Source organism: Triturus cristatus, chromosome 11, assembly GCF_964204655.1.
Source record: "Triturus cristatus chromosome 11, aTriCri1.1, whole genome shotgun sequence".
Taxonomy (NCBI): domain Eukaryota; kingdom Metazoa; phylum Chordata; class Amphibia; order Caudata; family Salamandridae; genus Triturus; species Triturus cristatus.
This window is the reverse complement of record NC_140594.1, coordinates 449,491,780-449,563,868: the sequence shown is the minus strand read 5'-3', so window position 1 is coordinate 449,563,868 and position 72,089 is coordinate 449,491,780.

Sequence of the window (72,089 nt, the reverse complement as noted above, 5' to 3'; positions counted from 1 at the left end):
TCTCTCCCTCTAGAGCAGCTCTGCTGACCTGGTTCTTTCCCTCTAAAGCAGCTCTACTGGCCTGGTTTCTCTGGCTCTACAGCAGCTCTGCTGACCTGGTTCTCTGGCTCTAGAGCAGCTCTGCTGACCTGGTTCTCAGGCTCTAGGGCAGCTCTGCTGACTTGGTTTTCTGGCTCTAGAGCAGCTCTGCTGACTTGGTTCTCTGGCTCTAGAGCAGCTCTGCAGACCTGGTTCTCTGGCTCTAAAGCAGCTCTGCTGGCCTGGTTCTCTGGCTCTAAAGCAGCTCTGCTGACCTGGTTCTCTCCCTCTAGAGCCGCTCTGCTGACCTAGTTCTTAGGCTCTAGAGCAGCTCTGCTGACCTGGTTCTCTGGCTCTACAACAGCTCTGCTGACCTGGTTCTCTGGCTCTAAAGCAGCTCTGCTGACCCGGTTCTATGACTCCAAAGCAGTTCTGCTGACCTGGTTCTCTGGCTCTAGAGCAGCTCTGCTGAACTGGTCCCTTGGCTCTAAAGCAGCTCTGCTGACCTGGTTCTCTCCCTCTAAAGCAGCTCTGCTGACCTGGTTCTTTCGCTCTAAAGCAGCTCTACTGCCCTGGTTTCTCTGGCTCTAGAGCAGCTCTGCTGACCTGGTTCTCTGGCTCTAGAGCAGCTCTGCTGACCCGGTTCTTAGGCTCTAGAGCAGCTCTGCTGACCTGGTTCTCTGGCTCTAAAGCAGCTCTGCTGACCTGGTTCTATGGCTCTGAAGCAGCTCTGCTGACCTGGTTCTCTGGCTCTAGAGCAGCTCTGCTGACCTGGTTCTCTGGCTCTAAAGCAGCTCTGCTGACCTGGTTTCTCTGGCTCTAGGGCAGCTCTGCTGACCTGGTTCTCTGGCTCTAAAGCAGCTCTGCTGACCTGGTTCTCTCCCTCTAAAGCAGCTCTGCTGACCTGGTTCTCTGCCTATAGAGCAGCTCTGCTGACCTGGTTCTCTGGCTCTAAAGCAGCTCTGCTAACCTGCTTCCTTCCCTCTAAAGCAGCTCTCCTGACCTGGTTTCTCTGGCTCTACAGCAGGTCTGCTGACCTGGTTCTCTGGCTCTAGAGTACCTCTTCTGACCTAGTTCTTAGGCTACAGAGCAGCACTGCTGATGTGGTTCTCTGTCTCTACAACAGCTCTGCTGACCTGGTTCTCTGGTTCTAAAGCAGCTCTGCTGACCCGGTTCTATGGCACTAAAGAAGTTCTGCTGACATGGTTCTCTGGCTCTAGAGCAGCTCTGCTGACCTGGTGCTCTCCCTCTAGAGCAGCTCCGCTGACCTGGTTCTTTCCCTCTAAAGCAGCTCTACTGGCCTGGTTTCTCTGGCTCTACAGCAGCTCTGCTGACCTGGTTCTCTGGCTCTAGAGCAGCTCTGCTGACCTGGTTCTTAGGCTCTAGAGCAGCTCTGCTGACCTGGTTCTCTGGCTCTAAAGCAGCTCTGCTGACCTGGTTCTATGGCTCTAAAGCAACTCTGCTGACTTGGTTCTCTGGCTCTAGAGCAGCTCTGCTGACCTGGTTCTCTGGCTCTAAAGCAGCTCTGCTGGCCTGGTTCTCTGGCTCTAAAGCAGCTCTGCTGACCTGGTTCTCTCCCTCTAGAGCAGCTCTGCTGACCTAGTTCTTAGGCTCTAGAGCAGCTCTGCTGACCTGGTTTTCTGGCTCTACAAAAGCTCTGCTGACCTGGTTCTCTGGCTCTAAAGCAGCTCTGCTGACCCGGTTCTATGACTCTAAAGCAGTTCTGCTGACCTGGTTCTCTGGCTCTAGAGCAGCTCTGCTGGCCTGGTCCCTTGGCTCTAAAGCAGCTCTGCTGACCTGGTTCTCTCCCTCTAAAGCAGCTCTGCTGACCTGGTTCTTTCGCTCTAAAGCAGCTCTACTGACCTGGTTTCTCTGGCTCTACAGCAGCTCTGCTGACAGGGTTCTCTGGCTCTAGAGCAGCTCTGCTGACCCGGTTCTTAGGCTCTAGAGCAGCTCTGCTGACCTGGTTCTATGGCTCTAAAGCAGCTCTGCTGACCTGGTTCTATGGCTCTGAAGCAGCTCTGCTGACCTGGTTCTCTGGCTCTAGAGCAGCTCTGCTGACCTGGTTCTCTGGCTCTAAGGCAGCTCTGCTGACCTGGTTCTCTCCCTCTAATGCAGCTCTGCTGACCTGGTGTCTCTGGCTCTAGGGCAGCTCTGCTGACCTGGTTCTCTGGCCCTAAAGCAGCTCTGCTGACCTAGTTCTCACCCTCTAAAGCAGCTCTTCTGACCTGGTTCTCTGCGTATAGAGCAGCTCTGCTGACCTGGTTCTCTGGCTCTAAAGCAGCTCTGCTGACCTGCTTCCTTCCCTCTAAAGCAGCTCTCCTGACCTGGTTTCTCTGGCTCTACAGCAGGTCTGCTGACCTGGTTCTCTGGCTCTAGAGTATCTCTGCTGACCTAGTTCTTAGGCTACAGAGCAGCACTGCTGATGTGGTTCTCTGTCTCTACAACAGCTCTGCTGACCTGGTTCTCTGGTTCTAAAGCAGCTCTGATGACCCGGTTCTATGGCACTAAAGCAGTTCTGCTGACATGGATCTCTGGCTCTAGAGCAGCTCTGCTGACCTGGTTCTCTCCCTCTAGAGCAGCTCCCCTGACCTGGTTCTTTCCCTCTAAAGCAGCTCTACTGGCCTGGTTTCTCTGGCTCTACAGCAGCTCTGCTGACCTGGTTCTCTGGCTCTAGAGCAGCTCTGCTGACCTCGTTCTTAGGCTCTAGAGCAGCTCTGCTGACCTGGTTCTCTGGCTCTAAAGCAGCACTGCTGATCTGGTTCTATGGCTCTAAAGCAGCTCTGCTGACTTGGTTCTCTGGCTCTAGAGCAGCTCTGCTGACCTGGTTCTCTGGCTCTAAAGCAGCTCTGCTGGCCTGGTTCTCTGGCTCTAAAGCAGCTCTGCTGACCTGGTTCTCTCCCTCTAGAGCAGCTCTGCTGACCTAGTTCTTAGGCTCTAGAGCAGCTCTGCTGACCTGGTTCTCTGGCTCTACAACAGCTCTGCTGACCTGGTTCTCTGGCTCTAAAGCAGCTCTGCTGACCCGGTTCTATGACTCCAAAGCAGTTCTGCTGACCTGGTTCTCTGGCTCTAGAGCAGCTCTGCTGACCTGGTCCCTTGGCTCTAAAGCAGCTCTTCTGACCTGGTTCTCTCCCTCTAAAGCAGCTCTGCTGACCTGGTTCTTTCGCTCTAAAGCAGCTCTACTGACCTGGTTTCTCTGGCTCTACAGCAGCTCTGCTGACCTGGTTCTCTGGCTCTAGAGCAGCTCTGCTGACCCGGTTCTTAGGCTCTAGAGCAGCTCTGCTGACCTGGTTCTATGGCTCTAAAGCAGCTCTGCTGACCTGGTTCTATGGCTCTGAAGCAGCTCTGCTGACCTGGTTCTCTGGCTCTAGAGCAGCTCTGCTGACCTGGTTCTCTCCCTCTAATGCAGCTCTGCTGACCTGGTTTCTCTGGCTCTAGGGCAGCTCTGCTGACCTGGTTCTCTGGCTCTAAAGCAGCTCTGCTGACCTGCTTCCTTCCCTCTAAAGCAGCTCCCCTGACCTGGTTTCTCTGGCTCTACAGCAGGTCTGCTGACCTGGTTCTCTGGCTCTAGAGTAGCTCTGCTTACCTAGTTCTTAGGCTACAGAGCAGCACTGCTGATGTGGTTCTCTGTCTCTACAACAGCTCTGCTGACCTGGTTCTCTGGTTCTAAAGCAGCTCTGCTGACCCGGTTCTATGGCACTAAAAAGTTCTGCTGACATGGTTCTCTGGCTCTAGAGCAGCTCTGCTGACCTGGTTCTCTCCCTCTAGAGCAGCTCCGCTGACCTGGTTCTTTCCCTCTAAAGCAGCTCTACTGGCCTGGTTTCTCTGGCTCTACAGCAGCTCTGCTGACCTGGTTCTCTGGCTCTAGAGCAGCTCTGCTGACCTGGTTCTTAGGCTCTAGAGCAGCTCTGCTGACCTGGTTCTCTGGCTCTAAAGCAGCTCTGCTGACCTGGTTCTACGGCTCTAAAGCAGCTCTGCTGACTTGGTTCTCTGGCTCTAGAGCAGCTCTGCTGACCTGGTTCTCTGGCCCCAAAGCAGCTCTGCTGGCCTGGTTCTCTGGCTCTAAAGCAGCTCTGCTGACCTGGTTCTCTCCCTCTAGAGCAGCTCTGCTGACCTAGTTTTCTGGCTCTACAACAGCTCTGCTGACCTGGTTCTCTGGCTCTAAAGCAGCTCTGCTGACCCGGTTCTATGACTCTAAAGCAGTTCTGCTGACCTGGTTCTCTGGCTCTAGAGCAGCTCTGCTGACCTGGTCCCTTGGCTCTAAAGCAGCTCTGCTGACCTGGTTCTCTCCCTCTAAAGCAGCTCTGCTGACCTGGTTCTCTCCCTCTAGAGCAGCTCTGCTGACCTAGTTCTTAGGCTCTAGAGCAGCTCTGCTGACCTGGTTCTCTGGCTCTACAACAGCTCTGCTGACCTGGTTCTCTGGCTCTAAAGCAGCTCTGCTGACCCGGTTCTATGACTCCAAAGCAGTTCTGCTGACCTGGTTCTCTGGCTCTAGAGCAGCTCTGCTGACCTGGTCCCTTGGCTCTAAAGCAGCTCTTCTGACCTGGTTCTCTCCCTCTAAAGCAGCTCTGCTGACCTGGTTCTTTCGCTCTAAAGCAGCTCTACTTACCTGGTTTCTCTGGCTCTACAGCAGCTCTGCTGACCTGGTTCTCTGGCTCTAGAGCAGCTCTGCTGACCCGGTTCTTAGGCTCTAGAGCAGCTCTGCTGACCTGGTTCTATGGCTCTAAAGCAGCTCTGCTGACCTGGTTCTATGGCTCTGAAGCAGCTCTGCTGACCTGGTTCTCTGGCTCTAGAGCAGCTCTGCTGACCTGGTTCTCTCCCTCTAATGCAGCTCTGCTGACCTGGTTTCTCTGGCTCTAGGGCAGCTCTGCTGACCTGGTTCTCTGGCTCTAAAGCAGCTCTGCTGACCTGCTTCCTTCCCTCTAAAGCAGCTCCCCTGACCTGGTTTCTCTGGCTCTACAGCAGGTCTGCTGACCTGGTTCTCTGGCTCTAGAGCAGCTCTGCTGACCTGGTTCTCTCCCTCTAATGCAGCTCTGCTGACCTGGTTTCTCTGGCTCTAGGGCAGCTCTGCTGACCTGGTTCTCTGGCTCTAAAGCAGCTCTGCTGACCTGCTTCCTTCCCTCTAAAGCAGCTCCCCTGACCTGGTTTCTCTGGCTCTACAGCAGGTCTGCTGACCTGGTTCTCTGGCTCTAGAGTAGCTCTGCTTACCTAGTTCTTAGGCTACAGAGCAGCACTGCTGATGTGGTTCTCTGTCTCTACAACAGCTCTGCTGACCTGGTTCTCTGGTTCTAAAGCAGCTCTGCTGACCCGGTTCTATGGCACTAAAAAGTTCTGCTGACATGGTTCTCTGGCTCTAGAGCAGCTCTGCTGACCTGGTTCTCTCCCTCTAGAGCAGCTCCGCTGACCTGGTTCTTTCCCTCTAAAGCAGCTCTACTGGCCTGGTTTCTCTGGCTCTACAGCAGCTCTGCTGACCTGGTTCTCTGGCTCTAGAGCAGCTCTGCTGACCTGGTTCTTAGGCTCTAGAGCAGCTCTGCTGACCTGGTTCTCTGGCTCTAAAGCAGCTCTCCTGACCTGGTTCTACGGCTCTAAAGCAGCTCTGCTGACTTGGTTCTCTGGCTCTAGAGCAGCTCTGCTGACCTGGTTCTCTGGCCCCAAAGCAGCTCTGCTGGCCTGGTTCTCTGGCTCTAAAGCAGCTCTGCTGACCTGGTTCTCTCCCTCTAGAGCAGCTCTGCTGACCTAGTTTTCTGGCTCTACAACAGCTCTGCTGACCTGGTTCTCTGGCTCTAAAGCAGCTCTGCTGACCCGGTTCTATGACTCTAAAGCAGTTCTGCTGACCTGGTTCTCTGGCTCTAGAGCAGCTCTGCTGACCTGGTCCCTTGGCTCTAAAGCAGCTCTGCTGACCTGGTTCTCTCCCTCTAAAGCAGCTCTGCTGACCTGGTTCTCTCCCTCTAGAGCAGCTCTGCTGACCTAGTTCTTAGGCTCTAGAGCAGCTCTGCTGACCTGGTTCTCTGGCTCTACAACAGCTCTGCTGACCTGGTTCTCTGGCTCTAAAGCAGCTCTGCTGACCCGGTTCTATGACTCCAAAGCAGTTCTGCTGACCTGGTTCTCTGGCTCTAGAGCAGCTCTGCTGACCTGGTCCCTTGGCTCTAAAGCAGCTCTTCTGACCTGGTTCTCTCCCTCTAAAGCAGCTCTGCTGACCTGGTTCTTTCGCTCTAAAGCAGCTCTACTTACCTGGTTTCTCTGGCTCTACAGCAGCTCTGCTGACCTGGTTCTCTGGCTCTAGAGCAGCTCTGCTGACCCGGTTCTTAGGCTCTAGAGCAGCTCTGCTGACCTGGTTCTATGGCTCTAAAGCAGCTCTGCTGACCTGGTTCTATGGCTCTGAAGCAGCTCTGCTGACCTGGTTCTCTGGCTCTAGAGCAGCTCTGCTGACCTGGTTCTCTCCCTCTAATGCAGCTCTGCTGACCTGGTTTCTCTGGCTCTAGGGCAGCTCTGCTGACCTGGTTCTCTGGCTCTAAAGCAGCTCTGCTGACCTGCTTCCTTCCCTCTAAAGCAGCTCCCCTGACCTGGTTTCTCTGGCTCTACAGCAGGTCTGCTGACCTGGTTCTCTGGCTCTAGAGTAGCTCTGCTTACCTAGTTCTTAGGCTACAGAGCAGCACTGCTGATGTGGTTCTCTGTCTCTACAACAGCTCTGCTGACCTGGTTCTCTGGTTCTAAAGCAGCTCTGCTGACCCGGTTCTATGGCACTAAAAAGTTCTGCTGACATGGTTCTCTGGCTCTAGAGCAGCTCTGCTGACCTGGTTCTCTCCCTCTAGAGCAGCTCCGCTGACCTGGTTCTTTCCCTCTAAAGCAGCTCTACTGGCCTGGTTTCTCTGGCTCTACAGCAGCTCTGCTGACCTGGTTCTCTGGCTCTAGAGCAGCTCTGCTGACCTGGTTCTTAGGCTCTAGAGCAGCTCTGCTGACCTGGTTCTCTGGCTCTAAAGCAGCTCTGCTGACCTGGTTCTACGGCTCTAAAGCAGCTCTGCTGACTTGGTTCTCTGGCTCTAGAGCAGCTCTGCTGACCTGGTTCTCTGGCTCCAAAGCAGCTCTGCTGGCCTGGTTCTCTGGCTCTAAAGCAGCTCTGCTGACCTGGTTCTCTCCCTCTAGAGCAGCTCTGCTGACCTAGTTTTCTGGCTCTACAACAGCTCTGCTGACCTGGTTCTCTGGCTCTAAAGCAGCTCTGCTGACCCGGTTCTATGACTCTAAAGCAGTTCTGCTGACCTGGTTCTCTGGCTCTAGAGCAGCTCTGCTGACCTGGTCCCTTGGCTCTAAAGCAGCTCTGCTGACCTGGTTCTCTCCCTCTAAAGCAGCTCTGCTGACCTGGTTCTTTCGATCTAAAGCAGCTCTACTGACCTGGTTTCTCTGGCTCTAGAGCAGCTCTGCTGACCCGGTTCTTAGGCTCTAGAGCAGCTCTGCTGACCTGGTTCTATGGCTCTAAAGCAGCTCTGCTGACCTGGTTCTATGGCTCTGAAGCAGCTCTGCTGACCTGGTTCTCTGGCTCTAGAGCAGCTCTGCTGACCTGGTTCTCTGGCTCTAAAGCAGCTCTGCTGACCTAGTTCTGTCCCTCTAATGCAGCTCTGCTGACCTGGTTTCTCTGGCTCTAGGGCAGCTCTGCTGACCTGGTTCTCTGGCCCAAAAGCAGCTCTGCTGACCTGGTTCTCTCCCTCTAAAGCAGCTCTGCTGACCTGGTTCTCTGCGTATAGAGCAGCTCTGCTGACCTGGTTCTCTGGCTCTAAAGCAGCTCTGCTGAGCAGCTTCCTTCCCTCTAAAGCAGCTTTCCTGACCTGGTTTCTCTGGCTCTACAGCAGGTCTGTGACCTGGTTCTCTGGCTCTAGAGTATCTCTGCTGACCTAGTTCTTAGGCTACAGAGCAGCACTGCTGATGTGGTTCTCTGTCTCTACAACAGCTCTGCTGACCTGGTTCTCTGGTTCTAAAGCAGCTCTGCTGACCCGGTTCTATGGCACTAAAGCAGTTCTGCTGACATGGTTCTCTGGCTCTAGAGCAGCTCTGCTGACCTGGTTCTCTCCCTCTAAAGCAGCTCTGCTGACCTGGTTCTTTCCCTCTAAAGCAGCTCTACTGGCCTGGTTTCTCTGGCTCTACAGCAGCTCCGCTGACCTGGTTCTCTGGCTCTAAAGCAGCTCTGCTGACCTGGTTCTATGGCTCTAAAGCAGCTCTGCTGACCTTGTTCTCTGGCTCTAAAGCAGCTCTGCTCACCTGGTTCTCTGGTTCTCGAGCAGCTCTGCTGACCTGGTTCTCTGGCTCTAAAGCAGCTCTGCTGACCTGGTTCTCTCCCCCTAAAGAGCTCTGCTGACCTGGTTTCTCTGGCTCTACAGCAGCTCTGCTGACCTGGTTCTCTCCCTCTAAAGCAGCTCTGCTGACCTGGTTCTCTGCCTATAGAGCAGCTCTGCTGACCTGGTTCTCTGGCTCTAAAGCAGCTCTGCTGACCTGCTTCCTTCCCTCTAAAGCAGCTCTCCTGACCTGGTTTCTCTGGCTCTACAGCAGGTCTGCTGACCTGGTTCTCTGGCTCCAGAGTAGCTCTGCTGACCTAGTTCTTAGGCTACAGAGCAGCACTGCTGATGTGGTTCTCTGTCTCTACAACAGCTCTGCTGACCTGGTTCTCTGGTTCTAAAGCAGCTCTGCTGACCCGGTTCTATGGCACTAAAGCAGTTATGCTGACATGGTTCTCAGGCTCTAGAGCAGCTCTGCTGACCTGGTTCTCTCCCTCTAGAGCAGCTCCGCTGACCTGGTTCTTTCCCTCTAAAGCAGCTCTACTGGCCTGGTTTCCCTGGCTCTACAGCAGCTCTGCTGACCTGGTTCTCTGGCTCTAAAGCAGCTCTGCTGACCTGGTTCTTAGGCTCTAGAGCAGTTCTGCTGACCCGGTTCTCTTGCTCTAAAGCAGCTCTGCTGACCTGGTTCTATGGCTCTAAAGCAGCTCTGCTGACTTGGTTCTCTGGCTCTAGAGCAGCTCTGCTGACCTGGTTCTCTGGCTCTAAAGCAGCTCTGCTGGCCTGGTTCTCTGGCTCTGAAGCAGCTCTGCTGACCTGGTTCTCTCCCTCTAGAGCAGCTCTGCTGACCTAGTTCTTAGGCTCTAGAGCAGCTCTGCTGACCTGGTTCTCTGGCTCTACAACAGCTCTGCTGACCTGGTTCTCTGGCTCTAAAGCAACTCTGGTGACCCGGTTCTATGACTCTAAAGCAGTTCTGCTGACCTGCTTTCTCTGGCTCTACAGCAGCTCTGCTGACCTGGTTCTCTGGCTCTAGAGCAGCTCTGCTGACCCAGTTCTTAGGCTCTAGAGCAGCTCTGCTGACCTGGTTCTATGGCTCTAAAGCAGCTCTGCTGACCTGGTTCTCTGGCTCTAAAGCAACTCTGGTGACCCGGTTCTATGACTCTAAAGCAGTTCTGCTGACCTGGTTCTCTGGCTCTAGAGCAGCTCTGCTGACCTGGTCCCTTGGCTCTAAAGCAGCTCTGCTGACCTGGTTCTCTCCCTCTAAAGCAGCTCTGCTGACCTGGTTCTTTCGCTCTAAAGCAGCTCTACTGACCTGGTTTCTCTGGCTCTACAGCAGCTCTGCTGACCTGGTTCTCTGGCTCTAAAGCAGCTCTGCTGACCTGGTTCTCTGGCTCTAGAGCAGCTCTGCTGACCTGGTTCTCTTCCTCAAATGCAGCTCTGCTGACCTGGTTTCTCTGGCTCTAGGGCAGCTCTGCTGACCTGGTTCTCTGCCCCTAAAGCAGGTCTGCTGACCTGGTTCTCTCCCTCTAAAGCAGCTCTGCTGACCTGGTTCTCTGCCTATAGAGCAGCTCTACTGACCTGGTTCTCTGGCTCTAAAGCAGCTCTGCTGACCTGCTTCCTTCCCTCTAAAGCAGCTCTCCTGACCTGGTTTCTCTGGCTCTACAGCAGGTCTGCTGACCTGGTTCTCTGGCTCTAGAGTAGCTCTGCTGACCTAGTTCTTAGGCTACAGAGCAGCACTGCTGATGTGGTTCTCTGTCTCGACAGCAGTTCTGCTGACATGGTTCTCTGGCTCTAGAGCAGCTCTGCTGACCTGGTTCTTTCCCTCTAAAGCAGCTCTATTGGCCTGGTTTCTCTGGCTCTACAGCAGCTCTGCTGACCTGGTTCTCTGGCTCTAGAGCAGCTCTGCTGACCTGGTTCTTAGGCTCTAGAGCAGCTCTGCTGACCTGGTTCTCTGGCTCTAAAGCAGCTCTGGTGACCTGGTTCTATGGCTCTAAAGCAGCTCTGCTGACCTGGTTCTCTGGCTGTAAAGCAGCTCTGCTGGCCTGGTTCTCTGGCTCTAAAGCAGCTCTGCTGACCTGGTTCTCTCCCTCTAGAGCAGCTCTGCTGACCTAGTTCTTAGGCTCTAGAGCAGCTCTGCTGACCTGGTTCTCTGGCTCTACAACAGCTCTGCTGACCTGGTTCTCTGGCTCTAAAGCAGCTCTGCTGACCCGGTTCTATGACTCTAAGGCAGTTCTGCTGACCAGGTTCTCTGGCTCTAGAGCAGCTCTGCTGACCTGGTCCCTTGGCTCTAAAGCAGCTCTGCTGACCTGGTTCTCTCCCTCTAAAGCAGCTCTGCTGACCTGGTTCTTTCACTCTAAAGCAGCTCTACTGGCCTGGTTTCTCTGGCTCTACAGCAGCTCTGCTGACCTGGTTCTGTGGCTCTAGAGCAGCTCTGCTGACCCGGTTCTTAGGCTCTAGAGCAGCTCTGCTGGCCTGGTTCTATGGCTCTAAAGCAGCTCCGTTGACCTGGTTCTTTGGCTCTGAAGCAGCTCTGCTGACCTGGTTCTCTGGCTCTAAAGCAGCTCTGCTGACCTGGTTCTCTCCCTCTAATGCAGCTCTGCTGACCTGGTTTCTCTGGCTCTAGGGCAGCTCTGCTGAACTGGTTCTCTGGCTCTAAAGCAGCTCTGCTGACCTGGTTCTCTCCCTCTAAAGCAGCTCTGCTGACCTGGTTCTCTGCCTATAGAGCAGCTCTGCTGATCTGGTTCTCTGGCTCTAAAGCAGCTCTGCTGACCTGGTTCTATGGCTCTAAAGCAGCTCTGCTGACCTTGTTCTCTGGCTCTAAAGCAGCTCTGCTGACCTGGTTCTCTGGTTCTAGAGCAGCTCTGCTGACCTGGTTCTCTGGCTCTAAAGCAGCTCTGCTGACCTGGTTCTCTCCCCCTAAAGAGCTTTGCTGACCTGGTTTCTCTGGCTCTACAGCAGGTCTGCTGACCTGGTTCTCTGGCTCTAGAGCAGCTCTGCTGACCTGGTTCTTAGGCTCTAGAGCAGCTCTGCTGACCTGGTTCTCTGGCCCCAAAGCAGCTCTGCTGACCTGGTTCTCTGGCTCTACAGCAGCACTGCTGACTTAGTTCTCTGGCTCTAGAGCAGCTCTGCTGACCTGGTACTCTGGCGGTAAAGCAGCTCTGCTGACCTGGTTCTCTGGCTCTAGAGCAGCTCTGCTGACCTGGTTCTTTGGCTCTAAATCAGTTCTGCTGACCTGGTTCTCTCCCTCTAAAGCAGCTCTGCTGACCTGGTTTCTCTGGCTCTACAGCAGCTCTGCTGACCTGGTTCTCGGCCTCTAGAGCAGCTCTGCTGACCTGGGTCTCTGGCTCTAGAGCAGCTCTGCTGACCTGGGTCTCTGGTTCTAGAGCAGCTCTGCTGACCTGGTTCTCTGGCTCTACAAAGGCTCTGCTGACCTGGTTTCTCTGGCTCTACAGCAGCTCTGCTGACCTGGTTCTCTGCACCCACGATGCACTCACCCGACTTTGCGAAAATATATTTAAAAATAATATAAGTTTATTATATGTACAAATATATTATTTTTATGAATATCTTAGATAATCTCTTGCCCTAATATGTATATTAAAGACACATACATATCTTTTTGGAACATACATTTTTTGCGGAAGTCGTGCATCCAGCGCACCCCAGCACATATAGGACGTCACGCGGGATCCGTAACCGCGCAAGCATCTCGTACCATAATGCGCATGTGTCGCGAATGCACGGGACCAGGAGTTGCGGACTGGTCGCATACCAATCGCGCACATCACGTAATATTAAATGTATATGATGTAACTGAAAAACACGCAGCCATCGCACACCATATACGGATCCTTCACGACTGTTCCAAAATGGCGGCTAGAATGCACGCACCCACTGTGTTGTGTGCGCTTTGAGTGCGCGACTCCGAAAAAAAATTTGATTTTTTAAAAAAAATAATAATATTAATATATTAAAATAAAAAATGAAAACAAGAAAATTAATCAATATTTCAGTTTGAATTATTTTAATTTTTTTGCAATTTTCAGAAAAATATATAATGTTATTTAATGAATACATTTTTTATAAATAAACAGTTAAAAAACTGTAGAAAATCAGTACAAAAAATAGGTATAACTACTATCACACTTAAAAATTAGCATTTAAAAAACCTTTGAAATTCACTGAAAAAGACATAGGTTTCAGAGAGGTTATAGTTAGAGATTAGCATTTGAAAAAGCTTTGAAATTCACTGAAAAAACCATAGGTTTTGGAGACGTTATAATCAGAAATTAGCATTTAAAAAAGCTTAGAAATTCACAGAAAAAAACATAGGTTTCAGGGGTGTTATAGTTAGCTGGCCATTTTACTCGTACAAAACCATAGAAGTTCCTCTGTTATACTTAGTTCTGCTAACTATAACTCGCACGCCCGCAATGCACTGCTGATGATGTCACATATTGCATCATTCATGACATGGTCAGTGACATCACTGATGACATCACTGATGACATCTCAAATGACATCACTGATGACATCATCCAGTGAATGTGGTTTACTTTGAAATTTAAATATGTATTATATATATATACCAATCTGTATTGAAGATTGAGTGGATATATAACTGTCTGGATCGAGGATTTAGTAGCTGTCTGACTGTCTGTTTAAGTGAGTAATTAAAAGTGTCTCACTTAATACATGGATTAGTAACTAAACTATGTGAATGTGTGCATCACAGTCTCTGTTGTTGTATAACATGCTGCATCAGTTGGTCACTAACTACATGAGTGTGTATATTACTTATTGATTAGTTAGGTGAGTATTTGTATGGGACACTGAGTTTGTGTGTGGTTGGATGGGGTGTGTGTAACTCTATGCATAGATGTGTGAATGGTTGATTGACTAGGTGTATAGGTTTAAGAGTGCATGTGGAAACAGTTGTTTGGGTGACTGAGTGTATTTATTAAAAGGCGTTGTATGTGAGAGTTGGTGTATATAAATAAGTATGTGTAAGAGTCAGTGATTGTGATAGTAACTATATGAATGAGTGTATAATTGTAATGGTGATTTTTTAACATATTAACTATGACTTACTATGTGTTTGAATAAATGAAGTGTTGTTGGATAATTGTGTAAGTGAGTAAATGTAAGTGTGATTAATTTTATTCATGAGTGAGTAGGATGACTGCATAACCGACTAAGATGACTGCTGATGTGTCAATGTCTATATATGTGTATAAGTGCATTTGATAGTGTTCTAATAATTAGTGACTGCATGTATAAATGATTCTGTTGTTGAATGGGTAGTTGTGTGTGTAGACTTAGGAATCAGTGAGTGGGTATTTAGTAACTGGTATTGGTGTGTCAATGGTTTCAAATATGGTAGTCTGTATTTTGCAGTGAGTGATGAAAGGTTATACTAGTGTATGATGAGGTGTATCAGATTGTCACGTGGATGATGTCATCAGTGTTGTATTCAGGGATGTCATTTGAGATGTCATCAGTGAAGTCATCAGTGATGTCACTGACCATGTCATGAATGATGCAATAAGTGACATCATCAGCAGTGCATTGCGGGTCCGCGAGTTATAGTTATCAGAACTAACTATAACAGAGGAATTTCCATGGCTTTGTACGAGTGAAATGGCCAGCTAACTATAACACCCCTGAAACCTATGTTTTTTTCTGTGAATTTCTAAGGTTTTTTAAATGCTAATTTCTAACTATAACATCTCTGAAACTTATGGTTTTTTCAGTGAACATATATATATATATATTATATTACTAGAAATTGTGTCCAAGGTACGAAGTCGCAATCCCCGTCTCAGGGCCAAGGAGCAAAGCGTGATGACTGGAAAACTTGGCCTCTTGCCTTACGCGTTTCAGACTATTGCAGTCCTTGATCACAGGCTGCCAGACCAGGACTGCACAGAATAAACAGCTTGCTCTTAACACAGTCCTTTTATTTATCTCAGGTGAGTAAATTTCTCAAGGCATCATGGTACATGTAGTGTTAAGCAACTGTAGTCTTACCCAAGTGGGTTCTTTGCATCCCGGAAAATGTTAAAAATTTCCATCATCCTCTTTGATGCAAACCGTTTCACTCAAAACAACCTATAACTGTCCCACAACGTTACATTACTCGTGCTTGAAAGTTCAGAGGGCACACAAACCCTCTTATGTTTCCAAGTGGTGGTGCAGCTTCAGGGTTTAGACCACCGCTTTAACATTACAAGAAATGTTGTCCAAGGGACGAAGTTGCACTCCCATTCTCAGTGCCAAGGAGCAAAGCGTGATGACTGGAAAACTCGGCCTCTTGCCTTACGCATTTCAGACTATTGCTGTCCTTGATCACAGGCAGCCAGACATGGAATTCACAGAAAAACAGCTTGCGCTCAACACAGTCCTTTTATTTATCTCAGGTGAGTAGATTTCTCAAGGCATCATGGTAATGTTAACTAATTGTAGCCTTACCCAAGTGGGTGCTGTGCATCCGGGAAAATGTTAAAAATGTCCATCGCCCTCTTGTGGGCAAACCGCTTCACTCAAAATAAGCTATAACCTTCCCACAACATTACTCATGCTTGAAAGTTCAGTGGGCACATGGACCCGCTTATGTTTCCAAGCGGTGGTGCAGTTTCAGCGGTTTGGACCACCGCTTTAACATTACAAGAAATTTTGTCCAAGGGACGAAGTCGCACTCCCCGTCGCAGGGCCAAGGAGCAAAGCGTGATGACTGGAAAACCTGGCCTCTTGCCTTATATATATATATATATATATATATATATATATATATAGACTAACATTTTGTGCTTTGTGAAATCTGAATCCTGTTTTAAGTGAATGCTAGATCAGTAAATAATTGAGGTTGTTAAAAGTTCTGCCTATTTGGGCATAATTATACAGGACATACTATGGTCACAGCAGAATTTCAATTGGAAAAAGAAATGTAATAAATCAACTAATGCAATCAAACATTTTGCTTCTAATTATGGAAGGGGTTCTGTAGGTTCAACCATAACGACAATTAAATCAAAAATAATATCCTTATTGATGTACAGTTGAATTTTAATGAACTTTGTTTGGTTAAGTAAATTAGATATTATTTTGCACAATTGTGTGAGGAAGACACTCAACTTTAGGCAATCTGCTCCGCTCACCAGACTGAGGTTGGAATTAGGACTAACAGCTATTTTGTTTCAGAATACTATTAATGCGCCCTAATTAATGTTATGATTGTGTGTCTGCCTAACAGAATTCTGTGAAACATTTTATTTGGTTGGAATTGTCCTCAAACACTTTGTCGAAAAATCTGTTCTCGAACTCTAATGTATCCACTTTATTGACAAACTATAATCTACCTTTGTTAACTGTTCTTGCTAATATAAAAAAGATGCCACATAAAAAGCTTTTTAAACAAGCAATTTCATTATCCCAATTTGAAGCTGATATGCAGGTTTGCTCCGGTTACAAAAATAATAATTATGTTTTTGATTCTGACAAACGTATACAGCAGGATTATTTAGATTCCTCAATTGATCCTTTTATGATGAAACAATATTTAAGGTTTCAGCCTTTATGTATTCCACTGATTCAATTTGAGGTTTTATGGTACAAAACAATGAACCAGTCCATGTTATGAAGTTCGTGTCATTTAAGGAAAAAAAACTATTGAACATGTTCTCTGCATCTGTCTTTAAACGGATTGATATTCAGAAAAGATATTTATGACCACTGTTTAGAGAGCATAGAATGTAAACAATAAAAAATGCTGCTAGGTTTTGATTCGTGGGGATGTAAGGAAAAGCAATTGGATTTGTGATGAAATCTATTTTTTTATGTATGTTTATCATTATTTTTTGGATGCATTTTATTTTATACTCTCTTACTGTATGTGGTTTTACGAAATCTAAACAATAAATCCTACTATTAGTAACCATCAATTCTTGTATTACTTTTACCAGGAAATTCATTAATACTTGGTTATTTTTAGGGACATCTCAAGGACCGAACTATACAAAATTATCGGATATAGTTTCTTCTTAGACTCATGACTTGCCAACCTAGTGAAAAAAACGCGTGCTGTCCTAATACCACATTGTCTAATATAATCAACCGCTCTCTGCCATAAGGGGTTTTGCATAGCAAATTAAAAATAGTCCAAATATCTCCTAAAAAAGTAACCAATGATCCTGAGTACTTCAACATCTACAGGCCAATCTCCGCACTCCTATTTCTAGCCAGACTCCTAGAAAGCTGTTTCAACATCCAACACATTTCTTTTATAAAATGCAACAATCTCTTGAATGAGTTCCAATCTGGCTTTTGCGATGGCCATAGTACGGACACTACCATTTCGAGTATTACTAACAATGCCCTCAGAAATATGGATAAAGGAGTCTCTTGCCTGCTCATACTTCTTAAACTCTCAGCAGCCTTTTATACTGTCAACCATGACATCTCAGTCCACACCTTAAAACACCTTATGGGGTTTGAAGAGAAGATCCTTGAGTCATTCAAGTCTTAGCTAAATAACTGCTCAAAGTGGAATTTGTTTTCTTCAACCCTTAAGCAGTCTCTCAAGGTGTTCATTAAGGGTCTAATCTAGCTCCTGCCTTTTTCAAACTTTACCTGGCACTATTTGGTGACCTTATAAATGACTGGGATATTTCCTATCAGCAATTTGTTGATGACACTCACCTTTAGATGCAGGTCTTCTCCCCTGGTAACAACTCTCAACTGGCCTCCACTCTGGATTACTTTGCATCACCTCAAGCTCAACCCTCATTTGACAGACTTTCTTCTCCTCACTAAATTCTTCATCCTAACCAGTCCAAGAATTCCTATGTTCTACCAACATCCTAACTTAAGCTGCTACCACCACTGACATTGTCAAACTCCTTGGCTTCACCCTAGACAATGGACTACATTTCCTTAACCACATAATCACGGCCACTAATAATGCAAATTATTAGCTGAAATGTATTCACAGGATCAAGTCCTTCCTACCTGCCCATGTCCTGAAAGCAGTGATACAAGGTTCTGTGTTGTCTAGTCTGGACTATTGAAATGCAATCCTAGCTGAAATCCCCAAGACCCACCTTGCACAGATGCTGCTGCTCACCTGGACTCAGGGGCTCCCCAGTTTAATGGATCACTCATATCCGACCTTCACTTCATAAGCTGCATATTTAAAAAAACTCCTTGCTTAAAGTTGCCTGCCTCATTCTTAAAATCGTGCACTCTAACCAATTGCTCTAACTTGCTAAGAAACTGAAATGTTGCGGTGATTCCCTGCAACCTGGCAGTACTGATTCTCTGGTACTACAAATCCCAGGATTTAGGGAAAAACAGAGTGTGAATCAATAATACTCTGGAAGTGCCTCCAAAATATTAAAATTAATCCCACCTGTAATTCAGGCCCTAACTTCTCTACCAGCCTTGAAATAACTACTTAAAGACTTCTTTTTCAACAAGATTTTTCCCAGAGCAAACGCTATCCAGATCAATTGATTGTTCTGTTATGTACTCACAGATTGGTCTGTGTACCACTCACACATTCTCATTGACTGATCTGGTATCAATCAATCAAGGATTTGTAGAGCGCAACAAATCACCCATGAGGGTCTCAAGGTGCTGGTGGTGCTAGCTCCTATGTGATGATCTATTCATTCGAATAGGCAGGTCTTGGGTTCTTTCCTGAATTGCTGGAGGGATGAGCCAGCCCTGGGGCGCAGTGGAAGGTTGTTCCAAGCTTTGGCTGCCAGTTGTGAGACACAGCATCCTGTGCTGCTGCATCGGAGAATCTGGGGGGGGGGGGGTCTGTGAAGAAGAGAGAGATGGATCATAGGCATCTGTGGGCTGTTGGAAGGTCATGCATCTGTTGATGTATGCTGGTCCTTCATTGTGAAGTGCTTCATATTCATAGGTCAACATCTTGAACTGGAATCTCTTCTGGATTGGGAGTCAGTGTAGCCTCTTGGTGAGGTGTGATGAGAGTTTATCTGGGGAGGTTAAGGATGAGTCTTGCCACTGAGTTTTGTACTGTCTGTAGTCTCTTCAGGAGGTGAGCGGTGATTCCTACGTAGAGTGTGTTTCTGTAGTCCAGCCTGCTGGGGACGTGGTCCTGCTTGACGTGACGGTCCTTCTGGTGATGACTGGGAGCCACCTGAATATCCTGCATAGCATGTATAGGGTTTGGAAGCAGGTGGAGGAGACTGTGTTTACCTGTTTCTTCATGGATAGCTTACTGTATAAGTTGATGTGGCGGGGGATGGGCCGAGCTCAGCTGGCCACCATGTGCCGTTCCGTTGTGAGGAGATGTTCTCAAAGGTGAGGACTTCCATTTTGTCCGTGTTGAGCTTAAGCCAGTGTCCTTCATCCAGTCTGTGACATTCACCATTCATCTGTGAAAGTTACCTGGTGGATGGGTCTTCTGACAGCGAGAGGATGAGTTGGGTGTTGTTGGTGTAGGAGATGATGTTAAGTCTGGGCTATCTAACAGTGCTGGTCAGGGGGGTCATGTATGTATGGGGCTGAGGGATGATCCTTGGGGGACCGCCGCAGATGACCATCTTGGGTTCCAAGGTGAACGGTGGAAGTCAGATTCACTGGATTATTCTGCTGCGGTATAATGTGGTTAATTTGAGGGCTTCTCCCTACATTCTGATTTGGTGGAGTCTATGGATCAGGATGTGATGGGAGACAGTGTCGAAGGTGGTTGACAGGTCTAGGAAGATGAGGGCTGCCAGTTTGCAACACTCCAGGAGGGTTCTGATATAATCTGTGACTGCGATCAGGCTGCCTCAGTGCTGTGCTTGGCCTGGAATATGTATTGAAAGGGGCCCAGGAGGCTGTGGTGTTCCAGTTGTTCAGTGAGTTGCTGGTTAATTGCCTTCTCAAGAGCCTTCACAGGAAAGGTGAGCACAGAGATGGGCCAGTAGTTTTTTGGTTCTGCTGGGTCAGCGGATGGTTTGTTCAGGAGGGGCCTCACTATAGAGTGTTTCCAGTCCTCAGGGAAGGAGGCAGAGGTGATGGAGGTGTTCAGGACTTTCTTGAGCTTGTTGCCGATCGTCTTGCTCCCAAGGTTAGAGGCATGGTGGGTGGGTGAGAAGGGTCACTAGGTGCTCCTGTGTTTATGAAGTTCATGATGGAGATTGTCGCTTGAGTTCTGAGAGGATCCCAATGGGTGAGCAGGTGTTCAGGGTTTGTAATTGTGGGTGTGAGCAGGCAGATATTGTTGGTGGCAGACGGTTGGGGTTTAAAGTTTCATTAGATAGTTGAGATCTTCTGGCAGATCTTCTGTATTTGACTGGTTTGGTGGGGGAAATTGTGTTGGCGCATTCTGTGATCCACTGGGAGAAGTTCTTTGCCACATGTTCTGGGTTGGATGTTGTGCCTGGGAGGTGGGAGCTGAGAGTATTGTTCCACTGGTCTTCTGATATCTTTTGCCCATTTCTGTGCATAGAGCTTGTGGTATTGTGCTAGTGCTGATAGGTCCTGAGATAGATGGTGAATTGGATGCTGTAGTGGTCGGTTCAGGTGATTTGTGAGAGGTGGGTGTACTTGACTATCGCTGGATGTGAAAATGCAGTTGAGCCTGTGTCCTCCTATGTGTGTGTGGTCAGTGACAAATTGCGTGTGTTGGTGTTGCTGGGGCCATCCCTAGGAGAATTTAGTTCTTGGACCCGATGGTGATTGGGGTGATAAGGTCAGGGATGGCGTTGCAGAAGCTATACATGGTCCCAGTAGTCTGTAGGCAACAGTGTCTCTAATGGTGCTTCTTCTGTCTGTGTGGAGTTGGAATTTAAGATGTTCCATTATCAAGGTTGAGTCATTTGAAGAGGTCGTGCAGTTGAATGTAGTCCTTGTAGATGATGGCAAAATTCCCTCTGTGTTTGTTGGTTTGGTCCCAGCTTGTTATTTTGTGGTCTTCGGGCTGATGATGGTGATGTCCAGCATGGAGTCGGGGTTCAGCGAGATCTCTGGGGTGAGGGATGAGATTGTGTCCCAGATATCTGTACCATGTTTGACAAGTGATTGTGCATTGAGTAGAATGTGCTAGAGTTGTGCTGTAGCCGTCCTGGATGGCGTCGTGGATGCAGTCAAGTTTGTGGTGCCACCTGCGTTGTTTGCCGCTTTGATGTTGAAGGCAAAGCGGCAGTGCTGGCAGGAGAACAGCCCTCTTGTGGTACAATGGAGATGCGCAGCAGCAGTTGTTGTTGTCGATGCGGCCGGGGTCCAAGGCTCGCAGGTCTGCGTTGCAGTAGTGCAGGGTGGAAGAACCAGGGTTTGCGGCACTGAGCAATGTCCAAACATGGATGGGCACAGAAGGGCTGACTCTGCTGTGGCCTCTAGTAAGTGGGATCTAGGAGGAGGGAGGAGTGCTGAAGCTGTGGATGGGGCAGGCGGGAAGTGGGGGAAGCGCCAGGAAAAAGAATGGCAGGAGAGCGGCGATTCAGAAAATGGCGCAAAACAACAGCACAAAGTGCAATATCAAATCCAGGCAACTGTAAGACAAATTAAATACAGGTAACAGTGATGAAAATCAAATACAGGCAACAGAGAGGCAACTTAAATACAGTCAACAGTTACTAAATAAAATACGGGCAACTTTAAGGCAACTTAAATACAGTCAACAGTGAGGTCAATCTAATATGGGCAACAGCAATGAAAACTAAATATAGGCAACAGTCAGGCAAATCAAAATAAGCAGCAGTCAGGTTAAACAACAAGGCAGACATGGCAAGAGACACAAGGAGGAGCTGGTATGAGGACGTACTCAATGTGGTTGCACTGCGGCCTTCATTAAGTAGTTCCTGTGAGGAGGGAGGAGTGCTGAAATGGTGGGCAGGGCAGGTGGGAAGCGGGGGAAATGGCAGGATAAAAAACAGCAGATGAGTGGCAATGCAGGTGTTAGACGGATTCTATGGAGTCATAGAACTATGCTTTGGACCATAGAACCTTAGTAGGAAGGGACTGAGCCATCCTTCCACCTTAGTACCTATGAGCCCATGACCAACTACCTATAGTGTCTCACTTGCCCTCTTACTCACTCACTGGGGAACAAGTGATTAGACACCCCAGAACACAACACTCCCCTCCCTCTCAGGAATCCCAGTGACAGGACACACCCTTTCGCTTGAGAAAAGTTTAAAATATTTGTTTTAACTGTGGTGCTCTAGTATGCAGTATATGTACTACAATAAATAAGAAAATACGGTCAGTATAATAAGTAATCAATAAATCATAAAAGGAGCTGTCATAATATTAGACAGGGTAGACTAAACCCCTCCCCTTCTACAGAAGCAAAGTGATTATATATCAGAAGATCTCTGGTTGTTTGCAGTGGGCCCCATGCCAAAGCATGCACGTTTGAACATTATACATCTCAGGTGCAGTCGCAATTTCCTCTCTGAAAATCTCTCTCCAAGTGCATAAATCTTTATATGTTGGGGGGTCATCGGACCTACAGAAACATTTTCACTGGGAATCCCCACGGCGTAATCTTAGATCTGCCAATAAAGGTCTAGTCCAGATCCCCATAATACAAAAGGCTAGATGGGGAGGTAGAAGCTTTTCATATTGAGCATCTAAGCTCTGGAATGAATTACCAGTCATAATTAGGCTACAGCCTACTAGACTCCTGTTTAGGAAAATGCTTAAGACTTGGCTATTCCCCCTACAGGAATGAAGCTTTCACCTGATTCTTCACTCGTTTCCTTGCCATTCCCAGCGCCAACATGCCTCGGCATTCGTGCACGTTATAGGATTTTTACTTACTAGTGTGTGTTAGCATGTCTGTGCATACCTATGTGACAAAGAGTACATGTTCCAAACAACAGCTGCATTTGTGTGTTTTGTCTAGGTTCAAGAGCCTGGCCAGAACAGAATAACAAGGGACATTGTTGTTTGACCCTGTCTATGGTGTTCAGACAAAATCCCAGGAAAGAACAGAACGCAGAAACAATAGCAGGTTCTGTGTGAAAGTACAGCGTGGCACAAAGCAAAATACGTTTGTAAAGTAGCATGTACAAAGTAAAGTATAGCCTGCAATGTACTCAGGCTAACATAGGGGAAATTATAATGGGCCTGCACAGGACTTTTGACACAGGAAACGGCGTGAAACAGGACGAGGAGGAAAATACAACCACAGCACAAAATGTAAAATCGCATCCAGGCAACAGTAAGGCAAATTACAAACGGGCAACAATAAGTCAAATCAAATACGGGCTACAGAAAGGCTATCTGAATACAGTCAACAGTAAGGCAAATCAACTACGGGTAACAGAAAGGCAACTTAAATACAGTCAACAGTTACACAAATCAAATATGGGTCTCAATAAGGTATTAGCCTTTGTCTCTGGATTTTTGCTCTCACAGTTTAATAGCATGATTATTCATCTGACACTGCAAGGGGATGGGCACTTATCTTCAGCCATCATCTGTTATCTATTCAGAGCCCTGTTTCAATCAGATTTCTCTATCGATTGAGATGACACCCCTCATATATTCCATGTCCCTTATGACTTTCCTATTTACCCTCGTAATGTACTGTCATTTGTCCACAAGTCAGGGGACTTGCCTTTTTAAAATCGTTAGCATTATTTCTTGTACCTTAGATTAATAATTAACTAGGAGGAAGTTCATTAAGGTTTATGTATTTATATATTTATGTATTTTTATATAGCAAATGCAAAGCCACAAAGCTTCCGAGTGTTTTACACAACACAGCATAATTTATACAGGCAAAAGTAATTATTTACACTCAGATTATGTAAATTAGCAAAAGGTAGTCTACTTACTCAAAAGTGAAAATTATTCCAATGTATAAATTACCTTTGTTAATCAGGCCTATTTACTTTTGTTCCTAGTACATAACAGCAAGTAATTTGTCTATTTTTATGTATTTACATGATTGGTATTCTGTAATACAAAAATGTTGCAATAAAATGCTGGCTTAATCTGATAAACACTTCTGGGAGGGTGGTACCGGTAGTACCAGCCCAAGTGTTTGGTAGAATTGGATGAATTCAACAACTAATCTTGAAACATTTCTAGTGGAGTACAGGTGTCTATTTTCTGTCAACAAAGAAGAATCTTGGTTGAATACACAGACCTAGAGAGCCCTCTTTGCTGAGCTCTTACTCCAATTTGACAGTGCCTCAGTTCTGATCATTTCTGTGATATGCATATTGTTGTATTCTACATAGCTCACCTTGCTGTTAGTTACCATAGTTTTTTCATGATGACATGGAACACTGCGGTCCCTTAGCAACCATCTATCTGATTGTAAACTGGGAAGGTCAGGAGATGAGTTGCAGTTGGACTTGTGAGCAGATGTGTCCCAGGGGTCTGTTCCTTACAACTAATAAATTCCAGTTTCTTCAAGAAGTGTGTGTTACCTTCTTCACAAAACTGGCGACGAGCGTGGAAGCAACCCTACAAAAGACAAGCTTTGGACGATCGTGCTAGAACCAATTTGGACCGTGAGTGACCCCTGGATTATTTTTCTCTAAGTGACACTGATTGCTCATTGATTTTGTAAATCTATAGAAGTCTAGCATCAAATTCAGATGTATTACTATGCGACTTCTATCTTGAATGAATCAACCCTGCATGTAAAAATGGCACAGTCTGTATCGATGATGGATCGACCCTGCGCGTAAAGCGGCAGACCTTCGTTCTAATTTCTCACCTTGTCGTTGAAAGTGATACCATAAACTGAGGAACTACGTTTCAAATTTGAGCCGTGGATTAAGAGGGCTCGAGGTGATTTTTGCTACATGTTGACCATGAGCGTTGAGTCCGTTTGAGCATAGGGTTCCCAGCGGTTGTTCGCGCTGTTACCGATGCGCACTTGCTTAGCTGAGTGTGTTTGCCATTGAGGGATTTATATTTTGCCATCGAGGGATTTGTTTTTGCAGTTGGATATACAGATTTCTCGGGGCAGCATTTTGGCCTTCTTCAAATAAAAAATGTGCACGTACCTGGATTCTTCGTGCATCAAGCATTCCTCACGCTGCCTTCTCCACACAGGCGTTCGCAGCGACTGCCGACTCCATTCCGCTCACCGGAGCGTTCTTCACTCGCAAAGGATCCTGGGTACAAACACAAACAGAGGACCAACATTACTTCGAAGACCACAAAGGGTGTGACACAACATCAACAAGAGACTAGTGGAATTATTTCACAAACACTAACAAAGGACTAATGCTCAAGTCTACATACCACACGATGCATCCATTTAAAAAAAAAAGAAAGAAAAGAAAGGGAAGAGAAAACATTGTGATTCTCACATCATTAAAACTATTATCTTCATATTGATGCTGAAAACAATTTTTTATTCTAATTACTAAAGGAACATTAGTAAAAAAAATTTAAAATAAAATAAAATTCTCATCTTGTATCTGCTTTATAGCATAAGTGTTACAAAGATCGCAGCACCACCCAAATTTGATTGGAAATTCACAACAAGTTGTATTTTATTTTCATCAAGCAATGTCTTCACAGGTGATTCCAGCACCACCTTATTTCCTACCGAGTCCTGGTGTACCATGCATGTTATGGGAGCACTGGAAGGAAACTTTTGAAACTTATCTAGAAGCCATTGGGGGTGATGATTACGTTTCAAAAAGGAAATTAGCAATTTTAAAACAATTTTTAGGTTTGGAGGGAAGAAATGTTTTAAAAACATTGCCTTCAATGGAAGCCACTATGACTGAAGCCAGCACTGATAATGATTCTTCTGGAGACAGCAATATTGACATATACGAAGTTGCGTTAAAAGCATTAGAAGAGAATTTCGGGAAAAAAGTCAGTGTGGTTGTGGAGAGACACAAATTCTTTTCACGTGTACAGGCAGCAGGAGAAACCATTGAACAATACGTAGCAAATTTAAGAATGTTAGCCGTCACATGTAAATTCCATGACAAGAGGGATGATCTAATTAGGGATCAACTAATTAATAGAATGTCTAATTTAAAAATACAAGAAAAACTTTTGGGTTTAAAGGATCATTCGTTAGACAAAACATTGTCAGTAGCCAAAAGGATGGAGAACACGTCCAGATATGTAAAGGAGTTAAATACTCCTTCCACAAAAATACTCCAAGAGGATGACTCTATTCACAACATAAAGAGGAATACTGAAAGAGCGGAGGACAAACCTATATCTGTCAACAAACAAGAAAATACGAGATTTAAACCTCGAGTTTGTGATAGGTGTGGCAGCCCTAAACACACAGCTGATGCCACTTATTGTCCTGCAATTAAAACGAGGTGCCACAAATGCAAAAGGTTAGGGCATTTTGCAAGATGGTGCAGGAGTGCGGGTCCTTCTACGACATCTAAGTCTGTTAATTTATTAGCTCCGGATAATCTGCTTCACAAGGAGGAGTTGCTCTATGATAATGATAGTGAGAATGATGATATAGAGGTTATGGTCATTGAATCAAGTCAAGTCCTCAAATGTGAAGCAAACAAACAAGACAGTTACCGCCCTCCCAAATGCATTATTAAGAGCAAAAACAAAGATGTACACGTATGGGCAGACTCTTGTTCTCCATTTACCATTATAGACAAGTCTACTTGGGAAGGTTTAGGTGGTAATTTAAAAGAATTGCAGTCCACCGACGTTGTCCCAGAGGGGTATTGTGGTGAAAAGCTTCCTGTGTTAGGTTGTATAGAAACTGAGATGCGTTTCTTAGACAGGAAGACAACAGCCAAATTATTTGTAGTTAAAAAAGGAAGCTCTCTTTTAGGATGGAAAGAGCAGAGAGCACTCAATATAGTGTTGAATCCTAATCACCCCCAACAAGTTTTACTAACCTCACCAAGCACAACTTTCAAATGGGTAAATACATTTCCCAAACCATTTAGTGAAAAACTAGGGTGTTTAAAAAAATTCAAACACAAAATGATCTTGAAAGTAGATGCTATTCCTAGAGTACACAAAGTAAGAAATGTACCTTTAGTTTTTTCATGATGACATGGAACACTGCGGTCCCTTAGCAACCATCTATCTGATTGTAAACTGGGAAGGTCAGGAGATGGGTTGCAGTTGGACTTGTGAGCAGATGTGACAGGGGTCTGTTCCTTACAACTAATACATTTCAGTTTCTTCAAGAAGTGTGTGTTACCTTCTTCACAAAACATATATGTCTGTTTATCTACATATTCTGCATTTTTGGATTCTATTAATTTCGATTCTTTTTTACACATTTGGTTCTCTTTAACCTTACTATGCCATTCTTTATCCTGTGTTTTTCAATAAGCCTTTACATATTAAATTCAAGTTGACAATGATTAAATAAATTAATACACAATGAAATCAAATGGAATCATTCTTTGCTGCCAGAAGAACAATAGAAAAGCTGTTCATACTTCTGTATGAATTGCATTTTCCGGTATCGGATTAAACGAAAAAGTTTCCTGAACTGGAGGTTTGGACAAATCCTTCTGGGATCATCTGCCGACTGGAAAAATACCATTCCAGAGACCCTAACATTTATTCAATCATCTGTTTTGTATCTAAGGAGACTTTTTTTCAAACATACAAAAATGATAAGAGCAAATAGGGGCTGTCATCCTTAATTAATTACAACAAAATTGCTTTGGGACACTGGATTGGAACCACCCAATTAACCTAAAGTGCAGGTATATTACAGTAACGAGCATACTGGTGCCAATTACAGGAGGATTGTGCTGGCTGTGCAATGCAAAACCATTCAGGTTAGTTGAGTGTATTCTAATTTATGAAAGAGAAACACATATCCAGAGAGCATAGATTGAGCCCTGGTTTTAGTTTACTTGCCACCATGTCTTAGCACTACATCTCACATCAGATCATGCCACTTGCCAAGAATAAGTATTACAAGCTATTGCAAATGTATATACATGAGAAGACCACAAAGACATTACAGAGTTACATGAGTGAGCCAACGTGAACCCATTAATGTAAGAATTTTACCAGGCCTTTCTTTTGCTTCCTTTAATTATTGACATCAGGATATCACTTGGCTATCCTGGTCAAACAAACTGACATTATTTGCCTAGCACGGGAATTTCGTTTGGTGAAGTACCTCTTAATTAGAAAGAACCAGAACTGGCTAGTTTGCTTTTGAAACAGATCAGTATATCTCATTTTCCAGGCTGATATCAAAATACCAGAAACTGCCTTGGTTATTCTATTGGATATATTGTACAAGAAAATTAGCATTACATATTTTAAGGACTTAAGCCATGAAAATTAAGGACTACCATCAATGCTTTCTTTCTCTTCAAAAAATTGTTTTGAAATAGTAGTGTAAGATGCAATAAATTAAAATTTCAATTGAGAAGGGGATATGAGTGTCATGTCTTGGACTTGAAAAGTGCAGGACTGACTCTGGGAAGCTGACTGCTCCTGGCCAGGGCAAAGACTTTCCATTTCAGCAGATTTTTAAGGTACTCTTGTAAGACTGAGATGGTATTTTGGGCTGAAGATATTAACCAATGTAATATTCTTGGGCTGACTCAGTTTGCTTCAGTTATCCATCTATCTTCAAGACTGGCAGCATCTCGTCAATAATGTTATGATTTATTAAACAGCTATCTATTTGCTGTACAATGAGATAGTGCAAATCTTCATTTATAACCGGCTCTGCAAGCAGTGATTTCATCATTTTGCTGCCTATTCTCAGAAGGAATTTCCAGGTGAGTGCAACCAGATGTTTGGAGCCAGTCTTATTTCTTTTTCAGATATACTCCAGGTTGGGGAGGATGAGGTGGAAATTTAAACCCCTTATTCATTTTGGCTATGGCCCAAGATTTGTTAAAGATTAACCTTAGAAAAATCCTTAAGAAGCTATATTAATTTCTTCTATCACTTATGGAGAACCTGAATACAATATAAAGAGGAGCTAGAAGGACTAAGAAAGCTGCTGTCCATCTCACAGGTTCGCCATTCATGGCTGTGAAGTTGGACTAAATGAGGATCATCTACATTAACTGTAGGGAGCCTCTTAAAACTGATTTAACAGGTCATTTTTTTCTGAAAGGTGTTTTGTTATGAAACATTTGCTAATTTGTAGAAGGCTTTGCATTTTGCGTTTGGAAGTTCCAGAAAAAATGTGTGAAGTTAGAGAATTCATCAGGTAAGGAGTTACTTTTTTAGATAGCCAGACCTCAAGAGCTCCTTCGAGCTCTTAATTTCTAGGACAAATGTCTACTAATGAGTTTCCCATCAAGACTACCTTACCCCACTGACCCATCACCAAACACACTCTTTGATTTTATCCCACATTTCTCTTTGAGCTCCATTATTTTTGAATGTCCAAAAACAGAAATCTTCACTGAGACCAACTCTAATATAAAATCTGGACATGAATATTTACCATCTGACCTCTCATGATCAACTTAACTGCTCAGAGATTTTTTCAGCAGATGACTGGTTTTTAACCAGGGCTCCCACATTATAATTCAACCTGCTTAAAACAATGTTGTGGCCTTTCTAGCAATGGATCATCTCTACATTAGCTTTTGTTCAATTTTAATAATTTGTATTTTATTTTTCTCATTGAATTTCTCTGTTTTTATCAAAACTTGACTGGCCCTGAAACTTCTTCACTGCATTAACTGTATTGTTGATAGATTGGTCTGCTAAAATTAACTTATTATTCATTTTCTTTTAGAGCTGCCTTGTTGCTTTAGTCAATCTGCCAAAGTTGAGATAAAGTTACTGTCATTGAAACCGTTTTACCTTTTTGGAATCCCCTGTTTAGGCTTTGTGTGAGTTCCTAAACAGGTCACATAAAGAATTTAGCATTGCTTCCCCAATAGCCCACCAGCTTATTTTTCTACATTGTGCTTTGCGCGTTTTATTACAGACAGGAACTCTGTAGTTGTGGATCTTGCTGCCAGTCCATTGCAAAATCACTGTTTTAGCCCTATTTGAAGTAACAGCATCAAATGCTTCCCAAAAAACAGTCCATGCACCTAAGTTGAAAACGTTTGTGAAGAACAATCAAAGTGGAAAAGATACAAATCCGGTAGGCATTGTTACTATTTCTCTCACAGTGAGAACTGCCTAATGGAATTACACTATACCGTTCATGACAGTAGTACTTGTTCCAAAAAGAAATCAGTATTTTTGTGTAAGTGTAAATCTGTGTAATGTTTGATGAGATATTTCTAAAATCATTTTTAAAACCTAAGGACACCACAGTCCCTAAAACAAATATTTAATCTAAACCCAAAAGTGATAAGCTGAGACATTTTTATCTTCGTAGACAATAGAGCACACAAGCCTGAAACCTGTTTTTTTTACTGAAAAAAAGTTATTTCTAAGGTTTTGTGAACTATCACATCATAATTGTAAACTGACTCCAATATGTCATTATTTTACCAGCTGTCCCAGTTGAAGAATCGCAAAACACGAATCTAAAGTCATGTGGGGAAAGAGGGGCACATTCCAACTGCATTTGGTACATGGCATACATAAAGAGGAAGGACATGAGAGGTGTGCGAAATTTTAAAGTCTGTGGACATGCAAGCTTGCATTTTTGAGCAAAGAATTTTTGCAAAGTATAAAAAGTCTGAATTAAAATAATAAATAAAAAGAAGGGCAGCTTTGGGGCACTCTTTGGGAGTGGAAAGTGTTCCTGCTGTATTGATGGGTCAGTCAGTCACAATAACTTTATTTCACCATCACAATGGAGGCATAAAAAGTATACTACACATAAAACATTTCAGTATTGCGATAGGCTTAAAATACAAATATTACAAATTTCCAGCATCATGTTAAAATACAATAGTCTCATTAAAAAAGGTAGAAAAAATATAATTCATAAACACGCACAGTTATTGGCTCAATTCGATAGATCAGTTCTTATGTTAGATATAAAATTCATCTGATTAAACGTCTCTTTTTTAAAGCTCATAACAGAAAAGACACTACTGAAAAACATGTAAAATGGTCAGATAATAATGCAAAAAGTAGAGGGCCACACGACACTGTTTAAAATTCATTTTGTGCAACAGGGGAACAATAAAGCTTTTTCTCTCATCACAGTAATATTGACAAAATACAAGAAGTGCAAATAATTCTGAATAGATCGATCATCGCATGCACAGAATGGGAGATCGGAAGCTACATAAGTATTTCTTGGAAGGCCCAACATCAAAGGGATGTAGTTTAACCGGAATCTCACCAACATATACCTGTGTTGTAAATTAGTGACAAACGATGAATAAGTTAAATTCATACCCATTTGCATAATGCTCGGGCCGCCAGGAATGCTCTAACTGTCGATAACTTGATATTTGTAAAATCCCTTCTTGCTTGCAGACTAGACAATAAGTGAGTTTTTAGATCATTTTTAGAAATAGACTAGCACGATATAGGGTCAACAAAAAGATGGTATAACCCTGATGCTTTTAGAGTAGATTCAACATAACGTAGCCAACTGACATTACCCACACCATCTAGTTTCAAAACGTCATTTATAATATCTCTTGTGAGAGAGAGAGTCTCCTTCCGCCATACCGAGTGCCACATTAGAATTGGTGCCATGCAAATTTTGTCAGTTATGTAGGGTACTCTAAGTTCCATGTGGAGGTTAAAATTGGAGCATGACTTTGGTAATGAGACTAACTTTTTGAAAAAATTGTCTTCTGTACATTGTAGTTGAGAGCAGTCTCTAATGGCCCAGACGGCCGCTCAATAAGTGGCAGCAGATACTGTTTTGCCTCATAAACTGTCTTTATTGCTTCACTGGTGTTTGAGCCAGTTTTTTTCATAAATTTAAATAGTGCCCCAATGTTCATTTCCATCTACAGCCCCCTATTTAGAACCATACTTTGCCAAATGTTTTGGCGATCAAACATAATCCCTAAATAATTAAAAGAGTCCACAACTCCCAGATTGCCTCCTTCAACATTAATTTGTGGTTGTTTCCACTGCTTCGCACCTCCCACTAGGACAAAAGACTTTGCGTAGTTAATTTTCATGTCTTACTTGTTCATGAATTGCGTATATTCCATCACTAGGCGGCGCAGCGCATTGCTGGTACAGGCTAAAATCACTGCGTCGTCCGCATATAGTAGTGTAGTGGGTCATTGCTGTTACCGGGTTGGAATGGATCACAGGACGCAGTAATATGCATAACTCTTCTTTTATTTCCTCTCTCAGACAAAGGTGGGTAGGGATTTGGTGGGAGTTACGGGTATACTGGTCAGTCAAAAGCACAACATAAAAAGGAGGTATGAGATAGCTTCTCTTTTAGTTCTTGCCTTCAGGATGTCGTGGTGGGGTATGCCGGGGTCTTCCTATTTCTTCTACTCTTGCCTGGAGACGCTCGGTGGGGCGGGGAAGGAAAAAACAATACACAGGTCGGGGTCAGTACTCGCCCTTACAGATAAAACTGTCCTTGTGCTACCGTAAGCAATGGCTCTGTGCGGGGAGTATTTGTGTGGGTCTTTATCAAAAGAGTATCACCGCTCCAGTGCCCTAACTCCCCATACCACCCCACCTCCCCCACCAGAACGATCCCCGTAGGGGTACTTGCCTTGGGACACGGCCCGTCCCTGGGACCGTTGCGGCTGGACCGGGGCGTCTTCTCCGTTCCTTAGCCCTCCAGGTATGGTCGCGTTATACACTCTGCCCTTCTATCTTCTCCTCGTCTGCTTCTCCTCGTTGCCTTCTGCCTCTGCTTTACCGCCGTCCTCCACTCTCTCTGTCCCTCCGTGTCCGGCGATCCTCTGTGACTCTTGTTCCTCCGCGTCTTTTTCCCCGCCTTCTTCTGCCTTCGTCACCGTCTCCGTGCTGCTTCCCGGGGCCGCTACTAGACCACTGCTGTCTTTCGGTTCGGGTTGCGGCATTGCGTTCGCATTCCTCTTCCGGTCCGACCCGGCTCTGTCCTCCTTACAAGTAGTATTGGCACTTGTAATGAACTAATATAGGGAACATCCGGAGTGGTTCCCAGAAGAGGGGATTCAACATTATTGGTGTATAGTGCAAATAAGAAGGGTGCCAAAACGCACCCCTGTCTCACCCCTGGCAATTTTAAAGTGCGTAGTGCATTCACCTCTCTTTCCATAACAAACACAGGCTGAGGCACCTGAGTACAGATCGCAGATAATGTTATTCATCTGTAAATCAATCCCCATTGCCTCCATGATCTGCCAGAGCCTCGACTGTGCCACGCAGTCAAAGGCTGCTGACAGATCCATGAAGGCACGATTCCCAGTATATTTTGCTATTGGGATTATAATATTTTTTTCCATGGCCCATTCCTCAAGCCTATTTAAAAGCAGACGTCCCATTAGTTTTGCAGTGGAATCTATCAAAGATATAGGTCTATAATTTTTCGGAATCAACCTATCCCCCTTTGTATAAATAGGGACAATTACTGTCGTTTTCCATGATGGAGGAGCACCTGTTTGGGCAATTTTTTTTAACATTTGTTAAAAGTGGGGCCCAGAGATCCTGATTATCCAAAAACAGATCAATTGGGACACCGTCAGGTCCCGGTGCCTTTGCACGTTTACACTGGTTTAAAGCATACTTAGTTTCTTATAGTGTAAAACTAACCATGTTGCCAATCCCAGTTAAGGTAGCAGAGGTAGGATGAGAAATTATCTTCTCATTAGATCCAAACACGCTTTCAAAATGTGTAACCCATTCCTCCTGCTCAACATGGGTATCTGTAGAAATAGAATGTTCATCTCTTAAGAAAGGTGCATTAATAACAGAGCAAAAGGCTTGCAAACTTTTTAATAAAGCTGCCTTTTGCAAGTTTTCCAACCACTCTTCCTTTAGGGATTTCAACCTTAATAGCCTCCCTTTTTTTATGCCTGTTGCAATAGCTTAACTAAAGGTAAGTTACAAGGTTTGGATTTCAAGGCAATGTGGAGATTTCTTAGAGATTTATCGCAGTCCTCATCAAACCAACAGTGGGCATATTATCAAGCACGGCGTTAAAATTATCGCCGCTTTAGCGGCAGAAAGCTGCCGCTAAAGTGGCGATAATGGGCTTGATAATATGCCGCAGAGAATTCCAATAGAAGCCCGTGTTGACACCAGAACATGGGCTTCTATTGGAATTCTCAAGGGCATATTATGAAGCTGTAATCGGCAATGTGACTATATTAGTGCTTAATTCACCTATAGTTTGCCCAGAAATCGGATGATCAGTTGTTAAGGCTCCTCCACCTAGGCAGGAATGTTTTTGAGCAATAAGAGAGTCTAGGGAGAGCCTTCGCTCTGTTAACTCTATTTCATGGCCAAGGACAGATTCAGCCCTTGTCAAAAATGCATCCAGGGTCCCAACATGTCCAGACCCTTGCTTTTCCTTTTGAATCCTCCTTTTGCTCATTTTGATCTTCAAATGTAATTTCCCAGGTATAATATACAACGTCCAACAGTTAATTAGAAGCTGTTAAGGTTGCAGCTCCAATTAATAAAATGATACCAACAGTACCTTATGGCTCAGTTAGCAGATGAAAGAGGGAAGGCCCAGCCTGCTCCTGTCTCCGACGGGTGTGGACGGGCCTGCCCTTCGCCCGGACCTTGACCAGGCACAGCCCGGGCACACCAGCGCTGCGGGAGGTCAACGGTGCTTTTATCGTGCCTCCAGGCGCGAGTGCAGCGTCACGGGCGTGGGGCTGCTGGGGGATGTAGTCCTGCCATTCCCCTCATGGCGTGCAACCAGCAGAGTTGGCCGCTCCCCCCACGGCGTGTGTTTGGGCAAGTTGGCCGTTACCCTCACAGCAGCAAGGTGAGTGCAACCGGACCTTTGGACGTCCCTGCAGGCAATAGAGAGTCTTGTGCCATTTGGCAGCCACCTCTATCCCCCACCCCCTTCTCAATGCCATCCAAAGTAATGTTTCTGAGCCAGTACGCCCTCCCACCTACTGCATAAAATTCCTCACTGGTGAGCGCCCACCTAGTTCAAAGTTTCCAAACTACCTTGCCATTCTGTATACCATACTTTGGGCACCCTCAGCATGGCACATACCTGCAAAGGGCCACTCTCCCCTGTTGTTCCCTGCTGTAAGCTTTATGTTCAATCTACTTTCTGCTAGGACATCTGAAAGTTGACTGTTGTAATGCAGCATAACAAATGCCTTTAATGTCTAAAGGATTTTCAGCAGCACTTCATCTCCACGGAATATTAAACGTGCTGTTAGATTATAGTGTGCTGTCACTGACAATAGTGTTAGAGAATGTATCTGTTATGTCATTTGTAAATACATGAGCAGTGCTTGAGGTAGGTGTGCTTTGGTTGCATAACTAATCTCAGCTGGGAAATGAAATGGTTAGAGTCACTACCATAAGATTAGTTCATCTAAAGTTATGTTATGCTATATCCACTTGGGCAACTTTATATTATATTTGTTATGGTACTCGTTTCTTCTATATTGTACTGCATGCACCATATCTATTGGAGGTCAGAAATTGAATAAACCAAGCCAACTGTGGGAATCCCTTACAACAAAAACTATAGAAGATCTCTGATTTCAGGAACTTCCAGAACAACAGGTGGTTCCCTTTCTACCAGAGGTACAAAGGAAGAGTATGAAGAAGCCCTTTACCTTGAATTGTCAGAGATCATTTATGAATTTTGGGGTCAGTAAATTAAGTGCAGACTTGGATCTTAAGTATTGTGGCAGTGAATTTTGGGAAAACCCCACAGTCCACTCCATGCTCTCCAACGATCCATGGAGTCCTGACTCCGAGACAAGAACAACTATCTAATCATCTATCTATCCTGTAGTGATCTGCTGATCACTGGTATTGTTGGCAGCATGCCACAGCCACTCCCTGAGGGCTGGTTTACACCCACACCACACCCATCCAGCACAGGCATCACAGGACATGCGAACCTGCCAATAAAAGGGGCCTACCACATCACATTGCCCACTGCCGGAGGTGACATGATGGCGTCCGCACCACGAAACTCAATCATAAAGGGTCCATGACTTATGGCACATTGGGTTAGTAGCACCCAATGCACTGCGGCCGGCATGGGCCTACCTCCACGGGACGATGACTTGTGGTGCACGGAGTTGGTGCCACCTGATGCACTGCGGCCGGCACGGGCCTACCTCCATGGGACGATGACTTGTGGTGCACAGAGTTGGTGGCACCCGATTCACTGCGGCCGGCAGGGGCCTACCGCCACGGGACGCTGACTTGCGGTGCCCTGAGTTAGTTGCACCATAGCTGAGCAGATGTGCAGCCTGCGATGATGCGTAGGCCTCGATGCGCCGTCCTGCCAATCAAGATTCAATTTGAATTGAGAGCCCTGCTGGAGCGTAGTGTACGCCCAAGGCAGCAGTCAGCACACACATGACTCCGCGGTGTGGTGTCGCAGGGTGTGCTGGGGGCCTGTGGCGTGGAATCCAGCGATCGGCTGAGGAGGTTGCACCAGCACATGGTAGTCCCTCTTGGAGACACGCCGGTGGTGGCAGGTGAGCATTGAGGCCTGGGTGCGCAGGGGCGGCCAGTCATCCCTGGGCGGCAGACGGGTCTGGGGACCAGGGCTGGGGTGCAGCAGGTGCACAGGATCGCTCAGGCACCACCGGTCATGGCTGTGGCCTCGTGGCTGGGTGGGGGGCACCGCCCTGGCAGACAGGACCCTGCATGTGATGATGAGATGTGCGTGGGTTGGCTTGGGACCTAGCCACTTCATCTCCAGTGTAAACCTTGCTGTTGAAGGTGGTCGGCCACGTGTGTGTAGGCCTATAGACAGAATATGGCGGACAGAGAGACACACGCAGTAGTAACTTTAGTGACCATCCGGAACTGAACCACGCCCAGAGCCCCAGGCTCAGGGGGGACGACAAATCTAAATGTCCAAGGTCTTCCACACTGCCTGAGGTGACCTGTTTGCATCCACTGTCTACAACACAACAAGCACCAGCAGTATATGTCCACATGGACATGTCTGTGCTCCGCATACTGAAGTCTGTCCAGCACATCTCTGCCACACTTGGCATTGTGTACATTCTCATTGATGGGTCACTTGCCTCCTTCACACATACTTGGTTCCCACCTCTCCCCACATTCTGCAATTGTGTGGCAGATGTGCCATGCCATGGATAGTTTGTCTACATGGCTTGCCACGGTTACCACAGTAACTTGTGTTGTTGTGTCTGGTAGTTGGGCATGTTGATTGACTTGTTGTATGTGATTTTGTAATGTCTGCATTCCCACAGTTGTGAATTGTATTATTGTGGAGTTGACGTGTGTGCTGTGTTCAGTTGGTACTTACCGACGCACAGTGCGTTTCCATAGGTGCCATCCTCAAAGCACTGGTTGGTGATGGACTTGTGGAGGATGTAGGAATCATGCACACTGCCTGGGAAGTTTGTGACAACATTGGTGAACAGGCCTCGGTTGTTCACTTTTGCCTGCACATTGATGGAATGCGGGTGGTTTCTGTTGGGATGATTGTGTGCAGTGTTGGCAGGGGGCACAAGTTGTACATGTGTGCAGCCAATTGCCCCAACACGTGCGGGAAGCCAGCTATGACATAGTTCCCTTGCTTGGTCTCCAGCTGTTCCTGCGCAGTGTGGGGGAAGTGAAGGTGTAGGGGTATCAAGCTGAAAGAAAACCGTGATGCTTACAGGTATGATAAATCCTGCATAATAAGACCTTAACAGTAGTTTGTGTGGTCGTAACCCTCCTTTCCTTTTCTATGAATGTTACGACCACATGAACCACGGTTATGGTCTTTTTATCTAGGTTTTATCATACCTGTAAGCATTCCGGTTTGTCCAAGTGCAATTCACTGTACAAGATTACGTTTGTGACTATCCGGACGCTTGGCCATTGTCACCATTTATCCAACAGGTTTCTGAATACTGACTTATGGAATATAGAATTGTATTGGGGAGTTCCCGCAGCATATGCAGTTAATTGAATCCACATGTTGCCCTGATGATGTTCCCCGTTGGCTGTGATTTTTGTATTGTTGATTTATGTATTTGTAATAAAGAACTGTTTTTATACCACTGTTGACTACTGGACTTCATGACCTGGCACACCCCCATTTCAGTAACTACAATCTTGGATCTGGAGCACAGACGCGTCAAGCAACGGCTGGCATTGGGGTTGGTTGCGCAGGAACACTACGAATTGGAACTGGTGTGTAGTGCGGATACAGGGGCCCCCGTTGCTTTTGTGGACAAGCATCCAAGACATGTGTGAGGAAGTTTGATAGGGCTGGCTGTGAGACTCCTCCGACTCTGGCAGTTGTTGGTTGGAAGGTACCAGGGGCCAACAGGTGCAGCACAGCCAGCAGCTCTGTCTGCGAAGGGATGTTGGTTCTCCGCTGTGTTGGTACTGTCAGCTTGTGGGCAATGTGGATCAGGAGGATTGTTGTCCTTTTGAGCCTGTAGTGGGCAATGGCATCCTCTGACATTGAGTCTCTGGGGCTGGTGCATTTTAGGAAAATCCGCTGTCTTGTTCTGCGCTGCCTAGGTGCTAGTCCGGGGGGGGTATGGTCTGGGAGGAGGATCCTGGGGGTGGTGGCGGTGGGTGTTGTGGCCCTCTTGGGTCTCCAAGCTGCATAATCATTGGCTCCATGGCATCTGTTGGTCTTCAGATGTGGCTCTGGGCTGGGCTCCCATTCATACTGCAGGTTGTCGTCCTACTTAACACCAGTAAAAGGCAGGTGTTAAATTCCTGCTGCCAACGCGCCTTATCGCCTGTTTTTGGATCACTTCGCCGATCTGGCTGGTCATTGAGAATATTGCGAAGTGGTGTTTTCGTGTGTTGTTGCACAGGAACGCCTACTCTGCATATCATTAGCGTTAGTTGTCGCTCTCATCCGTGGCAATGTTTTTTGCGGCAGCTATCGCTGGAAACCTGGCGATGTCGGCAGTTTGCACCAACTTGAGAATAGGGAGATAAATCTATCGCAACTTTTGCAGTGCTAAAGTGCCAATAAATCAGCAATAAGTCCTTGAGAATATGCTCCAAGGAGTTTACCTCGGATGTTGCAGCGCACCAATTGCCAAAACAATGCTTTTTAAATATTCCAACACAGTCGCTGCCAATCCTTTCTGAGGCTAATTACAGACAAATGATTTACATGACTCAGGTCCCCAAACTAAATTCAGGATCCAAAGATGCACTGACAAATAAAGTAATTCGCTGGCTCAGGGCAAAGCTTAACTGTCTTTTGGTGATTAGATCCGATATTATTCATGAAAGAAGATGTTCGTCTGATTCATCTGTGTATGATTATAACTTGGTCATGTTGTGTTCAAAACAGTTGGTAAAAAATCTTATACATTTTGAGCTTTGAACCTGTTATCTTAAAAGGGGAAATATGTCTGGAATAAAGCTGAAAGCATCTCCTCCATTTGTTAGCTCAGCTACAGGCTTTAACATACACCGCCTTAGTTTGGACAGGCACAGAAATATTGTTTCTGTGCCTGTCAATGGTTCCAGCATACATACTGTCGAATGACTGAGCTCCTCTAATGAAATAGAGTCACATTTTGCTACTAGAAAATCATCCTCCATTTCTACCATTGAAACAAGTAGGTATGTTGTAGAAGAAAATAATTTAGACAGCTATAATGCCAACTTGTTGTGGACTGATGATGGTAGTGTATTTATGCTGCCTCTAGCAGAATAGTACTCTCTGAATATAGATGTATTTAGATAATATAGCTGCCTCTTTCATTGGTAATGTTGAACAAAGTTTCACTAGTGGTTGTCTTGGGGCTAATATTCGGAGCATGTATGATAGCATCAGTTCTTCAAAGATGCTAGAGGTAATTTTTAATTCCCACAGTACAGTTATTCTTGAAGATGACAGGGTTTCCCAAACAGTTATTATTATGTTATCCTGGAACTTGGCTAGGATTAGGTGAAAGCTGCTAGATTCAGAATGGATGTCATATAATGACAGTCGGGATGTTTGTATGTTTCAAGAGACATGGGGCACTTAAAAAGTGTTTATAGATAGGTTCACTACATTTATTGTGGAAGCTAATCCCCCAGAGAATTTGGGGAGGGTTATCGGTGGTTTATTAATTTTGCTTAAGAATGATTTTTTTAGCTCCCATACTTTATTGAAAATAGATTGTTCTGATTTGATGGGGATTATTGTCACTCTTGATACAGGTACTCAGGTGGCCTTTATAAATGTTTATGTACGATCAACTACAGCAAGCACTGAGTATCCTATGGTATCTCTTCTTGACTGGGTCCGAAAATCTATTCATCCAGGTATTAAAAAAACAATATTATCTGGAGACTTTAATACCTCTTAGGAGCTTTCTCTTTATATTAATGAGGTAACAGACTTGGAAGAATAATTATGGAACATTCCTCCACTGTCAGGGAAACCCCAGAGTAATTTCTCTGCTACTGCTCTTAAAATGGCTTCTATGACTATTAGCAGGGATCTTAGGGGCTCATTACGATGGCGGAGGGACCACCACCGCCAGCCATGCGGTGGTGGGCCCTCGCCATCTGGCAGCAATTTTCCCCCGCCAGATTATGATGACGGGGGAATCCACAGGCAAGCGTGGCGGACACAAAGACGGTCCGCCAAGGTTATGATATCCCTTTCCGCCTGTCTTTTCTGCGGCATTCATCCCACCGCAAAAAGAAAGTCGGAAACGGATTTGGGGGCCCGTAGCGGGACCCTCTTGTTTTGGGGGGAGGGAGCTGTGCAATGGGGGGTACCCATGGTACCCCCCTGCATTTCCCTGCACTGTGTGACAGGCACCGCGTGGTGCCTGCCTCGTAGTGCAGGGAAATGCACAGCATGGCATTTTGGCATTGCGTCTGGTGCTGCAGCCAGCAGCACCGTCCGCAATGTTAAATGCCCTGGATGCGCCCGCCAGTATGGCGAGCGCATCCTAATTGCAGTGATGGGACAGCCGCTTGTCTGGTGGGCAGTCCCAAATACCGCAACGATGGTGGGCGGACTCAGGTCTGCCTGCCATCGTAATGAGCTCCTTAGATCTTGCAATGGGTGTATCGTCTCAGACCCAGAGCGGGCACCTACATTCAAGAGACTATTGACTATATTCTCCTTGATGTGAGACTATTGTCTTTTTTAGTTGATATGAAAGTGGATCTACAACTAGATAGTGAACACAACACCTTGTATTTATCATTATCTAATGTAACCTTGAAAGGGATAAAGAGGGGTTGCCATACCATAGTACCTGAACCAGTTTTAGTTAATAACTGTTGCTATGTTTCTTGGCAAAAGTTGTTGTTCAATCCAAAGTTGTATTCACAGATATGTGGCCTTTATGTGGCTTTTTTATCTGGATATGTAGGGTATAGTGAGCTCGATGTTCCTATACTTAATATACACAATAGATTATGTAATGAGATGTAGAGGTCTTTTATAAAGAGAAGGGTCCCATGAAGGTTAAGTGGTATGAAAACGGGTGTTAGCTTGCAAAGCACTCCCTGCGATTAGCTGTTAAGGAGTGTGATAGGGCCTTAATTATTGAAGTCAGGCAGAATTATAATTCTACTTTGAGCACAGCCAAAAAGAATTGGGAATATAAAATTTGGCAAGACATGCTAACTGCACTTAAAATAAATGATAATCGGTCATTTTGGTGTATAGCAGCACAGACTGAATCAGAAAATGTGAGAACCTATCATCACCATATTCAACCTGATAACTGGGTCTCTCATTTTTCTAAGTTATATGCTGCAAATAAACTTAGCAAACCATCTCAGAGCTATGATCATGTGATCGCTACTGTGACACCACCCATTGTCAGCACAGAGGCTATTGATGTAATATCTTTTAGTTCTGAAAATACTGCTAGAGCTATTGCCTATTCAAATTTGCCAAGGCGTCAGGGCCTGATAAAATACCCAGGGATTTGTACTAGACAGAGCCACTGGTTTGGACAAATTACATAAATATATTATCACATGCTATTGCTGGTGGTGGTGAGATCCCCAATTCATGGAGAGGGGCCGAAATCATTACAATATATAAGAAGGAATATGCCTTGTGTTCCATCCAATTACAGCTCAATAACTCCCACGGACAACTTACAAAAGGTCTTCGCAAGGCAAGCCTTAGATAAACTGCTAGACTGGATGGAACATATACAAATCTTGTCCCCACTTCAAGCTGGCTTCCATCCAAAGACTAGTACAATTGCTCAAGCCTTTAGAATCCCCACTTTTTACTAGAAATATGTCTTTTAACCAAACAAAATCTTTTTGTGGCATTTGTTGATCTTTACAGACACATTAAGTACTTGTAAGGGTACACAGTTTTGATTACCTTGGAGTTAAACTAACGGAAACATTTAAATGGGTAGCACAATTTACCAAGAGCAAGCAGCTAATGGAACATAGATCAAATGCTATATTAAGATTGCACAAAAGCAAGTTCACATTCCATAGCACGAGCTTTAGAAGTGTATTGGATCAAAGCTCCAAATGCTGCACTTTATGGCCCTGAGATCTGGTGTTGCATTGATACTTATCAATTGGCTATTGCTGAGAATTATTTTGTGCAGAAGTTAGGTTCCATACAGTCTAGTGCCCCTCTCATTCCATTATTTTTTTATCTAGGATTAAAGAGAATTATTGATCTAGCGGGTCTTACACCCCTTGTGTTTTGGGTTCACCTCTGGTCTACAACCGAACTTAGTGATTATAGAGATTCCTTAAGAGATTTGGTTAACAACATCAGTGATGAAAAAGGACCTTGGGTCAAATTTGTTTTTGATTGGTTCAGCAGGTTGGGACGTCAGAGACTCTGGGACAAGCTTAATTCCCTTTGTAAAACTGAGCTTAATGAACTGAAATCTCACTACTGGGCATACATTTACGAACAATATATAAGTAGCAGGGCTAAGGGTCATTTGACCAATACGTTTTTGGAGCTCTTCCCTTGCTTTGAGACCTTTTTGGACTTTGTCCACCCATCAGCAGCCGGGAGTTTGCATGTTTGTTTTTGGCTAGTGCTCAGTGGGAGGTGCTGAGTTGGATCTATTTGGGAAGGCCCTGTATAATATTTGCAAACAGGAGGCTACAACCAGGACATAGGGTGCATGGCTTGCCAGTGTCATCAGCACCACACAGCTGTCTCCAACTGACTTTTTTGAAGTACATGAAATACGCACCTTGCATGCTTCCCATAGTTTTAAAAAGTTAGGAAGAGTTACGAACAGCAAGGATATGCAATTTTGCATAATTTAATACGAGATGCTAACAAGACATCTTTTCACATGTCTTCTAATGTTGATACAGAACAGCAATGAGAAGTCAAACTGATGTCATATGTCAGGACTGATTAAAAACTCCCTTATTGTGGCAGGTGATCAGACAAAAGACAGTGTAAACACCTTGGTTCTTATGAGCCTTTTAAGGCAAAGGCAGTGAGAATCACCCTCAAGATGTAGAAACAGCCTAGCAGGATCTGTCAATGGCCTGTATGTATGTTTAACTCTTGGCGCTTGGAGGAGCATTGGTAACTGAAGTCAGTTGAGGCTGAATTCCTGGTTGAACTGTATAGGAATGTATTGAATTGCCAGATCCTGAAAGTATCTTAGGGCCCGATTACGAGTTTGGTGGTCCTGGAGCAGACCGCCACACCAGAGCCCCTCTCCAGGACTGCCAAACTCGACCCCTGCCTGCCCGCCAGATTACGAATAATCTCGTGGTCTGGCAGGTGGGATCTTTTGCGCTCTCATGGTGGTGCCTAATAAAAAGGTGATGCAATGGAAACACCAAAGCCCACTCCTGCAGGGCATGGACTGTTAAGTCCATGCTGTGCAGGAAAGGGGAGGAATGCACACAGGGAGGCACAACATGTGCCCCCCTGCAGGCACACCATGGCCCTGAGGAAACAGGGTCTCTTTACGGCCCCCTTTGTTTCCTCACTGCCACATTTTTTATTGCAGCCTCACTGCCAGGAAAACTCTGTCAGTGAGGAAACTCCTAATATGCTCTGGGGTGCTGCAGCAGCACCGCTAGCATGTTAGAGCAGATCACTGATGCGCCAACAGCGCAGGATCCATGATCCCTGGTGGTTGTGGCAGGCCTGTGGGGGTCCTACCACTTTATTTGTAATACGGCGGGTGGACAGCCAGTCTGGCGGTCCAGGGACCGCTACCACAATTGTGGCGGTCTGATGGACCACTGAACTCATAATCAGGCCCTTAGTCTTTTGCTTCAGTTTGTCACCTGCTTGGTGTAAAAAGTTTCAAATGTGATCTTTGATTCTATGGGGAGCCAGTGGGATGATGTCACGACTGGCTTAACATAATTACAACTTTACAGGCTCAGTCACACTCTGTCTGTTAGTTACACATTTTGTTGACTGTAGGTGAACTTTTGTATGGGGAGCATGGCAGCTTCCATCTCAGGAGCCACCACTGGGGCTTTTTGGTTTTACTCAGTGGTGGCTTGGACAAGTTGAAAGATTTTTCAGAAGCAAGACAGTTGACAACTGATACCCTTGGGCATCATTTCATTTGAGATGCAGTGGCAACAGCAACGCCAAATGCGATGCAGCGCGCGCAGCAAAATTAGTTTTCTTTATTTTTTTTGTAACTTACCTGTAATCGGCCGTATGCAGCATTTTGCAACCCGCCACCCTGCCCCTCCTCTGCCCCACGTCACCGCCCCGGTAACACGCCCTATACAGGCCGTCTCTGGTGGCAAAAGTTAAATAAAAAATGTTTCAATGTGGAAATAGGGGACTGCCATAATGTTTAATTTCACTTGAATGACAGTAAGTGGTGTCACCAATTCCCAGAACTACAACACAGAGAGAGTTTTTTCTTCATTTACATTTATGTCATTTTTCTGGGTTCTACATTTTTCTTTCCCAACCTGGAAAATTATTTATTCCTGTCCTTGACAGCTGTGAACCTCTGACTTTTAGTAGTGTTAGAAGGGGCTTGATATGAATTTGTGAATACCCATAATTGTGCAAATTTGTGAGTGTTTAAAGACTTCCAAGAAATTCCAATCCATTTCACCAATTGTCTACTTACTCCCAAGAAAACATCTGTGTGAGTAAAGCCTTTGATAAGTACAAGCGAACTTGTGAGAATAATAAACATTGTTTTACACCCTTAAAAAACATAAATGTACAAAAAGATTTGAAATTTTGCCCTGATGCACCTCATAGTTTCGATTTTCTTCCTGCATAGTAGGTACAATCAGTCAAACCTCTCAAGATCAGCTAATTACCCCCCACACATTGTTTTCACCAATCAAAAGCTAAAAAACTGTCCCTTTAGTACACTTAGGGGCTCATTACGATGTCGGATGGAAAGCCTCTGCGCGACACAACTCGGATTCGGAACCGACCATGCAGTCGGTGGTTCTGACCGCCGGATTACGATGTTACCGAACACTGAGTCCCATTGTTCACTACGGGAAACGCTGTCCAAAAAGTTGTACAATGCGTTTCCGACCGACAGGAATACTCCGTGAGTCCCTCTGAACCATTTCGGAATGAAGGGCGGTTTACATTCGGACCACGAACATCATAATTGGGCAGTCGGACGTTAAACCAACCGAGTCGATCAGAAGGGCTCCAACGCAGTCAGAAGGCTCCAACTGTCCGGAGGAGGCTTCCTGCTCAACATCGTAATGAGCCCCACAGTATCACTAAATATGGCTGAATTGGCATGGAGAAAATTCCGACTCAATTCTTCAGTAATTTTCCATTGGATAAGTCATAAAATGTTTCATAAAGTACCATGCAGTTGTTAAATCCTAAGCATATGCTTTACTTTGGGATTCAAGATAAATCTCATTTGTCTCTACATCTCAAAGTACCACCTTATTCAGCAACATTCAGCTACTGGACTAAATATTTTAATAGTTTTTGAGAGCTTTAATTGTAAAGTCAACCTGTTGGAACTTTGCACTTCCTGCAGGGTCGCCTGGGAACTTTTTATCTTTTTATTGAACTCTATTTATTTGCCTGTAGAACTGTGCACTTTCCCCTGATTATCAGAGATGAAGTGCGTGTGCTCCCCTTTTTCATCATGGTAAAATTGCTAAATGCCTGATTGGCACATTTAATTTACTTCTTAAGTGCTTAGTATATTCTACTATATATGCCCAGAGGCTGTAAATTAAATTCTAACAGGGGACAGCAGCACTCATTGTACCACCCTCTGCAGTAGTCATGTAAAGCATGTCTCCAGGCCTGCCATTGCATCCTGAGTGTGCAATTTTAAACTGCCATTCGACCTGGCAAAATAAAAACATTTATCATGTTTAAACCTTCCCTTTTAATATCTATAAGTCAACCCTAGGGTAGGTGTCACCTTCAGGGTGTGGTTCTTTAAAACTAGGACATGCATATTTAATGTTTTACATTTCCTGGGAGTGAAAAGAATTTCAAAAATGTTTTCACTGTGGAAAGGGTGGCTCTCACATAGGCCATAAGTGGTTGACATAATTTCATTTAAAAAGTGCCACATTTAATTTGTGAATAGCTAGAAAATGGTTCAAGGAACATAATGGTCAAGTCAGATTTTATATTACTATTTTTGAAATTACTCTATTAGAAAATTGCTTGTTTACTGCCTAAAACCAAGAGGCTTAGCTGTCAATGTCCATCTGTCATCTGATCCCTGATGGTTCCCCTGCGGTGAGATGTATATGCTCCCATACAGTGGAAAATGTTCTCCAGGTGTGGGGTTGTGGATTCCTCCCTTGACAACATACCCTGAGGGCAGTGCCCAGCCCCATCCTGAGATTTTAAAGATGCCTAGCTTTTTACTGGCAGATGAAGTTCACATCTAGAGATGTCTCCCCTTTGTCTCTTAGTCAGGCTTGCATCACACTTAGTGGGAGTAGGGGAAGTGACTAGAACTGGTTTAAGGGGTGGACAAAGTTTTGCTGTCCACCCACACACTGGCACTGGGTATAAACATGGACCCACAGACTAATACTTCTGGACCTCTGAAGAATAAGACGAAGGACTGTCCTGATATCCTGATGTCTGTAGTACCTGAAGGAAGACTAGTCCTGCTTGCCTTGTACCCAGGATCCCAGAAGTGACTTGAAGGCTCACCTGGCCGACCACCTGTTTGAGCTACATGAAAACAACAAGCTTCTAGAAGCCCTTTTCTTACAACTACCCAGCTGACCAGTACCAACTGGTCCTGCCCTGACATTGCTTCTGGCCTTTGATGGAGTGATTCCTAACCCCCAAGTAGTGTCCCTGGTCCTGGATTGTTGGCCGATGTTAGAGTGTACTCCTCTGTCCCCCGACTGCAAAAAGTGCGAATGTGCACCAAATTTCTGCATGGAAAATCAACGGAGACCAGACTCACCCTCAAAGCTGCATTGTTGACTTTGAGATGCCCATCAGGTGGCTAGTATGCCACGATGACGGAGATCTGACTTTCAGCAAAGTTTCTAAGTCCAAACTAAGAGGACTTCATTGTGACCAATTTTGAGCAGCGTCCTATCGAAGTTGGGGCCTCCCTGGAGACGGACATCAGATTTTGCCCAAAGAAAGCTATCCTGCCTTTGTTGACGACTGCACCAGGACCCCATTCTTCAGTAACCTGCAGTCGCCTAGCCCTGCATCGGGTCCAGCTTGCAGCTTGCCACACTGATGCCTCATCAACAATGATGTTTCCTCCATAAATGTTTTTAAGTTTTGGAGGGTAAACTTTCTACGAGGACGAACCTGGTTCCTGTATCTGACCTTTGCTCAATCATGGTAAGCCTTAACCTTTAAGTTTTTGGTGCTAAATAAACATTTTGCAAATTACCTCTAAATTAAGCATGACTGTGCCAGGCTATCAAAGGGTTAAGCACAGGTTTATTTAATGACTTTAGTGGTTCAGCCTGACAAGGATTTTCATAATTATTTAAGGGGGATCTCACCCAGCTCATCTAATACTCCAATTTCTTACACACCCCTTACCATTAAAAGAAATACCAAAAAGTTATAGTGGCCAACTAATTCCAGTGTATCTCTCGTGCAGGACAATAAATATTGATCAAGGAAAAATGCTCAAAGTATTTAACAACTTCTATTATGTCTTGGAGACATTTAATTGGTTTGAAAGTTTGCATCTGCTTCAGATGCTCCATTAATTATGTCTTCTGGTTTTGCCCATTAGAAGATAAAAAGGATTATGTGAGATAATAGCTGGTTCTCCTTTCTCGCATCCAATACAATGCTTTGCCTTAAAAAGATCCGCTGTCCTGAAAGTATGTTACATTGAGGGAGGGTGAATATTTTTATTGAAGTGTAGTAGTATCTTCTACAATGAATGTCAGTGGACGCTAGGAATGTTTCCACAATAAAATCGTTCCTCTTAAGGAACTGAGGGACTGCCTTCAGTTAGGTGAGTACATTATTGTTTTCTGTCTTGCACTCAAACCTAATAAAATTAATTCCTTCCCCTGGATCGTAGTATCAAGTAGGGGTAGAGAGGAACAGGAGCAGCTAGCCCAAATGGCGCGTGATGTCACTTCCACTATCAAAGACATTTTGATTAAATTATGTCCACGGCCCAAACATCCTATGGGCATCCATTGTACTAGCTTAAATTAACAGAGTGCAAAACATTGGGGTACAGCATGTAGATTTATGATCATTGCTATGCCTATTACCACAAAACATTACTAACCACCAGCGAGAGGTGTGTTCTAGTTCCTTAAAGTTAGGGACATTGCCATGTTTGCGTAAAGCGTGATGTTATGATGAAATTGATAACTGACGAACTAAAGGCCTAATGTAGTGCTTAGCAGACAGGGTGCTCATAGCAAAGGTGATGGAGAACCATGTCCACCAAACTCTGCCAGCTATTTTCTAAGTATTATTTGGACTGTTAGTTTTCCGATTGCAGTGCACTCGATGGCTTAGCCAACTGAAACTTACTCCAACAGTTTGATGGGGTAGGGGCCATCAAAGTAAGGGCATCAGACTGCCACTGCCCTCCCTATTTAAAATGGACAGTCTGAAATCTTTTATTTTCTGTGTGTGTTCACCAGGAAAAACATGGAACATGGTGGTTATGGACAGACATTAAAAATAATGACCACCACGCCTTGGGAGTCAACGCCCAGCATGTAGGGGGGTCATTTGTTTTTTTAGAAGTGCCATAACAGCGGCTCCTCTGAAAGCATACAGAGATCACAAAAAGGCTGGTGGTAACCTCTAAATTTGGCAGGCAATAGTCCATCAGGGTGGCAGACATATTGTCCTCTTCCGCACTGATGACGGTGGGCCACCAGCCAAACAATTAATCAGGACCTAAGTTATCTTATCAAATCTTTCTAAGTCAACTTTACCGAGCACAATATCATGTGCTGGTAGCAGTCATTAAAAAAAAGATATTTTCTTAGTTGTTTATCTAAGTCAAAATGCTTTTATAATCGAGTTATCTACAGGTAAGTGCACACATTCAGTACTAAAAGCCCTTAGTGCTGGATGCCTAATGTAAATTCTTTTCATAAATGCTGAGAGTTCAATATTTTGTTGAAATTTTCTTTAAAGTGTAGATACTTATCCTTATTTGTCTTTCCCTCCTTTGAAATTCCAGTTTCTAGAAATATTCTTTCTATTTGACTTATATTCTCTGGCTATTGTTTGGTGATGGTGAACGTAGTTGGTTACGTGTCTAACTCATCAATCAATCAATCAATCAATCAGGGGTTTGCAAAGCGCGCTACTCACCCGTGAGGGTCTCAAGGCGCTGGGGGGGGGGGAGGGGGGAGCGGCTCCAGATCAGTCGAAGAGCCAGGTCTTGAGGTCCTTCCTGAACGTGTGCAGTGTCGGGGAGCATCTGATGTTCACAGGGAGCTCGTTCCAGGTCTTGGCAGCTTGTTCCAGGTCTAGGCCATCTCCCTTGACTGTATGCCCTTCCATGAGGTTTAGTCCAAAAGGATTCTGAAAGTGACTGGTGTCCTAGTGGCCTGGATGACACCAAAATCTGTATGTCCCATTATCTACCAGGGGTCTGATTTTGTAAGGTTTTTTTGTCAGGTTTGCATCACTTTTTGACTCAGACACAATGCAAAATTTGCGGTGGTATTGGGAGAGCAACACAAATAATTATTTGCATTGCTTTGTAAAAAAACAAATTGTAACTTTTATTAATATTGATATGCACCAGGTAAGGGTTGCCATGAGTGGTGCATGTGTGCTCCTGGGTATCTACCCATGGATTTTGATGCAAACCCATATCTACAAAAACTTATAGACATGGGTTTGCACCAAAATGGTCCGCCTACATAAGGCTGACGTAATGAGGAGGATTATTTTCATTTCTCCACGTCAGAGAACAGGACTGTGCCATTTCTTTGAAGATAGAATTTTACTGTCCCCACATTGCAGCATAGCAACTTCACTTGCTGTGCTGCATTCCATGACCTCTTTGAAAGTAAAACCCTTGGTCTATTTCAGCTGGTAATTTTCATCAGGTTCAAAAACTGAGTGTTGGAATTTTCTGACACGTTTGTACTCATAATTCTGACACCTGTGCAGTATGTTTCACAAGTGTTTCTGAATTTTACAAAGCACTCAATTAATTTCAAGGTATTGGTTTGACATTGCCAATTCTGCTCTCTGGATAGTAATAATGTTTTATACTGTGCAAGGAGTGTCATTCTTCTGTAAGAATCATGTCCTGTTCCCATAATTTGATCTCAGCATGTCTTGTAATCTGCTTTACTCGTTCCTTCACTCTCCATGTCTCACTTACACATGCTGAGACTCCTGATGTTACTTAAGTTGTTGGTCTTCTATACCAGACCATCATTTCTCTCATGTTTTTGTTCTCTCCCCCGTGCATAATTTTATATCTTTTATTGGCATAATAGAATTACTTAGTCCATACCTCATGGTTTGGCCTCCTTCGTCTTCATTGCTAATATTCATTTATTTAAGTACACCAATGACTTAATGCTGATGTCCCTAACGCTGATTGGGCTCTAGAGAGCATTAGAGGTACTAGCAGGCCACTCAGAAATTCAAAAGTTAACGGTGAACAAGGTAGAGCCAAAAATTGTGATTAGGGGGGAATCAGGTTTGTATTGAAATCTCGAAATCAGTGGTACCATAAAGGTTTTAAATTGGATATTGGAAAGCTTTATAACTATTTAGGGATGAATATCTCTAATAATGCAACCTGGATGAATCATGTTAAGTGACAAGTTACCAAAGCAACTGCAATAGGGGTTGGTATTAAGAAATGTTTAAATTCCATGGGGGATGGGGGGTAGAGATATCCCCTCTCTACTCTGGGTGTCTGTAGCAAACATGCTGTCAGTGGCATTATATGCAGCTCGTGTGGGTTAAAAAACACCATGTTATTTCGTTCCTTTAGGTGTACATTTCCAGACACCTATATGGTAGTCGTGATACACAGGACTAGCATAACCTATCAGGTCATGATCTACATATGTATATTATTATAACACGAATAAGGTGAGTGGGCATACTTATGGTATAAATAATTATTGGTGTTTTTTTATATCACATTACACCATGGAGCATAAATAAATTGTGATGTTTACTCTCATTATTACTATGTCTCTGCCCACACATTGGGGAGATCCTTTTGCATATTGCGCCATGAAATTATAAATTCGAAATACAGCAGGGGTCTTACATACGTGGAAGGACCGTAGACAAACCCACACAGATCCATATTAAAGAGAACGTGCATTTTAAAAATGGTACGTACTAGATTTAAAATAAAACAATATCTACCTAAAGAAAGTATAGTCTGACTAGATTCATTTCAATGCTGGTTTACATTATAGGCATTATCCTGGTATCTACGAAAGACCCAGACACGGCTTAATAATCAAGCCCAGTTGTTGTGATCATCTACAGGTGGGTTCCTTGTAACAAATCACCATAGGTCTGTTACAAAACCTTTAAAAGTTTGTCTACCTGGTATGACCAATGGGGATTATAGTTATGATTTTTCCCATCGGCCCGTTATCATAAATTGTAAATAAAAATATGTTTTTCAGTCTGCCATTATAATAACTATAGAGGGTCTTATCCTTATAAATGAACCACTGAGGGGCGAACCCCCCATGGAGCAGTTGATCTGGTGTGGGTGTATGAGTATGGTAATATTTGATCTGGGGTGTTTATATGAGAGCGGTATGAATAACACGTGAAGTGAACCCTACTGGCAACCGTGTGCACATGGGGACAATGAACTGTTTAAATTGTAAGATGAGGACTTGTATTTTAAATTGTTTTTTACAATTTACCGTTCAATGAAAAATATACTGTTTTTATATAATGTTTTTATACAAAATGTTTGTCTATGTTGTAATTGAACTTTGTGTATAATATATTGGTTTAGTTATTTACATTGTTTATTTTCCGATTAGGATTCTTGAATCACATCATCTGTAAGAGAGACAAATATCTTTAATGTCCTGATGAAGGTGGTGTTCTAATAATTCATCGCCACCAAAACGCTTCGACGCCTCTTTTTGGGTATATGGTTGCATTCAAGGAACCTCCTCATGTCCAATAATATTACGATATAATGGACTGATGAAATTATCATTAAGTGATTCTTTTTTAGAGCAACCTTACTCTTGATGTTTTGATTGTTTTACACCTCTTTTGTCTCTCAATACTTTTTATTTGTTGATTTCTTAGATTGATGTATTGTATGAATTATGTTTTTATTATAAAAAAAAATCGTTTTTAATTGCAACATAAAAAAACATACTAATAAATGAATGGTTTTTAACATGGACTTTTGAGTTCCCTGCCCTTTATGTGTATCACAGTTGTTTGGGTTCATAGAATGGTATATATGTAAACCTCGAGATTGTTTGAATGTTGACTGTGGATGTTTGAATACTTTGAGCTTATCGTCGATTAATATTAATCCCAAGAGAGTCTTCTCTTTCTTTTACCTGCCGTACCCTGTCTCTTGGCTAGTGGGGTCGCTGCCTTCTTTTTGTGCATACCTCTGACTCCACCCACTGACCCAATCCACAGGTTATTCCAGCCCTCTGATTCTCCGCCCACAGTTACCCTACTTTTTTTTCCCCACTTCGACCACTGATCTAGACTGGTATTCCAATTACATTAATTGATCATTCATTTTATCCTGATACATTGAAATTACATTCTCAGTTTAAACTCTAACTTCGTATTTTGAAAAAGAACAGGAATTGGCCAAAAATAATGGGCTTGCCCTTATCTCTCTACTAGGTATTTGTTTATGTGTCAGTCTAAAACCCTATCATAATGACGCCCTGGTTTTAGGATAAAAGGCAGATGGAAATAAATGGTCATGACTTTTAGAGTAAACCAAATACACTGAGAATTTCACAATGTGTGGAGGATTCTATGTGTACTGTCTGGTCCGAATTTCATTTGACACACTGTACTTAGGAGCCAGATTTATTAAAGGCTTGTATTTCCCTTGCATACGCAAGGTGACGTAAGGGCATTGCAAGCCCTTAAGTGAGATTTTCTATGACCAGCAGAGCCACCTTGTGTGGTTCTGCATCGCATTGTCAATCAGGAGTAGTAACACAAGGCAGCACAAGGCGCTGCCTTGTATTAATCTGCCTTGCATAGCTGCCAAGCTTTCAGATTGCTTATGTTTGACTTTTTCATAATTTCAATGTAATTATGAGTGACATTCAACACATATGAGTGACGATTTCTTGCAAGCAAAATAAAGCAATGAAGACAAGGGAAACATAAAATAAGAAATTATACCCATTTGCCTCAGCAGCTGTAACTTCAAGGCTCATGATCATGACCGTCATCACAGTCCGTCACACACTCAAAGTAAATTAAATAATAGCATATATTGGAGAAGGTAATGACACAAAAGTAACTTAATTTATGGATATTGGAGATGGTAGACTAGTGACACTTACTCGTAGCGAGCAGAGCTGTGATTACTCCCCCCTGCACCATCCATGGGCAGCCGCGGTCAGGATTTAAGTTAACGAGTCACACCATGCATTTTGAGATCATGGCTGCTCAGTGCTGGACTGCACTTCAGTGCAGGCTGTCAGTTCACCACCACTCCAACGGCCTTGCAGTTGTAGGTGAGTCGGTGACGAGGTCATCACATTACAGCAGGGCACAACAATGCACATTCAAAGACTGTCTGGCGTGGTGGCCAGGCCTGGCAATGTGTGTGTGTGTGTGTGTGCGTGACAGTCGTCTCAGCAGTGTCTGTGGGCTGTCTGAGAAGTAGCCATTGACCATTTCCACACTGACTCACTCAAGTTGTCACTCAGGACATCACGTCAGTGAATCTCATGCCATGGCCTGGCTTGTTACATTGTAGCCTGCCTAAGGCAGCACAGAGCGAGCTGAACCAGCCCCCAAGCCTATCGCAAGCACCGTGGACCATGGGCTGCCAGCTTTCTCCTAGTTTGCTGGTTTAGTATATCTCTGGCTTGACTGCCAAGGAGGTGCTATAAATGTGTGACTTTGCATTGCAGTGTGGTGATGCGGACCACCACATTGAAATGCATTAGTCTAATGCAGGATGCATGGTATTTGGCGGTGCTGACCCCGGTAAGGTGTTCCCTGGGTTGAGCATGCGTGTTTCCACGCATCAGTTTTGGTACATTGCCAGATTTACTAGTGCTGGTAAACCTGGAAATGCATCCAGATCTTCCCAAGGGATGCATAATATATGTTTATTTGTCCTTGTTTTTTCCAGCGCAGTGGGAGAGCAGGAATGTGCCATATTTTAGTAGATATGGTACATTCCTGCCCACTCCATGTGTCGCAGTGCAGCATGTTGTCTTGCTACATTGCATTTCTCTAAATATCAGTAAACCTACCTTTACGTTTGCAACCAATAAAACATATTACAGTACTTATGTTTTCTGTATTTACCAGACACAGAGCAGGATGCTGTAAATTAGCTAACGGCAATAGTCTTTAAATTGTCTGTCATTCAGTTGCCTCGTGAATACATGGTGAATATATTTACGTGTCACCTGGTCTAATCAGAGGATGCCACTGCTAAAGCGCTCCTATTGGAAACACAGCCAGCATGCATTTTTCATGTATTCTGTTTTTTAAATACCCAGTCTCGCCGATTATTCTTTCATTACACTTCATCAAAGGTGTGATTATTCTGTCGACCCGCGTTCCATTTTCAGGTCTACAAAGTGCAGCAAGAAATGTTTTAGACATCAGGCCTGCGCTGCAGCAGTCTACAGCAAGCAAGATTATAAAATGATACCTTTCCAGCCTGCCCCGGGAGGCTGAAAAGAAACACTTTGCAACAGTTTAGGACCCCTGGAACAAAAAGAAAAGCGACAGAAATAAAAGAAGCAATTTTAGCTCCGACTTGGAGAAGAGGGAAACCATATTGGCGGGCGATTACTTTCCGCTGCTTCTGCTGGGGCATCCAATCTTCGGCTCGCTGTGCCTGAGTACAGGTTTCACATCCGAGGGAAGGAAGTAGCAAAGTAAACCCAACCGTGCTCTGCCGCTGTCACTGGCAACTGCTCTCAGCCCAGTTATAACTCGGTGTTTCTTAATTATTGGATGTGAACAGCTCCGCTTTATAGGTAGGTAGGTTTATATAATGCAGAGAATCAGGCGAGGGGGAGGCAGGCTGGCAACGGACGTTATAATTGGGCTTGCCAGCCACCTGCCTGTGGTTGTCGAGTTGGACACATTACAACTTCACATGTAACTGTCAAGGTGGACCCTTTCCAACTCCACGAGGGGTTATCTAGGCGGACCCTTTCCAGCATCACAGGTGATCAAATATCCCCCTCCAGAGGTGGTGTCAGAGTCGTAGCAAGGAGGTCATTCTTGTGGTACAGCCCTGAGCTTGGTGTTACTGCACCTGCTGCACTACTGACAGCTTTGCCCCAGCGTGGAGCTTTGGTGTTCTCTCATTATTGCTCATTTTCTCCCAGCAGAAGCGTTTGCACTCATCTATCCAGTGTACTGCGTTCCGACCAACATGTTTTCTTTGTCGTACTTCACTGGGAATAGTTTGATACCTTTTATTTTTAATGGTTGAATTTGTAAACACTCTTGATAAAGAATTTTAATGTTGGAGATGTGATGATTAAAGTCTGTCCCTGTGTTTTGTTTGCTTGTTTTTGCTTGTGTCTCCCCTTTCTTTGGCATTTTCATGAAATTGTATTTCTTTTCAGACTATCAATGACTATGAGATGCAGGAAAAAGGGGAAGGAGGTTCATCCTTGTCCTTGACTTTTTTGGCAATGATTTGAAAATTGCTTCACTATAGAATTACATTACAACAGGTAGAAAACTATTATTGCAGAACAATCCTTTGAGCAGTAAATCATCCATGTAAGCTGTGAAGTGAGAAAACGTTGTGTCAAAATATTGCTTCTTGTATCATGCTTTATTCTCTGGTATTTTGATAATAGCTTTCCCAGAACACACGTTTCGCACTATATGATGTTTTTAAAGATGTAGGGTATCCCTATGATTGTCAGTGGATTATGAAATTGATCAACAAAAGAAGGCAATGTATTCCTTACTGTGCAGCAGTGACTGCTTCACAGTGGCATCAGCGGGGCGCCTTAGTGGAGGAGCCACCACTGTTACTCTGTCAAGCATTCATGAGTCAATCATAGGAATGACTATTTGGCATACAAGGCCACCACCTCAAGGATAATCAATCTGTTGACATGTACCATTAACCTCTTGCATGCTCATAACGAGCCCAGCTCGTCATGAGGCACAGTGGAGCTGTGCTCATGATGAGCTGGGCTCGTCATAACGGCCGCGCTCCGCCCACGTGCGATTGATTCCCCGCCTGTGCGGGAGAATCAATCAGTGGGCGGAGTCGTGACAAGCTCAGCTCGTCATGAGTACAGCTCCACTGTGCCTCATGATGAGCTGGGCTCGTCACGAGCACTGCTGCTCCGCGCGCTGTCCCCAAAGCGCCGTGGGGGAATTACCCCCGCGGGGAAAGGGTTATGATAAGAAAGTCTGGGGGATAGTATCAAGAACGTGTGAAAAATACTGCAAAAGTAGCTTAACACAACTCTTCACATCGCAGTCTATCGAAGGGAAAATAACACCATGGTAACATGGTATTCCCAAGCCGGCGGTACCATGCGATAGGCCCACGAGAACGTGGCAAATGTCCGCGATAAAGTCAACGCGACGCCGCAAATTTGCGAAACACGAACGCAAAAAAAGTTGCGATGATGCCATTCGCCATACAAAAACCAGCGAAAACCAGCCACAGGCCTGCAAATCCCACATGTCATGCGGGAAAATGTACTATAAAAGCAACGGGGAAAAAAGGGAGAAAAAAAGTAACTGTATAGCACCATGGATGCACCCGGACCGAGTGCAGAGGGCAATGCGAATCCCACAAGCCCCACAGACCACAAGCAAGGAACAACGGGGTCGGGGAAGGCCAAGGAGAAGAGTAAGAGGAAGACAGGGTGCAGTCTGCAGGAAAAGCAGATCAGTGTCACAGAGGTGACAGAACACTACCATCAACTGACACAGAAGTAGACCAACGTGAATGCAGTCGGAGTGTCGAGGAGGGCAGTGGAGGAGGTCACGAGGCGCTGGCCTGATGTGAAAAGCCAAAGCAAGCACAAACCCGCTGCCAACAAGAAGGCAGCAACGGCAACAGGAGGTGGGAGTCCTGTGCCACAGGAGAAACAGGAGGAAACGGGGGCCACATTCATCAGTGTGGAGACGCTGCAAGGAGGTGGGAGTCAGGACACAGCTCGAGAGGACCTAAAACAACATCAACAGGGTGAGTAACGACCAGGGACTGGGGGGACGGGGGAGATGGGCACAACGGCACACATGCACAACGATGTGTAGCACACTGCACACCCACAATGACCCTGGATCATGTCCTTGAACCCCGTGGCACACTGCAGCACACACACATAGCAAGAACAGCACATCCAACGACAATGTGGCACAAAGTGCAACACCGACACTGCAGAACAGAGGACACAACTGGGTCTGCTCATGCGTAGAAACAGGCCAATGACATCTAACATAGCAGCAAACTGTGAGACGAAAGTGCACATGTACATCCATACAGTAGTCATGTAGCGCAAATGTCCACTGTCCTGCATCAAATATGCAGCACCTCCCAAACAGTCACAATGTACACAGTCATACATGTAAACTAGAACAATGTGCCAACATACATTCCAACACAATGTCAACATGCATCTCCCCTTCACATTGCAGATGGACAAACAACACCTCCTGCAGAGCCGACTACACCACTCGTCAGTGATGCTAGAGGGGACCACCACACCATCGACACTGATGCCCTACAATAGCCCATGCACATCTTAGGCAACACACCCCCAGGAGCAGGGCAGCCAAGCCACACAGATGAGACCCCAGCCCTGCACAGACCACACAGCAGGAAGCAACCACCACCATGGCTGGCTCTCAACACGTCACCTAGGCACACATCGCATCCCAATGTCAGGTGTCAGAATGCCAAGAGGAGCTGGCCTAACATGTGTGGGTGGGGTCAGAGCCCATGGAAGCCGACCTAGATCACATACGTGGGTGTTCAAGTCCCATCAGGGACCACCTACACCCCACAAAGGAGACCCACAACATGAAAGATACACATGCATGTGCACATTACCTGCAAAGGACCACGCCAAGAGCCATGGAATAATCATCCACACCCCCACGCCGGACCTCTGTACGAGGGCCCAGGCCACTCCCCTTAGTGGCTATCGACAAAGCTACATGTCCAAGGTCTCACCGGCTGCCAGCGGGGACATGGATGCGTCCACTGTACACAGCACAATGTGATGTTGGAGGCCCCGGGGCCCTCATGCATACATCATGACCACACGCAGACAGTTTGTTAAACTGGCTACGGGCACGTGGCCCAGCCCCTTTATTGGCAGGGTCACATGTACAGTGACGCCTGTGCTAGATGGGTGTGGGGTGAGTGTAGGCCAGCCCGCACAAAGTGGTTGGTGCTGGCAACAACTTGTACAGTGATAACCATTTAAACAGAAACAGAAAGTACCAGCATTACAGACACAACTGCGGAGCATCATGGTGGTAGCTGGAGCAAGTACAGAGGTCACCCAACATGCCAACAGGAGTGTCCATGAGTTGCAGTGCACTGAGCTTGGGGCAATAGAGATGAGAGTGCTCATTTGAAAATAATGTCGAGGATTGTGTCCCTTCGGGTTATTCCTGATGCAGCTGCTGTGGTGTGTATTACACATGCATCATCTTCCTCATCATCGTCCCAGGTCTCCCACACTGCCTAAGGTGACATTGCTTTCTGAGCTCACCACAGCACACAACTCATTCGTAAATGGTCTATGAGTGGTGGTGCACTGAGTCAGTGGCACCTGGAGTGCTGAGCTGGGTATCAGGCAGATGATGGCATCCACGACAGGTGTGAGCAACTCTGTTGGTCTGCCAGTATGGCTGTTTTGACTCTGGCAGTTGGCGTTTGGAGGTGGTCCTGGTGGTGGCGTGTGCCTCCTGTGGTGATGTGACGTCCTGGCTGGTCAGAACTTGAGTTGATGTGTGAGCCCTGGTGGACCGCATTTGAGTCCGGAGGCAGCGGACAGCGCAGGGCCACAGAGACATGGCATTGAGGACCCCAAGGCCATCATCTCAGAGGCCATCTAATATCTCACCGGACAGGGTCCCTGACTTGTGCCACACAGAGTTAGTGGTCCCGGATGCACTGCGGTCGGCACAGGTACACCGACACAGGATGGTAACTTGCGGTGCAGTGAGATGGGCCACGCTTGCTGAGCGGGTCCTCATCGATGTCCGAGATGAATGTGGTGGAGGCTTGCAGGGGACAGTGGAAGGTGTCCTCCAGGGCATGATGCAGAGGGCAGAAGCCATCCGGAAGTGGCAAATTGAGGAGTGGAATGCCACAGCCTCGTTTTTGCCAAAAAATCAGTATCACCGACATGTTGATGAAGACAACCTCCAGTCCATAGATTCAGTCGACAACAAAGTTCAACCAGCAAGTGTCCATGGCTGTCAGGGAACAGACTTAGTGGCAATGAAGCTGTAGAGGTGTGCATTCTGCGATGAGGCCAGTACAATGATATAAAAGCCGCCATAAATAAATAAAGACTGAGTTCGCAATGTGTGTCCTACTCGACCACAGTGTAGGCCCGATGCAGCGGTCAGCAGGTGTGTCATTGGCTTGCGATGCACAGAGTTAGTGACACCAGAGTAGTTGTTGGCAGTTCTCGTTCACCTCCGTATCGAGGATCCTTTTCTCCTCAGGACTGCACCACGTCTTACCCTTACTCCTCTCCATGCGTTCAATGATATGGACTCTGCCATTCACAATTCAAGACTCAGTTCCAACGGTGTGACCTACGCGACCGCAGTGTAGGCTGAAGGCATTAGTCAGAAAGGGACCACAGACAGGTGTCGTGCTGAATGCCATGCACAGAGTTGGTGGCACCACATTGAAGGGAGTATAGTGAAATGAAATCAGCCATTAAGCGTGTAGTCTGCCAATGCACAATCAAGAATCAGTTCCAAATATGTGACCGACCTGGCAGCTGTGTTGGCCGGTGGAGTATGTAAACGAGAAAGGAGTACAGCTGGCCCGTGTCGCGGAGGCCGTGAGGGTCTGAAGAGGCTGCTAAGCTCACGGGCCTTGGGCTTGGGGCATTGCGCCGGCACGTGGTGGGCCCTCCTTGACACACGCCAGTGTCTGCAGGTGTGCAGTGAGGCCTGGCTGCGCGGAGGTGGGCATGACATGTCGGGGACAAGCGGGCTGTGGTGTAGCAGGCGCACAGGTTCGCAGGCAACACTGCTCACAGCGATGGCGTCTGCCTCCTGGGGGGCTGGGAGGCACCACCATGACAGAGTCATTGGGCTTTCCGGAAGAGAACATGCCCAGAGCTACGTGTTTTTTATTCACACCCCTACGCTGGTCTGACATACGCCGGTTCAGGACACTCCGCACACGCCTACAGGGGGGACGTAACAAGCTACATTCCCGCGATCTTCCCCACTGACTGGGGTGACATGGTTGCGTCCACTGTCCACTACACTACATAAACCAGCAGTGCATGTAGACATGGATATGTCTGTGGTCTGAATACTGAAGTCTGTCTAGCACATTTCCGCCACACTTGGCATTGTGTATCTTCTCATTCATGGGTCACTTGCCTCCTCCGCACATACCTGGTTCCCACCTCTCCCCACATTCTGCTATTGTGTGGCTGAGGTGCCATGCAGTTGATGGCTCATGTAAATGGCTAGGCCAGGTTGCCACAGTAAGTTGTGCTGTCGTGTCCGGTGGGTGGTCATGTTGTTTGGCATGTTGGATGTGAGTCTGTGATGTGTGCATTCCTAGAGTTGTGATTTGCATGATTGTGGAGTTGGGGTGTGTGGTGTGTTTATTTGGTACTTGCCAACGATCAATACATTTCCATGAGTGCCATACTGTTAGCGCTGGTTGGGGATGGACTGTGGATAGGGGTAGGAATCATGCACACTGCCTGGGTAGTAGGCAATGACATTTGTGGCGATTCCCAGGTGGTCCACTGTTGCCTGCACATTGATGGAATGCGTGTGCTTTCTGTTGAGGTAATTGTGTGCAGTGTCACCAGGGGGCACAAGTAGGACATGTGTGCAGTCAATTGCCCCTGACACGTGCGGGAAGGCAGCTATGGCGTAGACGCCTTGCTTGGTCTCCAGCTGTTCATGCGCAGTATGGGGGGAGTATGGGTACTGGGGTACCAAGCTGATGATGGCATCCGAGACAATTGTCATGGACTTGGATTGTGCTGGCTGTGAGACTCCTCTGACTCTGGCATTTTTTGGTTGGAAGGTCCCAGAGGCCAACAGGTGCAGCACAGCCAGCAGCTTTGTCTGCGGAGGGATTTTGGTTGTCCGCTGTGTTGGTACCATCAGCCTGTGGGCAATGATGGTCCGGATGCGTAGGATGGTTGTCCTTTTGAGCCTGTGGTGGGCAATGACATTCCCTGGTGTTGGGTCTGTGAGGTTCGTTGTCTTTTGTCTGCGCTGCCTCAGTGTTGGTCCAGGAGGGGGCCGGGGGAGTCCGGGGGGAGGGGTCCTGGGGGTGGTGGCAGAGGGTGTTGTGGCCCTGTTGGTGCTCCGAGCTGCATGATCAGTGGATCCCTGGCATCTGTTGTTCTTCAGGTGTGGCTGTGGTCTGGGCTCCCTTTTCTGGTGCCGGTTGTAGTCCGACTTTGCACCAGGTCAGAGCAGGTGTTAGTTTCCTGCTGCTAACGCGCCTTATCGCCTGTTTTATGATCTTATACCAGATCAGGCTGGTCGTTGAGAATGCTGAGGTGTGGTGTTGTTGCTGAATTTTCCTCAGGAACGCCTACTCTGCATCTCATTAGCGATAGTTGCCGGGGTCAACTGTGGCGATGTTTTTTGAGGAAGCTATCACCGTAAAACTGGTGATATTGGCTGTTTGCACCAGCTTGTGAATGGGGCGGTATTTTTATCGCGACTTTGGCTGCGCTAAAGTGCCGATAACTTGGCGATGTCTCCTTGGGAATATGCCCCTAAATTTGCTTAGTGGATTACGGAATCAATATGGGCGCCTTAACATAAACAAGGTTCTTTTTCACCCCTGGGGCATCTTTTGCCAATACATGTGACAATCTAAGTGCAAGAAATCTTCTCTAACGAGAATCTTGGTCTGTAATAATACTGTCTGAAGTAAAACGGATCCCACCTGTAGGAGGTGGAGTCTACCCAAGTTAACACAAATTATGAATGGGAAAAGTACCATGAAAGAAATAAAGGTGCATGCGGCCAAAATAGTGAAAGACAAAAGACAGTTAGTCGAAAAAAAATAGTTCAATGAGTCCTGGCTTGGTATAGAATTAGGTCTATTTGCAAAATGTAATCTTGAGTAAAGTTATCTTCCTATGTTTAAACTACTGTTCTAAAAAATAAATAAATTTACATAGGCTTCAATAAATAATAGTTGTTACCGTGAAAAACAGATGTTCACTAGTTTGACAGCCTAGAGTCATTTTCATCAAATACAGACTACTTCTGGCTATACAGCATGTCGCAGGACCAGCGGGGGGGGGGGGGAGAGGGGGGGGAGGAGGCAAGCTTTCGAGTTAGAGAGTTATTGTCCTCAAGTTTCTAAAGAAGGTTCCGAAGAATTTCTTCTTCAGTTCGGGGTGTGTATCAAGTCAAAGTTACCTTTGTGCAACCCATGAGTTACTTGGTGTGTTTTTGGCAGTTGGATGATTACATGGTGGAATTCGAAATTAACTTGTATGTAGGTATCACATAGCACCTCCCTTCCAGAATTGACACTCTTAGGAACATTTTATTATGTTTGAGGCTTACAAAGTACATTATTATGTACACACTGCTTTCTATGCTCTAGCCTTCCAAACTAAGCTTCAGAAAAACAAGAAGAGTGTTGCCTTGCAGGGGCCGGTTTGTCCCTCAATCATTTCACAGTCGCGTATTAAGGCAGGACATACGAAGACCCCAGCAGGTTTGTCATGTCAGTCTAGAGCTCCTAATTGTCATTAAACATTTCCTGGTTTCTATGAGTTTTGGGGAAATCTCTTCAGATTTGTTTTAAAAATTACTTGACAGCAAAGGGCACACAACTGATCTTGGGACTTTGCAGGGAAATAGCTATGCCCCATGGCTAAGTTCTTCATATTACAGTTGCTGCCAACCTTTGAAGGGTCGGAGTGGGAGGATACTGTTGGATTTCTGATTAAAAAAAGAATGATGCATCAAAGAAGGCTAGGTGGTACAGTTAGTGATAAAAAAGTAACATTTAACTGTGTCAACTTGTTGAGAGTTTGTCTCTGTAAAGAACCTACAACTAAAGCAATGTGACTTCCAAACCTTAATCAGTATCGGGAAGTCTTACGCCCGAGTATGAGAAATGCAACTCGGTGAGATATGTGTAACTCAAGCTATCGTTGTGACTTCGAAATAGAACCTTGACCGCCTAATGGTGACTTTTAACATGTTTGCACAGGTCCGAAATGCATACGGGCTAATTTGTACATTGGAATTATGTTGGGGAAGTAATGGCGCTAAAAAAGAAATGGCATGCAAGAATAAATGATATTTTGACATAGAAAAAGGAACAAGTTGATGCATTTTCGACGATACATGAGAAAAAAGAAAATCTAGTCTGTATGCTACTCCCCGGGAATTGATATTGACTTTTCTGTGGTTCTTCCTGCTAGGATGACACTGATCGTGGCTAGAGAGGGAGTCTCATGGGTTTGCTTGGTGCATAGTATTTTTGAGCTTTCCATTAAGTTACTCTGTCTACCGTTTGAGAAAAATATCAGCCTTGAAAAATAATAATAGATCTCTGTGACCTAGTGCTTCTATCTTCGTACGTATCTTTGAAGGCTTAGTAGATAGAGTTCAGCCCCAAATTCCATGAGGTGGTGATCCTGGGTCCCAGGTATGGGGTAGTCATAGTATATTTGTTTGCCCTTGGAGCTGTGCAGGCTATGAGTGAACAGCCTGCGCATGAGAGATCAGCTGCAGAATGTGGCCTTCCTCTAGCTCTCCAAGAAAAGGATTCTGACCCTATCTCCCTACATATAAAGACGTCTTCTGTCTGCTCATGTAACTTTAGATGTCTACTGAGGATCCCGTCAACAAATCCTATATAGCCCCCAATTTCTTTCTACCTATGTTAACAACAATGTAATACTAGTCAAAGCAAGGTCCTCTCTCATTAAATCTATTTCAACACCATCTACTTGGATGTTATCTAAGCAATGTAATTTATACAGAATCAGGGTAACACATTATGTGTGGGTGAAATTGACTAGTCGACAGGCACATTAATCATAGTGGTCGCACATTATTCTGTGCAGTACTGGTAATTTACCATTGATGGTATAAGTCTAAGTACAGGAAACCTCTGATGCAGGTCTCAGAGAGTTCCGCTGCCACCATACAATAGTTCAAAGATCCAATCCACAAAATGTCCACTATGCACTGTGCATGTCATATACAAATTAAACATGACACCCATCCATGCTGGTAATGCAATCATATGGAAAATTATAAACAAGTTAAAGTTCCCACTTCCATATACTATAAAGATATCGTAAGTCAGCATGGAGGTCCCAGAGGACCATCTTGGAGTCCAGGTTTTCAATGCTCTGATATCAAATAAACAAAAAACAAGACTTGTCTCTGGGGGTTCTGATGTTGCAGCAATAAATAACCAGATTTCGTATTAGTTTACAGGAAAATTAGAGATTAGCATTGATTGAGGGATTGTGGGCTTCCATGTATAACAATAAATGTGTCTGCAAAGAATGCTGCAGTCAAGATTAAGATGATTGTTGGTTAGTCATAATTTTGCCTTTGAAAGCAGATAATATTGTTCTCAACTCGAGTCCCTAACTTAGGCTGTATCAATCCACGCTGATTATGAGGTTCAGTGATTAGACTTTTTTTAAACAAAATTATTAAGGCAGCTCACGTGAGTAGAAGAACGGGATATGCAAACATTTCCCTTTTAGAAATCAATAAAAATGAATTAATCACGTACATGCTGTCCCACCCATACCTAAATTCCCCCAGAACAATAGGGATTTGGGAAGTTATTAGACATTAATGCACATTATCTTTGTCAACAACTGGCATAAGATATATATAGCCACAAACCTATCCACAATGAACCTCCACAGACTGAGAAATATGAGAATTATGGGCTGAGGCACCAGCTCGCGGGCATAGCCCTGCTGTTATCAGTGTCCATTTTGCTAGTTTAGCCAGTCACACTAAATGAAAAACTTGCAGCAGTGCAAGATCCTGTACTTTGATATGGATGTAAGTTCAAGAAATGTAATGAGAGACCTAATAAATTGGCCTGTTTACAGTATCGCTTCTTCCAGCCAAATGATGAGATAGTTGTACAATGATGAAATGTTCAAAGGGACCAAGGACCAGATTTATCAATGGCTTGCATTGCCCATGTATCACACAAGGTGACACACAGCAACCAACACAAGACCTTAATTCAGATTTACAAAGCCACTCAGAGCCACCTTGAGTGGTTCTTCGTGGCTTAGTAAATTGAGAGAAACACAAGTCTGTACATGTAGAAGCCTTGCATTACTCTGCATTGAGAAGCCGTTCCATGGTTGGGCATGGCTGTTCCCATGTATCCACCCATGATTTTTGGAGCATTCCCAGAGCATTCCCAGATTTACTAAGACTCGTGACTTGGGAAAGCGTCAAATGCGAAACCTTCCCAGGTGAGATGTACAGAGGAGAAATATATTTCTTTTTCCACATTATTTCCTCTTTCTACATGTGCTGCATTCTGCAGCACACATTGAAAGAGGAAAATGCCTGTGAGGATTGTTTTTTTGCAATAGGATACCCCTTCCTACACAAAAACAATCCTGCCTGTAACGCAGCCACAAGTGTGCAAGCACAGAAAGAGAGCAGGAATGCGCCATATGTTAGCAAATATGACTCATTTCTGCTCTCTCCATGTGACACAGCACAGTGCTGCAAATTTTCTTGTTACATTGCATTGTGACAAATGTTGAGAAATCTGGGCCCAAGTGTCCACCGATTGTCAATTGAAATATACACAAAGCTGCTAGAACTTGAAAAATGGGCAACATGAGAAGCTAAAGTCGGATTGTACATTAGAAAATAATGAAATGACTAGCTATATAATTGATAAACAAACCAAGGGGCATATCAACAAGGACTTTATCTCTGCTTTTTTGGCTTTAAAAGCCAAAAAAGCAGAGATAAAACTAGCACCCTATCAACAACAGGGTGCTAACACGCAAATTTGCATGTTAGCACCCTTTTACTCTACGCTTCCCCTTGCATCTCTAATGAGATGCAAAGGGGGCGTTCCAGAGTAAAATAATAGGAGAAATGTCGCTAAGCGACATTTCTCCTATTATCAAGAATGACGCTAACCCTGTTAGAGACAAAAAAAGCAGCGCTAACCGCGGTTAACGCTGCTTTTTTACGTCTGCTAATTTCCAGACTTAGCCATGATATCCTATGGAAGGAGGATATCATGGCTAAGTTTTCCTGTCCCTATCAACAAGGTAACGTGTGATTATCGCTGGGTTTCCAGCGATAATCTCACGTTAGCCTGTTAGCGTGTAGATTTTTATCGCTATTGAGATAAGCGTTGCTAATAGCACGCTATCTCAGCGATAAAAATTCACGCTAGCCGGCGATAATTATCCTCACGCTAAGAGCGCTGAGCGATAATTATCGCCGGTTGTTGTTGATATGCCCCCAAGTGTGGCATCCTAGACAATTGTCATGGACTTGGATTGTGCTGGCTGTGAGACTCCTCTGACTCTGGCATTTGTTGGTTGGAAGGTCCCAGAGGTCAACGGGTGCAGCACAGCCAGCAGCTTTGTCTGCGGAGGGATTATGGTTGTCCACTGTGTTGGTACCGTCAGCCTGTGGGCAATGATGGTCGGAATGCGTAGGATGGTTGTCCTTTTGAGCCTGTGGTGGGCAATGACATTCCCTGGTGTTGGGTCTGTGAGGTTGATGCCTTTTCAGGAGGTCGCTGTCTTTGTCTGTGCTGCCTCAGTGTTTCTCTGGGAGGGGGCCGGGGGAGTCCGGAGGGGTCCTGGGGGTGGTGGCGGAGGGTGTTGTGGCCAACACTTGTAATGGCTGCAAAATGTTGGGCTACTGCAAATGGGTATAGCCCCTTGATATCTTGGTATTTTAAGGCTTCTGTAAATATCATGCCATGTATGGCACAGATCTACTGCCCACTTACATTTAACATATTTAGGATGGTATATTAAGATGCAAAACTTTCACAACAAAGGATAGTGATGGTCAGATATATGTAAAGATATCCAGGAATGACAATAATATATTGAGTAATAGTAATTTGTCTCTTAATCAGAAGACTTAAGTGGCAGTACTTAAAATGTGCCAATGCCCATCCCATTCATTTGAGTGGCATCTAATGGAAACAAGCAGTATTCTGTGGCTTCTTTTGAAAGCACATCACATGGGTCTAATCTGGATTACTTTGATATTGTCAGTCCTGGCAGACCTGCATCAGTCGCTCAAAGGTCAGATATTTGTCTAAAGTTTGAAAGGGGGTAATGCAAATTAATGGCCAATCTGGCTACCACTTTAACCCTAATTAAGCAAATGCCCTGGGCACTCTTCCAATACCAATGGGTGAATCCCCAGCTTGAGAGAGTACCTGGTGTCCTGCTTTACTTGACATTCTAGCAGGGAAGATACTTAACAAAGTACCACATTTGAACACTACGCAGCACAATGAACAAAGCACCCTCGGCATTACTCTGCCTTATCACCATTATCTTCGCTCACACTCTATTGTATTTTTCGGCACTATCATATTAGTTATGCATCTATTCAAAAACTGATTGAGGTACATATAACCTTTAAAAAAAAATGAAATGCTCTTTTCTATATTGTTGGAACTGGCACTTTCTAGTTAGCTGAGATGGTGCCCTAGCCAAGAAGAACCTACCACTCCCATCGGGGGTTGGTGATTACACTCACTGTATAACCTGCGCTCACCCTCGGGCAGCTTGGCACTGAGCAGCCAGGCTTATCACAGAGGCAATGTGTAAAGCATTGGCACACAACTCTCACACAATAAATACACTGGCTGCCACAAAAGACACTGCACATGTGGTGTATGTAGATAAAGTTTGTATTCAACACACACAATAATGAACACAACATGAACATCATGTATTTCCGGGCATAAATCACTTTTGGAAAAATAACTATCAGTACTATGCCCAACAGTGTTAAAATCAATCAATCAATCAATCATAGGCATTTGTATAGCGCACTGCTCACCCGGAGGGTCTCAAGGCGCTGAGGGGGGGGGGGGGGGAACGCTACTGCTCGAACAGCCAGGTCTTGAGTTGCTTCCCGAAGGCGAGATGGTCTTGCGTTGTCTGGAGGTGGATGGGGAGGGAGTTCCATGTCTTGGCTGCCAGGTAGGAGAAGGATATTCCTCCGGCGGTGGCTCTGCGGATGCGGGGGACGGTGGCGAGAGCGAGGCTGGCGGAGCGGAGCTGGCGGGTGGGCTTGTGGAAGGTCAGGCGGCTGTTGAGGAACTTGGGGCCCAGGTCGTGGAGGGCCTTGTGTGCGTGGGTGAGGAGTCGAAACGTGATTCTTTTGTTGACGGGGAGCCAGTGCAGGTCTCTCAGGTGTCCGGAGATGTGGCTGTGTCAGGGGATGTCCAGGATGAGTCGTGCTGAGGCGTTCTGGATCCGTTGGAGTTTCTTCTGGAGTTTGGCGGCGGTGCCGGCGTAGAGGGCGTTCCCGTAGTCCAGCCGACTGGTGACGAGGGCCTGGGTGACCGTCTTCCTGGTCTCGGTGGGGATCCACCGGAAGATCTTTCGAAGCATGCGCAGGGTGTTGAAGCATGAAGACGAGACGGCGTTGACTTGTCTGGTCATCGAGAGGGAGGAGTCCAGGATGAAGCCTAGGTTGTGTGCGTGGTCCGTTGGCTTGGGGGTGGCTCCCAGGGTGGGGGGCCACCAGGAGTCGTCCCAGGCGGAGGGTGATGATCCCAGGATGAGGACCTCCGTCTTGTCTGAGTTCAGTTTCAGGCGGCTGTTCTTCATCCATTCGGCGACGTCTTTCATCCCTTCGTGTAGGCTGGCTCTGGCGGCGTCCGGGTTGCTGGTAAGGGAGAGGATCAGCTGGGTGTCGTTGGCGTAGGTGATGATCTTGAGGTTGTGTTGACGTGCGATGGTTGCGAGGGGGCTCATGTAGACGTTGAAGAGGGTGGGGCTGAGCGATGACCCTTGTGGAACGCCGCAGATGACTTCGGTGGCCGCTGACCGGAACTGGGGGAGGCGGACTCTCTGGGTTCTTCCGGCGAGGAATGAGGTGATCCACTCCAGGGCATTCTCCTGGATGCCTGTGTTGTTCAGGCGCTATGCCAGGGTGCGGTGGCAGACAGTGTCGAACGCTGCGGAGAGGTCCAGGAGGATGAGGGCCGCAGTTTCCCCGTTGTCCATTAGGGATCTGATGTCGTCTGTGGCTGCGATGAGGGCGGTCTCCTTGCTGTGGTTGGCTCGGAAGCCGGATTGCGAGTGGTCGAGGGATCCGTTGGTCTCGAGGAAGGCGGCTAGCTGTCTGTTGACGGTCTTCTCGATGACTTTGGCAGGAAACGGGAGGAGCGAGATGGGGCGGTAGTTCTTGAGGTCGGAGGGGTCTGCAGTTGGTTTCTTCAGCAGGGCACTCATCTCGGCGTGTTTCCAGCACTCCGGGAAGGTGGCAGTGTTGAAGGAGGCGTTGATGATGTCGCGGAGGTGGGGTGCGATGATGTGGTCGGCCGTGTTGAAGATGTGGTGTGGGTAGGGGTCCGTAGCGGATCCGGAGTGGATGGTGTTCATTGTGCATGTTGTGTCTTCGGTGCTGACTGGGGTCCAGGTGCGGAGGGTGGCGGTGGGGGGCATCGGTTCGGTGGTGGGGTTCGTGGTTGGTGGGCCGAAGCTGTTGTGAATGTTGGCGATCTTGTCGTGGAAGAAGGCTGCGAGGGAGTGGCAGAGGTCTTGCGAGGGAGTGATGTCATTGTTTCCGGCTCTTTGACGATGCTGAAGAGATCCTTGCTGTTGTGGATGTTGTTGTCCAGTCGTTCCTTGAAGGCTGTCTTCTTTGTGGTGCGGATCAGTTGGTGGTGTTTGCGGGTGACGTGTTTGAGTGCCGTCATGTTGTCTGTGGTCTGGTTGGTGCACCAGGTGTTCTCCAGGGAGCGGCAGTTCTTCTTGGAGGTGATGAGCTCGTCGGTGAACCAGGAGGCTTTCTTGCTGCCGCGTCTGCTGGGGGGGTTCTTCAGTGGTGATCCACTGTGTGAGGTTGTTGGTGGCTTCGTTGGGGTCCGTTGAGCTGGTGGGGGGGTTCTGGCTGAGGAAGGTGGTGAGCTGGTCGCCGGTGATCTTGTTCCAGCTCCTGCGGGGGGCTTGTTGGGGGTGGTGGTGGGTCGTCATTTTACTGAAGCTGAAGTGGACGCAGCTGTGGTCAGTCCACTGGAGATTGGTGGAGTGCTGAAGGTGACGTATTTGCTGGATGAGAAGACTGGGTCAAGCGGGTGGCCGGCGTAGTGGGAGGGGGTGGTTACCAGTTGCTTGAGTCCGAGGTTGGCCAGGTTGTCCAGCAGAGCAGTGGTGTTGCGGTCCTTGTTGTCCTCCAGGTGGAAGTTGAGGTCCCCCAGGAGGATGTAGTCGGTGGAATTAATGGCGTGTGGGCTGACAAAGTCTGTGATGTCTTCGCTGAACTGTGTGCGTGGTCCTGGTGGTCTGTAGACGAGGGTGCCTCTGAGCGTGGTCTTGGGGTCGGTGTGTATCTGGAAGTGGAGGTGTTCGGCGGAAGTGAAGGTGTCATCGGAGTTGGTCGTGATGCGGATGGTGTTCTTGTGGATGATGGCGATGCCTCCTCCTCTCTGGTTGACGCGGTCTTTCCTGGTGATTTTGTAGCCTTCCGGGACGGCGATGGCGACGTCGGGCGCTGAGGAGGCATTCATCCAGGTTTCCATCAGGAAGGCGATGTCTGGTGCTGTCGAGACGAGGAGGTTCCAGAGTGCGACGGCATGCCTGTGAACGGAGCGGGTGTTGAGCAGGATGCCCACAGGTGTTTGTTGCTGGGGCTCGGTTTAGCAGGTGCGGTGTTGGGTCGGAGGCCGGTGAAGCGGCAGGTCAGGCAGGTGAAGGGTCTGTGGGTGCGTCTCGGGGTGGCTCGGTAGCAGGCGGTGTTTCGGCCGGCGTTGAGTGCGTGGAGGGTTTTGGCGTCATAGATGTGCAGGGTGTGCTGGCGAGGGCGAGGACCAGGGGGTCTGGCGCTGGGCGCGGTCCAGGCGCGGCCAGACGCAGCCGGGCTTACCTTTGGCACACCTTCGGCGCTCAATCGGCGCTCCCGCTGCGCGCGTCCGCTGCGCAGTCACTCTGGGGGCGTCATAAGTAAGGAGCCGGGAGGGAGGACCAGCTGGGTGGCAGGAGCGGGGCGGCAAATGGAATCACAGGGGGGCGGGGCCGCAGGGAGGCAGCGACGGGAAATTCCAAGAAGCAGCGGGAAATTCCCAGGAGCAGCGGGAAATTCCCAGGAGCAGCAGGCAGCGAGCGAAGGAATCTGCAGGCAGGAGGCGGCAAAGGCAGGCAGGAGCGGCAGCAGTGAGTGGGGCGACCAAGCCCTGTGGAGGGCTGAGCGGTCACACTCTGTGGTCCCCTAAGGTCCCCTTAAGTAAGGAGCCAGGAGGGAGGAGCCGCTGGGTGGCGGGAGCGGGGCGGCGAATGGAATCACAGGGGTGCGGGGCCGCAGGGAGGCAGCGGCCCCATCAGTAGTATGTTCACTTGGAAAAGATCCTACTTTGCACCCTTATGCAGTGCAAAACATTTTCAGAACTAGGCCCACCCTGACAATTATTGAAGTTCAATACCACACAGTTACAAAGTGCACCTCAGATAACAACGATATCAGAAATGTGTACGCACAAATAATTACAGTACTTTTAAACAGCACCATGGGCCAAGGCTGCACAGGTAAAAACCAATGTCAATTGCCAAGGAATCAACATGTAAAGCAACACCAGCATGAGTGTAATTAATAACAGGCTGTGCTCATGCGGTCACTCCCACACAATCAATCAGCACCACTTCGCAGTGCAATGGATATCAGGCAGGTCAGTTGATAATACAATGCGGACCTTTGAAGTAGGGGGTGTTTAAGAGGGCTCCCTTCGAACCACAGATGTTTCCCCTAAATTGCAGTTCTGTCAGACATGAGGCTGTGGAATGCAGATCTTAATCTTAGTGGGGCCATGATCTGGCATCAGATAAGCCAAGTGTCAAAACCTCTCCCTCCAA